At 39.1% G+C, this 60,948-nt stretch overlaps 1 protein-coding gene across 2 annotated transcripts; it reads right to left on the bottom strand.

Moving 5' to 3' along the window:
* Positions 1 to 3,619: 3,619 nt before the first annotated feature.
* MYB (MYB proto-oncogene, transcription factor) lies at positions 3,620 to 37,519 on the bottom strand. Of its 2 annotated transcripts, XM_033103090.1 has the most exons (16): positions 37,042 to 37,519; positions 32,922 to 33,039; positions 31,013 to 31,084; positions 29,429 to 29,521; positions 28,957 to 29,177; positions 27,014 to 27,248; positions 25,703 to 25,783; positions 25,144 to 25,248; positions 23,603 to 23,857; positions 22,339 to 22,701; positions 20,684 to 20,826; positions 19,577 to 19,691; positions 19,360 to 19,485; positions 18,403 to 18,513; positions 16,595 to 16,702; positions 3,620 to 4,896 (listed from the first exon to the last, which is right to left on the bottom strand). In XM_033103090.1, exons 1-16 carry the CDS (start codon positions 37,062 to 37,064, stop codon positions 4,780 to 4,782), a joined length of 2,286 nt encoding a protein of 761 aa, XP_032958981.1. In that variant the 5' UTR covers positions 37,065 to 37,519; the 3' UTR covers positions 3,620 to 4,779. The 2 variants fall into 2 exon arrangements, with proteins under 2 accessions (XP_032958981.1, XP_032958982.1); XM_033103091.1 differs by lacking the exon at positions 22,339 to 22,701 and having other exon boundaries at positions 37,042 to 37,502.
* Between the last annotated feature and the right edge of the window lie 23,429 nt (positions 37,520 to 60,948).

Here is a 60,948-nt window from a genome sequence, read left to right as displayed (position 1 = left end):
GCGTGTTGGTTTTGTTAAAGGCTGACAATAGCTGAAGCACAGTGAAACCTGAGAAGTGACCACAGGATTTGGCAACATGGAGGCCATTGGCGACATGGCCAAGGACAAGCACGGTGGGATAGGGGCCACAAAGTTCATGTGGTGTGGGCTGCAGGAGGAGGCAAGGTGAGGAAGTGGTGACCACGGCCATAGACATTCCCTCAAGCAGTTTTCCTGAGAAGAGGAGCAGATAAATGGAGCGGTATGATGGTGATATGTGGTAAAGGGGGATTATATTTTACTGCTGGGAGGTGGAGCCTATGTTAATGTGACAAGAATGATGCAGGAGAGAGGAAGACATTTTGATATAGGAGGAGATGTTATCTGCAGGATGAGGCCCTGGAGGATACTAGGGGATGGCTTTGTAGAGGCTGCATGGAAGGGCTGGCCCGTGATTGCAGCTGGGGGTGCTCATCCATGCGAACAAGCGGGAAGACAACGACCTCAGAACATGTGCAGGTCTGTAGATAGCTGCGCTGTGAGACAGTGACTATTTCTATTTTCTCCTTGATGGGTGAGTCAGAGTTATCTGCTGGGAGGTGGGTAGAGATGCGATGGAGAGGTTTGAGAGGAAGAGGTGTGAAATCGTTTACAGCATGGAAAAAGGAATGTATTAGAGAATGTCTTCAGGCAGTAGAATTGCCTGAGTGCCCATCGGCAATTTGTCATCATGAATTTAAAATAAGACAAGTCGTTATATTTGGGTGTTTTCCTCCAGCAAATTTCAGATGTTACCTTCACTCTGTTGCCCCCTCCAAGTCCTACCCCTACTTTAGCTTGGCTTTATCTGTCCGTCCTGCCAGATGCCAATTCTGTGAGAAAGCTGTGCTGGTCCTCCAAGTTTGGATCTGAAGCTCTCCTTGGTCTCTGTTACCCCTACTGAGACCTGCTATAATTATCCACTTACTCACTTGTATCTGCCGTCAGAACAGAAGCTCAGAGTAGGCAAGGATTTTTTATCTGTGTTGTTCTGAGTTCTACCCCAAGTTCAAACCTAGCGCTTAGCACACTACAGGTCTTCAACACACACTAGCTGAATCAAAGAAGTATGGTCCATGAGGCAATTATCAGTGTCTCCAATGTCCATCTTAGCATCAAGAACATTTGCATTGAATGTTAATTAAAAAGAATTCTTACCGAAACACTAACAAGTTCCCTGAGATTTATAGTTCAGCTTCATCATGCTGCAGTTCCCAAAGTTACTATGTGTATTGCATCCAAGTCAACCTCATTTTTAAAAAGAGGTTTGCATTGTAGCCGGCTTCCTTTCCTCAACATTACCCTCTAAAAATGGTGAATAAGGAAGACTTTATTTTATAACAGCAATGGTTAAAGGAGAAAAATAAGCCCCAAAGTTGTATTTTTAAATGCACTGGAACACACCAGCACATCACATTTCATCTAGTAGAGAGTTTTCTTTTTTGAATTAGGAGCCAACATGTTTAAGGAAAACTATATCCCATATTTCCCACATACATTTGTATAAGGGGGAGAAACATGTATTTCAAGACCTGTTAGAATGATTAGGAATATTTTGAGAAGATATAACTTAGGTTTAAAGTTAGTTTTAATACAAAGAATAAGTTTAACACACAATCAGGGACAGGGCCTCGGTGGTGTGTCCCTTGCTGGTGAACACCACTGATTATAAGTTATTATAAGTGACCTACCTAATCAATGAACACTGAAACATTTACTGTGATGCAAGAATGCATGTAGTATCTCACAACATCTTCACAATACTCAACAACCTTGAGATGGACTTTTATCCCCAACAGAAGTAAAATAAAAGTGAAGCTTAGAGAGATTAAGTCAAACTCAAGACAAAATCACAGAGCTGGTAAAGGTCAGCGTCTGAATTTAAATAAAACTGGATGGGCTCCCGAATGGATTTTCTTTCAACAAAGCAATGTGGAGAGCCTCTTATTGAAGCCCTTGTAATGGCTAAGTTCCTTTCCAGTTCTAATATTGTATAATTTCTAAAGACACAAGGTAGTTCTTCCCTGCACATCTCTCCTCTTGGCTTATCAGTGCCATTAGTGTTTGGGAGACAACTCATAATCTTCTCATAATGTCTCTCCTTTTCTACAGATGTGCACATGTGGACGCAAGCTTTACACACAGTAACTCAACAGGATAACCTTTCTTTGAGTAGTAAGTAATACTGTTTCCATTTATTTTAATACCTGAATCTCTGCTGTGGAGAGCAGGGGGATTCAAAAAAATTACTAAAACAAATAAGTGTTTTAGAAATGCTTGTGAAATGGGTTTTATAAGAATGTGAGTATTTACACATAAAACTAAATTTACCCTTCGTTAGTTTAGGTTTTTAGTTTCTAGTTATTGGGTCATGTCCTTGTTAGAAAAGTAAATATTTATTTCAATCCTGTATAATTCTGAGTTCACTCTTACCAATAATTTATTTTAATAGTTATAATATGACCCCTAAGTTAACTCTGCAATGGCAATGCATATTATCGGCCAGATGAACATTTGACATACTACTTGACATGCATCACTTAATAATAGAAAGCATATGTATTAACAGACATTTCTATAGTGCATTACTTAACAAGAGTTCTCTTGTTAAGAATGAACTCTTTTCACAGATGAAGAAAAAAGGCTCAGAGAGGTTACTGACTTGTCCAAGTTCAAACTGTCCATAAGTGGCAGAGATAGCACCTGGAAAACACTGAGCAGGCATGAATATAAAAAGCTTCCTAACCCTGGGTGATGTGTTATTATCCATCAGAAATATGATCGAAGAATACGAAACAGTCTTAAAGACTAGTAATGAGGGGTAATAAATCCTTGGCTCTAGGAATACTAAGTGCATCATATATATGAAGATGAGAATTCAAAGTCTGAGTTAGAAGAGTGACTAAAGGAAATTATAAGGAACCTATATGAAAGGGATTTTCTAAGTACAGCGAAAAGAACACTGAGCTGAGAAATGGAAGCCAGTGGAAGTTTATCTCTACAATAGGGAGCTGGACTGGATGACTTGGCTGAAACGCCTTTTCCTTGCCCCAGATAACAGATAAATATCCTCTGGCTCTGCCCTGGGAGGCTGGCTGGCTGTCTTACTTCCAGGTGCTTCCTTCCCCTCTAGCTTCTGATTGGTTCTGCCAACAAGGACCCTTGGCAGAGATGGAAGGGATAGAGGAAGAAAAGTTAGGGATTACACTTGGCTCTCTCCCTGTAAGGTTTCTGAGGGTCACGGCCCCTCTCAAGGACTCTTGCTTTCCATGGCTCCTCCCTTGCACGGGGCAGTGTTCCCCCGAACCCCTGCCCACATCCATAGTATCAGCACCCTTGTACATGAACGCTCCTTGAATTATCCCAATTTGAATGCTGCTAGAACCATGACTGATACATTCTGGAAGATTCCTCCCAGCTGTCACTTTGCACATGATTATTTTGTGAACTTGGTTTTCTTGTTCTTTTTTCTCCGGAGTAATGATTCTTGGCTTCCTCAAGTGAAGTTCAGATGGTGTGCAAATTATTAACAAAAGAAACAGCTAGCTCCATTTCTTAAAAGTAAAGCTATCATCCACAATCACAAGAGAGAAGTCAAAAGTAAGGAAAATAAGGGCCATCTTTATTTCACTACAAGGCAGTAAGTACACTGTCATATCAAAGGTTTAGTGCCATCCATCTTGCACAAAATGTTTTTAAGGCAGCAACTGGTTGTGGATTCCTGGCTCTCTACCCAGTTGCAAACACAGGTTCTGTGCAGTCCTGACACCATACACTTAGAAATTGTGGGGTGTGCTGATCAAACACGTACGACTGAATTAAAGAACAGTGGGGCTGAATTGAAAACAAAACATAGGACATCAACAACATAGATCTCCCAAAAAAGAAGTGCAATGCATGCTCTTATAAACCAACAATGACAAGGAAAAAAAAACACAACCAATAACAGCAAAATCTCCCAAATAAGTTTTCCAATGTATTACAAAAGAAAAAAAAGTATATATATAAAAATATAAAAAGTCTGAAATACTAGTGCATAGTTAATTACCTAACACCTAATTTCTTTTCTTTCTGTCCAAAGCTTTACTGCCCGTCATACTAGCAGCATGTCTACAGGCTAAGACCATAGCAGCAAACCACATTTTTCATTTGGCATTTACAAAATTAAATTACTGAATAAAAATATAATTTCTTTATAAAACTATTTCATACAGTAATAATTTTTAAAGCAAGCTAACAAAAAAACTCATAAAATGGTTTAGTACAATAAATGTACCTCCAATGTTATTAACCATACATGAGCATTTACAATCTTGATTAATTATCCTATCATATTAAGCCAACATTTATAGTAATGCATTGTGTTTAGTGACTGAACAAAAGTAAAATATTGGAGGGCCTTTTTGTGTGTAAAATTTCAAAAACCTCATAACGAAAAAATACTGGTCTGTGGGGTCCTCTAAGATACAGATTCATCGATTTGACATTTAAAAAAACCACCATAAGATAGTAACATCAGTACAATTCATCACCTAACAATTTAGGTAAGACTGTTATCTATTTATTTTTTAAAAATCCTTTTAGTTGGGTGAAATCTGATAAGATTTCATCCACCTAAATGCACTTGGTGCTGCTCTCAACTGTTGTACCACAACAAATATATGTTTTTCTCCCATTCATGAAAAGTTTCATGTAGAGGAATGATATATCCAAAGTCAACTTGAAGTGTTCTGTAAACCATAATGCTTGTCTGGAAACATCTCACATCACCAGAGTCCGGGTTGAGAAGGCATTCACATATTTACGAGCCTGACCGGAAGCTGTCATCTGATCGTCCATCTTTCCACAGGATGCAGCTTCCCAGGCCCCACTACAAGGCTAATGGAGAAAAGAGAGTAACAGCGAGGTCAGGCAGGAAGCACACACTTTAGCCCACAAATGGAGTCCCACTCCCTGCAGAGTCAGCAGAGGAGATTTTGCCCTCCACATAGCAAATGGTAGACACCAGAGAGCCTTCGTCAGATAAAATCTTAACTCTGTGACACCCAGGAATCCAGCATTCTTAAGTGATATTAATTATTAGAAGTTATTTATTGCTAAGAGAAAAAGTCCTTCCCTAATAGTATCGTAGGTACAGCCACAGCTTCATACTTGAGTGCCTTTGTCTATGATAAGGTGATTTTACAAAGTTGGAGGCAGGAATGGGCATAATTCCCCGGGTACCTGAGGTAAGCTCTGGGCATTTACTCCTTAAGCAAACTGGTGAGTGCCTGAGACCTCTGAGTGAAGATCCTGTAGGTGCTAGAATTGACCAATGCCTACTAAACTTAGTAGATATTTTTAATACCAATTAAATAACAATTAACTTAGAAATATCTTTTTACCAGGATAGCTTTACTTTTTAAAGACACATTGGAAAATATAAGATGGAACTAATATCTAAGGGGCAGCATCCAGATCTAGGTCTATTTTTTGGCACTCCGTACACATATTCTCATTTGCACAGCACAACGAGCCCGTGAGGGAGGCTCATTTTCTCTTTGGTCGGGCAGGAAATGGAGACTCAGAGAGTGGAGATGACTTGCTCAAGGCCACTCCGAGGGCACCTAGTAGAGTGGCTTTGAATGTTCGTCTGCCCTCTTCACAGCCCTGGCTCCTGCCTTCCCTCCATGTTGCTTCAAACTAAAATACGTACTCTTTGTGCCCTACTTAGTTCCCAAAAGGATTTAAGATACTTACAAAATAAATACAAGATAATACGGTTTAAAGAGCGGACAAGGCAGGGTCACAGATAAATGTATGAAAAATAAATAATACAAAGAAGAGGTGATATGGTATACCAAACACTTGCCGATGAAGTACAGTGCATCAGCTCAATTTAAACCTCAACCTTGGCTCTGAGCTCTCTACCAGCCAATGCAAAGAAGGAAAGAGAAACGCAAGCAGATATAAGATTTGGCATCTGTAAGCTCAGAACTAAACCAGTGGTTTAAAAAAACTCAACTATTCCTGGTATTGACATCTAGGAGGAATTTTGCTGCCATGAAACGAAAGGATAAGAAAGACCACTGCTCTCTAGAGCCTCGGGTGTCCTTTAGGAGACAAAATGAACACACGTGAAACAGGTGGCATAGTAACAGGCAGTGTGACACGTGCCCAAGTGAAGAGTGGATGGGACACTGAGGAATTGCCAGGGCAATGCTCTAGGGAGAGGGCAAGAACAGGCAGGGTTTAGATAGACAGGTGAGAAAGGAGTTAACCCAGGAATAGCACAAGAGAGTCAGGAAGCTGCGATTTGTACAGTGTTTGCAGGAGGGACTGGGAGACAGGAAGAGACATAGTGCCAACATTTAACAAGTGCTTACTATGTGCCACCCACGCTTCCAAGTGTTGTGGATGTATCATCTCATTTATTTTAATTCTCACAAAACACATGAAGCACTGCACCTGCTTCACAGACCAGGCAATTTAAAAGGAAGAGAGAATTTAGGCAACATCCTCAAGGTCACCCAGCTAAGAAGTGATGAAGCAAGAGTGTGAATCCAGGCCCTAATGAGTGTAAGATGCTGCTTCCAACAGAGTTCTTATTAGTGGAAAATTACGGGGTCAGGTCAGCAGGGCCCTGGAATGTAGGAAGAAGCATTTAGATGAGGTGTTGAAGTCATCAGACGTTTCAGCAAAGAGGTTCAAGATAATTCTAAAGGAACATGGTATTTGTATGGTTATGGGGTTTCTTCACCTAGTGGCTGGAACAAAGTTTCAAGGACATAAGGTTTATAGTGCCATGTTTCTAACTTGTAAACCTTCACAGGACGCAGACTGGGTTCCTCGGCTTCTGCACAATCTACCATGCCCTCTCACTGCCAATGTCAAAAAAACCATCCAGGTTTACACATATTGACTATGAAGGCTCAGAGGCTCAACACGTAACTTGAAATACTACATAGCAAGATGGTTTATTGTAATGTTTTCCTGGAACCATGTATCACAAAGATGACAGAACAAAGATGACAGGTGTTCAGGGCTGACTTCTGCCACTGAGTCACATTTTATGTTTTGCTACACAAAAATCACCAGGGTAGTTATAGCATTCTATGAATAGTTCCGAAGAAGCGATGTTTCTTGAGGTTCAAGCAAGTGGATTAAATACACAGATTTCTCTGGTGTGTATCTGTCCATACAAATTCAACATTTTAGTTTAGTGCATTGCTTATCTGTTGTTGCTAAAAATTTTCAGTGCAGCTCTGAAACAGCAATTGACCCAAATAAAAAAATGAAACTTAATGTTATCGTTTCAGTTATTAAGCTTGCATTGGTAGTCACGGTAGCAGTGTGACATAATAACTACCATCTGCGAGTGAAGAGTTAAATATGGCGGATGTCTACCGTGGAGTACTAGGCAGCACCTAGAATCCATGGTGTGGATTCTAATCCAAAGTGCATGGATCTTAAAAACGAAGTGACTGAAGAAGCAGCAGAAGGAAGTATCTTCCTATACTAATATATGCAAATCTAAAATTACATAAAGATACACCACCAAAACCAAAAATACATACTTTGAAAGAATGCAGGCAAACAAATGGAGAGGGAAGAAATGAAAGTGAGACTAGAGATAAAAGTGAGGAGCAGGGAAGACTGTTTCTGTTTTTCTCTGGTTAAGACTTTTTCTATTTAGCTATACTTGAATTAATATAGAATTAAAATACTATTTTCAAACAGTGTTATGCTTGCTTTGGCTATGCCCCTTGGAAAAAGTCAAGCTCTGATCCTTGGCAATATGGTATTTAAGTTAATTCAGAATCCCCAAAATCTGTTTAGGAGATTCTAATACTAAGTATAATCAGTTTAATGTACTAGGGGTGCCATAAAAATGTTACAGGTGGACACTTTGGTCAGCGTTGCTCAAGCAGTAGTTCGCAGTAACCAGAAGTGTCTGGACGCTGATGGTAACCACTTGGAGCACCTCTTGTAATTGCAGAAATCAAATGTGACTTGTATACATATTTTATCAGTTATATATTGAGTAGTATAATTTTAATACAGTTTTCCTTTCTTAAAATGTGTATACATTTTTTTGGCACCCTCTGTATTTTCAACTTGAAATTTGACTGTGTTCTTGTTGGATCTCCCACATGGCTCATCATTTTATTCATGTTTGGCTCTTCCTCCAGGACCAGATATTTAAAACAAGGTCAATATAAAGAAGATACCATATATTTTTAATTAGGATTTTTGAGAAAACTTTTCATTAGCTTTTCCTAAGTCAAAATGGAATTTGCCAAGAAAGAAATCCAGTTGACCCAAATATCCAAAGTCCAGAAAGCAGAGCATTTCAGGGGCGTATAAGCCCTGAATCTTAGGGCCTTATGGAAGGCAAGAGGGCTTGCAACACCTGAATCTCCCAAGTAGATATGCACCAGGACGCAAGAGCCACTGTCTACAACAACCACTGTGCAGAACAAAAAGCCAATGGGCGACTGTGTGCAGGTACCTCCTTTTTTGTACCAGGAGAGAACAAAGCAAGCACATCTTATAAGAACGAATGAAAAAAAGTGGTCAGAGTGGACACACACCCAAACCTACAGCATGAAAGGAAGAACGGGAAGCCAAGTACTCAGGTAAAAAAAAAGAAACGCTCAGGCCCAATAGTATAAATGGCAGCTGCCTCCTCTTCTGCTATTTCCTTCTCCCTCCTTAACTTGAAGCCATGGGGCCCTCGGCCAACTTTTCAAGCAGAGAGAATAGTTATGACAAACAAGGATTAAATGTCTTTGTGCTGGAAGAAGTTTTTAATATTATCATGTAGATCTGTTTGCATCCTCCTTATTCCCTCTCCATAAATTTGAGTTTCATTTATGCTAAAGAATTGATAAGAATTACAGATTTCTGCACATGAATTCTTGTTAAATCACTAACCCATTGCACAACTGCAGACATGTCACTCTACCCAAATTCGTTTCACCATTAATAATCCTACCTCACATCCTCCTCCTCTTGCCCGGGAGTCATCTTGCTTATCCTGTAATCTGCCTTTAATTGCCCTGGGGCAGAAGTGAACTGTAAATAGACTGTCAAAGCTTTAACTGGGATATCCTGCTAAAGCACTTTAAATACTCAGCTCTTTTGTAGAAAACAGAAGAAGTAAAAGGAGACAAGACCATGTCCGCAGGTGGTTTTCTGTCAGAATTAGATTATCTTCACATTTTTCATTTAGAACAGGAATAGTTTTTTCATCATGCTGAACAACTACTATTATTATTGTACTCATATATCAACCTCACACGAGAGTTGCTGATGTCAAAAGCCCTGGCAAGTTACTGTGCTTTACAATTCACGGGCGTAATAATAAATGTGCATAAATCATAAAAAATGATTTTGTTAAACCAAAACAACTTGTGAGATACTATTATGTTTTTCTTGTTTTTAAGTAATAAGCAGATATGAATGGTGTCCAAAAGAATAAAAATGATCTGATTAATTCTGTTGAACCCATCTGTAGAACATAACTCCGAACTACAATTCACCAACTGAGAATTCCTTCCCAAAGGGGCATCTTTTTAAAGTGTATCAGTTACAAGAGATAACATAGACATCCTCAGCTGTGTCTTGAAAGTCAGGGATGAGTCTGAGATGAAATGCCACTAAGGTAAGGTTAACGGTTACCGGCATTGTCTCACACATACATGCCAATCTATGTCCCCACAAAACAATGAAACGCCATCAATTTCAAGGTTGCTAACTTTTCATAGAAAAGAACCCTAAAAGTCAGGGGACAGAAGGTCCAGTCAGTGATTGGAAGTTGCCCCATCCACCAGGGCCTCCACTTCCCACCCAGTCCTAAGTTAACAATTGCTAATGTGGATGGACTTTGCCTAAATTTGGAGTTTGTCCCAGGTATCTCTAGGGGTCTCTTCATCTTACATGTTTATAGGGTTTCCAACAGTTTATATTATATAGCCTAGGGTGTCACAAATTTTTGGCAGAATAGCTCTTTCCTTAGTCATATATTAGTTCCAGACTATTAAGATTAAGACAAGTGCCAAATTGCTCTAAAGTGGTTCTATCTTTGCTGGCTCGAGGAAGATTCAGTATCATAGTGTTTACCAAACCAAACAACATAAAAAATATCCACATCTTGTAATATCTGGGGCACGGAACTCTGAATAAGAGCTGGACATACCTTCCCCACTCATTTAGCCTTTCTTAGTTCAACCCCAAAACTGTATGTGGTAAACTTGCTTAATTTATAACATATATTAAAAGCAGGTTGCTGAAATACTACTGACAGCTATGTAAATTCTTGCCAGGACAACTGGAAAAAACTGACCCAAGGGGGGAACCAAATGAATACATACATATCCAAAGGAGCAGGTCAAGAGCACACTATACTAAGAAATGCCTGGAAAGCTCTGTCACATGTAGACAGACTGTTTCCATGTCTGCTGACAGGCCAACAACAGAAGTACCAGAAAAATAGAGAAAACCAGTAAATCTGTTTTTTTGTCTCCGTAAAACCAAAGAGATCTGACTATCTTTATTTCAGGAATCAGTTGAATCAGCTGTCTCTTTTGGTGACCCACTGACACACTTCTGCAAGAGTGGAACAGGGAATGAGAAAGACTGTGCTAGAGGAAATAATACACCACAGGGCAAGAAGACCTGGCCCTTGGCAAAGCCTCCTTGCCTGTGTTTCTACAGACAGGGTCTGCGCATGGCCTTGCCTAATAATAGATAACAGCAATGCAGACTGCCACGTGTGCTGCCATTTTGAAAGCAATACTATATCCATTTGAACTTCATAGCAACCTTGTATGATGAGTGAAGGATACACTATAGTTCCCAATTTATAGACGAGCATTTTGGCCTGAAGAGGTTAATGAATTAAAGACAATTAGAAAATGGTAGAGTCTAGACTAGATCCCAGGATCCTGTTGCTTGCATGCTAGTTTATTACACTCCTCAGCAATGCCAATCACGCAAAAAGGTTTTGCCTGATATTTCACAAGTAATTCATATAAAAATAGGAGTGATCCAAAACACATGGAACTGAAAAAGTGAGTTTCAATTGCTTGCAATAATATTTTAAGATTCTTTGATGCTGTGCAAATGTGTTTAAATAATAATGGTTGAGAAATTTACTTAAATTAAACTCACTGTTTTAAAGAAGTAAGGCCATGACAAGCCAAGTCAGGAAATTAAAATTTAAAGCTGTCATTCTGTGGTTACCAAAAAGAGGAAAGTGAGTTAGTAAAAAGCATATGAACACATCTTTTGCACTTGGGTTTTAAATAAGAATAAAAGGAAATTATAGTTTAAGAGAAAAACACAGAAGTTTAGAAAGCTTATAACTTACGTACAGTTTCAAATATACCGATGAAGATGTCTACCTTAAGAAATATTTAGTGGTAAAGTGTGTTTGAAAGTGTAAAGCAGTTTGTAAAGCAAATTGAAAGCATATTGAGGAAAACAGGCAGCTCTTTTCTCCTTGCTGAGGAAGGAGCTCTGTGCGTGCGTGTGTGTGAGTGTGTGTGTGTGCGTGTGCGTGCGTGTGTGTGCGTGCGTGTGTGTGTGAGTGTGAGTGTGTGTGCGTGTGTGTGCGTGCGTGCGTGCGTGTGTGAGTGTGCGTGTGTGCGTGCGTGCGTGTGCGTGTGTGCGTGTGTGCGTGCGTGCGCGTGCGTGCTTCTGCGTGCGTGTGCGTGTGCGCGTGTGTGCGTGCGTGCGTGTGAGTGTGCGTGCGTGCGTGTGCGTGCGTGCGCGTGCGTGTGTGTGCGTGCGTGCGTGTGCGTGCGTGCGTGCGTGCGTGCGTGTCTGTCTTGAGCTCTCCCAGGGTAACTTGTGAACAGTGTTCCACAGTGAACCTGCCTTTCCTGACCCAACCTGCAAGCTTTTTAGGATGAGTGTTGATTTCCTCTCTTGTGATCATTTTGAAGCGTCTAGACTCCGATCCTCTACCCCCACTCATTATGGGGAAAATGGAACAATGATCCAATGGGAAAATCTCACTTATTCTGAGCTACAGAAAAGACACAAATATCAAAAATGTCTCAGAACATTTTTATTATGAGTCCTTGTTTGCTTGTACAATCTAAAATTGAAGCACCTTAAAAAAATAAGAAATCCGACAATTATAAGATTATGCAGCTGCCACAAACTACTTTTGGAAAAAGATTAAGCATAAATAATTTTAAAAACAAATAAAATATTATTTGTGTATAATGGCTAACAATAGCCTCTATTTAAGCATTATAGTTTATGTATTAGGGGATAAATGGAGAGTTCTGAGTTATTAAAATTTATTGCTTCTCAATGACAACCCATATAACAAATGGGTGTACTTAGCACCCTGATTTTGGTGTCTACATAGCATTTCCCACTAAAATGATCAGCACACCTTGGGGAAATGGTTGATTCCAGACAGAGGAAGGAAATGTAGCTATTAAATTAAAGCCATTTAAATTAAATTAAATTGAAAATTCTGTTCCTCAGTAGCACTAACCACATTTCAAGGGCTCAGTAGCCACATACAACTAGTGGCTCCCATATTGGACAGCTGCGTACTGGACATTTCCATCATTACATAGGTCCTATTGGACAGCATTGGTCTAGAGAGTAAGAGACTTAAAAACCAAATGCAGTGTGTAAACTGTTTCAATTTTATAATAACAATGTTCTTCTATATAACGAATAATAACAAGGCTCTTTTCTGGATTAATGGGGAAATCTAAATGTAGCCCGAGAATTAAAATCTTAAGGAATTATTGTTAATAATGTGTGATAACAGTATTAGGTTATATATAAAAATGTCCTTATTTTTAGATAGACATCTGAAAGGATGTAAGAATAAAATGTTATATTATCCAGAATTTTAGAATGCGTCATTAAAAAATAGATGAAGTAAATATTGCAAAATGTTAATAATTGGTTATATCTAAATCATAGAATGTTTTCTATACTTCTATGTATATTTGAGATTTACTGTAACAAAATGTGAAACTCATAGCTTCTTGCATTCCTAATTTTAAAATATCAAATGTAATTTACATATATTTATTTAGTTGAATCATAAGGGCCCAGTATCTGCTCTATCTAAAGTATTATTGCCATAATTAAGTCAGGGATGATTAAAACTGAAATGATAGAACACAGAATTGCAGTTACTGTAGTTTTCAATAAACTGTTCTTGTACTTAAGTAAAGTTATTTAGACAATTAGATAGATAATCAATTGCACTATTACAAATGGCAAATATTTTTTTATTTTAGAAGTATCCGAATTTTAAAATATCTTAGGAATCATATTTAGTTGTTTTAATTAAAAGCACTATGATAAAAATATAGAGATTGGCTAACGTCTCACTTAATATTTGATTTACTATAAGTAGAAATTACAAAAGTTATAGGGTTTATGAGATATTCTTAAGTCGAATGGCCAGGTCATTTAACAAAGGTACAATATGTTCAATAATACCAGAAATCTGCCCAAGTAGGTCAAAATATCAGTGGAAACATATAAAAAAGCATTATGTTTTATATAAACAAAATTACCAAGTTACCTAAAAGCCTATATAAATACTTTGAACTAGGATTATATGAAGCATAGGCAATACATGTCTAAGTATTTAGAATCATTTCATGCATTTTCCAATTATTTATCACAAAAGTTTGAAACATTTTAGAACTCACATATTTCTATGGTATCAGAAGCTAGAGCTCCATGACACAAAACAGAGGAGATACTTGATGTGTACCATTCATTGATTTAATGAGTATTTCTTAAAATGAATTAGTTATCTATTATAGCAGGTTATTAAAATATATTTCAGCAGTATAAATCAGTAAACCATATAGTGCAGATAGAAGCATTGGCTCTTAAAATTAACTTTCAGGTCTCAGTTATTGAGTTTAGTAGAACTGACAAATATCACCTTCACCATGTGATGTACATAGATAGTTTAATCTCAGTATACAGATATTAGAATCTGTGAAGTGCCAAATACAACTCATTGATATGCTAGAAAATATAGATTAATAAAATAGAGCTACTACTTAATTTTGAGTTTTGAAGATAGTAACATTTTCACTAAATAAAATATAAACATGTTGGTAATAAAGTTCCATATTGATTTTTTAAAAATGCAAGAGCATTAAAAACTGTAATGTAAACATTTGAACATCCTATCTTTTGTAAATACAGTTGACCCTTGAGCAACATGGGGGTTAGGAGCACCGACTCCTGCACAGTCAAAAATCCACGTGTAGCTTTTGACTCCCCCAAAACTCAGTATCATCCCTCAGTATCCGCAGGGGCATTGGTGCCAGGAGCCGCGTGGATACCCAAATCTATAGATGCTGAAGTCCCGTATATGAAATGCGGCAGATCAATACATACAGTCTGCCCTCTGCATCTGCAGATTCCACTAACCGCGTTATTGGAAATACTGTATTTCATCTGAGGTTGGTTGAATCTGTGGAATCTGGGGATACAGAGAGCTGACTATATATGAAGGGTGCCAAAAAAATGTATACACATTTTAAGAAAGGAAAAAAAAAACTATCAAAATTACACTGATGGTAACCACTTTGAGCACATCTTGTAATTGCAGAAGTCAAATGTGACTTGTATTCATCTTTTGTTATCAGTATATATTATTACAATTTTAATACAGTTTTTTCCTATCTTAAAATGTGTATACATATTTTTTTTGGCACCCTCTGTATTTATGGAGGTAAAATCCACATATAAGTGGACCTGTGCAGTTCAAACCCGGCTTGTCCAACTGTACTGACAACTTGGCAATTTTATATAACATATACTTTATATCAGTACCATGTTCAGCTCAGTGGTTTTGGCTAAACACTGTTTGGTTAGGCCAAAAGCTTTTAGGATTTAATTTTAGAAAAATAACCAGGGGTTTTCAACTTACATAATGATAACTACTTTTGTAATGATAACTGTCCTCAAATATATTTACATGTTTGCTCTTTGAAATACAGAATGCCCTTTAGATATACTACTATAAATGTAGGTTGAGTCGCAGGCTAGGTTACAAAATATATGTAAAAATTAAGCTTAATGTACTAATAGTACTAGTGAAATTCTATGCTCTGGAAACCAAGGGCCAAGTAATTTAGGAAGGAAGAGGGAAAGAAAATAAGGATAGCCTTTCCTTTCTGGAGCCAGAATCATTGTTAGGGAAAACTTTTAAATAGCTATCTTTGCCCTGACTTTTAAATAGCTATCTTTGCCCTGACACAGAAAGCGGGTTAGAAATCTTCTAGAAATCTTCTAGAAATCTAGATTTTTAATCTAGAAATCTTCTTTCTGTGTCCCTCTTATGTGGGAGGAGTTCATTCTTTTCCTCATGTCCCAATTGTTTGTGATATTCTGAGTCTTCCCCACCTGAGGCCTCACCAGGCTTGACTGACTCAGGAACAACTCCAGATTCCCCACAAGGACTGACTTACCCCATCTACACTCCAGAGGATCAACAGTCCTCTTTCACCAAAGCAGTAGGATCAGATAGAAACCACAAGGAAAGCAATCTGATTGAATTAGGAAACAAAATGTGCCTACAGCCCTTCCAGCTGTATTTGTATTCCTTAACAAATAATGCTAAATATCACAAATACTTAAAAAGGGGAAGTTTTAATATTCTCACAATTTGGAGAGAGAAGGCCTATCGCAAAGAGAGAAAATCCCTTTAAAAAGAAAGGGCAAGCTCTCAAAGCCTACATACACACCATCCTTTTAAAGTGCCTCTAACTCACAGTACAAACATGACTTCCCACTTCTGAACCCCGGGTTCCCTGTGTGCTCCAGGGTTTGTGAAGTTCCCCTCAGTGTAGTTCAGGGGGACAGAAGGGAGGCCTCTGCAGGTGGCTGAGTACTGGCTTATTTAATGTTGGGAACTGCTTTAAATAATTTAGGAGTAAATTTGCATTCTTATTTACATTTGGCTCAGGATTAATTTGGATTTTGTTGTATTTCATCAACATGCACTGACTTCAGAGTTACAAGGGAAATCTCTTTTGATATAAAAACCCAGAAGCAGATGGTTAACTACAGGTTGGCCACACGACACTGACAGTTGACTTTCTTATTCTGGTAGTCCAATATATCATAATTATTTGCTAGCTAGCTCATTTCAAACTTCACTTAAAATCTAAACTAGCTACTTCATTTCAAACTTCATTTCAAATCTAAACGGTGTCTGAGTTTTGATGGCTTAGTGATGAGCATTAAAAATTTTTGGAACAAAAAGTAAACTATACTAATAAACATTTTATACAATATTGAAAAGCAGAAGGCGATATTGACATGTGTAACATATGGTCTTAGGCTCAGACACAGTAAGAAATGTTTCACTTCATCATGCTTTGGGAACCTGCTCTACTAAAAATTTTCAGTGAGTCTCATATGAGTGGCAGCAAGGAATTTCAGGAGATTTTTATACATCAAGAGTTGTTTAAAAGCACCACTCCTCCTTGCCTAAAATGTTGTGTAAAGAACCAAAACAAGATGACAGTTTTTCAGTGCATGACTTTTAAGAAGATACCCATGTTAGAATAGTAATTACCTGCAAGGGACTCGCCAAGGACCTGTTTTTAGGTACTGTAAATGCTTTGAGAACATTGTCTTCATCTTCTGATACTGGCGTCATTAAAACGGAACTTGTAAGAATATTCTAAAGGGAGACAGAATAATTTGAAATGTAAATGAGGTTGGACAATAGGAGAGCTGACACAATTCTGGCACTGGAGAGAGTAGATTACTATGAGGTGATACACATTAGCAGGGGAAAAAAAGGCAGGTGATTTGCCAGAAATTCTCTGCTCAACAAGCTCAAAGGAGAATTCAACTCTGTGCGAACCCAAATCCCATTGTGGCAAACACCACTAAAACAAAAAGCTAGGTAACATTTTGAAACAGCTGTCCCCCATAGTTCTAGGCATGTGATAAGCACTCAAAAAACATCTGTTAAATTAATTATTAAGTACATGCTTTTAAAAATGGAAGATCTACTAATCTCTGGTGAGAGAACTATTTATTTCGCATACTGGTACAGAAATATGTTAGAGCTACAAATTAGTGGTGGTATAGTATAATGGTGAAAAGTGTGGAATTTAAAACTAGACTTTCTGAGCTCTAACCCAGAACCACCACTTATTAGCTATATAATTTTGAGCAAGTGAGTAAACCTCCACATGCCTTGGATTCCCAGTTGGTGTAATGGAAATGATCACGTTACCAAGCTTGTAAGGTTGTTGAGAGGATTAAGTGTGTTAATGCATCCAAAGCTCTTAGAATAGTACTTACCCCTTAGTACATACTGAATCAATATTAGCAATTGTTATTCGCTTTGATTCTCCATAAAGGACAACCATTCACTAATTACAAACTTAAAAAATGGTGGTAACTAAGTGCTACAAAAAAATGAGCTATCAAGCCATGAAAAGACATGAAGGAAAGAAAAGTGCATATTTTTAAGTGAAAGAAACCAGTCTGAAAAGGCTCCCGACTATATGATTCCAACTATATGGCGTTCTGGAAAAGGCAAAAGCATGGAGACAGTAAGAGATCAGTGTTTGTCAGGGGTTGGTGAAGAAGGAGCAGTGCATAGAAAGAGCACAGAGCGGTTTTAGGGCAGTGAAACTACTCTGTACGATACTATCATGGTGGGTACATGTCATAAATTTGTCCAGACCTACAGAATGTATAATACCAAGAGTGCAACTTAATATGAACTATGAACTTTGGGTGATAATGACATATTATTGTTGGTTTATCAACTGTAACAAATGTACCTCTCTGCGGGAGGTGCAGGTGAGGAGGAAGGCTATGCACGTGTGGGGGCAGGGCACATATGGGAAATCTCTGTACCTTCTGCTCAACTTTGCTGTGAACCCTACTGAGAAAAAGATGGTGGTAACCAAAGCAATCCAATATTGGGTACAACAAAGGGCATCTACTAGAGACGCCGTGGTTAGCACCATGCTATATGCTATGTGGACCCACACTGGAGACAGCAAGGAGGAAATACTACATTTAGAAGACAAATCAATCAATCAAGAGAAGATGTAAAAATTAACATTCTGTTTTCAGCGAAATGTATATATTCATGCATAATAGCAAATTTTTTAAATGGCAAGGACTCTCAAATCCTAAAAAAGTAAATAACGAAAAACTCTGCAATGGAACAGAATCTATCTCCAATACAAAAACCAAATCTCAACTTTATAGTCAACATTAATAATCGTAAGAAAATAATCATGCGAGAGAATATTTAGAGTACGCAGTAAGGAGTGCTGAAACCACAGTAGCCCCACATTTCTCATACAGAATTCTGTGAGGCACCAACACCTTATAACATGAGTGTGTACTTACTGGCACATCGGCCACAGGCGAAGCCTGTGTGAACAGCTGAGTGTTCAGACTCTCCCCTTCCCAGTGGTTTGAGCAGAAGAAGTTTCCTGCTTTATCAGTTGGAGATTCCACCTAAAAGAAACAGGAAGTGCTTTGTTGTTTCTAGAACTAGAACTTCCCATGAAACATTTACACTCAAGAGTAAATTTCTATAAGATGAATAAGGTATGAGGATCTAATGTGTAATATGATAACTATAGTTGATAACACTGTATTGTATAACTATAATCTGCTAAGAGAGAACTTAAATGTTCTCACCAAAAAAAACAAAAAAGGTAAACATGTGAGGTGATGGACGGATTAATTAACTCAATGGGGAAACTCCTTTTACAACGTATGTATACATCAAATGATCACGTTGTGCACTTTAAATATATTACAATTTTATTTGTCAATTATAACTCAATTAGGCTGTAAAAAACATAAAAAAGAGTTCATTTCTGGCCTGTCTCTTAAACACTTATCTTTATATGAAAATAAATTCAAGAGGAACTCTAACCTGTTAGAAATGTTTCTTGCCACCAAGCTAAAACTTTGATCCTTGCAAGTGGGATTCCCTTTCTTTAATACTATGAATTAAAGATACCATTATTGTAATTTAAATTGCAATTCTTCATGATATCTGAAAGTTAAATATCTATGTGTCAATCATCTACTTATTTATATATCAGTGATTTTTATCACTGTACACTAGAAAGCTGCTTCCTTCTCTTTCCTTTGTCCTCTCTAGCATGTTTTCTGTTCATACATGAAGTAGATAGAAGTGGCTTCGCTTTCCAAATGAGAGGTCACATGCCAGAAGTCTGGGAGTACCTCTTGACTGCGTCTTGTACGAAAAGCTTATATGAAAAGTGGTGGTGTTACACACTGCTGATATCAGGCACCTCAAGATGCCCACAAGGAACATCTTATGTTTACCTCTTGTTTGATCTTCTTCAGTAAAGGTGGTCCGTTTTCTTGAAACTCAGTAACAATTCCAGATTCATCAGATTCCTGTTTGATCACATCCTGTAGGTCTTCTACTAGATGAGATGGTGTCTGAGGCTGAAGAGAAGAGTGGATAGGTTTGCATCAGAGGAAAATTTATGTCTGAACTAATAAATCAAATCAAAACAAGAACTTTGCTAAAACTTACTAGCATCTTCAGGGGACCATATTTAATTTCCTGAGCTGCAAGTGCATGTTTGAATGGTGTGGGAGTTCTCGGAGAGCTTTCTAGGATTGACCTTTTGATAGTTGGAGTCCTAAAACTTTAAAAAGAAAAGTAGTGTTGGTTTAATATAAAACAACATATATGCCCCTCACATTGCTCTACCTATTAAATTTAATCTTTTTCTACTGACTACAATAAACTCTATTATTGATACAGAATTGGGTATGCTGATTAACCACACATGTGTTGTTAAGAAAAAACTATGTTCATCACATATTTTCAAATATTTCAAAATATTATACCCCTAAGACTAAAACGATTAAAATATTTTTCATCTTTCTTGACTCATTCTGAAGACACATATACTGCCCTTAGGTCTTTTAAGCATTGTGAAGATATGATGTCATTTACAGATCAATTTCATCTATTCGTTAAAAGAGGGCCCACAATAAGAAACATATGTTAATCTTTTAAAATGTACTTATTATACTTGGAAATATGATTGCATTTCTCTTAAATGTTTCTTATAACACATATTGATATTCTCTGTCATTTCTTTGAACTAGTTAGGCCTTTATTGAATATAAATGACTGTTTAATCACTCCTTGGCTTCTAATCATATAATATTCCTGGGGATATTAGAAGAGGTCCTATCTATAGACAAATTTCAAAAAGAAAAAATTAAATTAAAAAATATGAACTAAGTAAAGAACCATACTCATTCTGAAGTTTATAATCAGAGAGAAAAGGAGGTTGAAAATCTTGTTTTCAGTGAAGGAGTAAAGGCCTTACTGAACAAACAGAAAAAACTGAATGGAAAAGTTATATGAAAACTATCTCTGCATATGTAGGAAACTTTGAAGTGAATACAAAAGGTAATTTACTTTATCCTTCCACCTTCCACCTCTAGGTATCTGTCACATGCCCAGGACAGACATATACAATGTGGAATACACATGATTGTGTACATACAGGTGGATCAGGAAAATTATATACATACAAATAGATCAGACATTCAGGGACTGTGTTCTATTAATTAAACGTAAGTAAATAAGATAAGTAATTTTATTCACGAATCAAGGACTTACATAGTATTTTCCTTTTGAGTTTTCACAGTCTGGTCTCTATGAAATGGTGTTGTAACAGTCAATTTGTGACCATTCAGAGGGGTGGAAGCTAAAGAAGGCATTTCCAAGTCTAAGTTTTCATGATTACTGGAAGTGTTTAAGAACTAAATATGGGAAGAAAAAAAATTGCAGATTAAACAGTGATTCTTTGTTCAGCCCAATTTAAAAATCACACCCCGATAACAAGTAAGTATGTTTTACTGACCCACTATATAAAATAATAAAGATAACAACATGTAGTGTTGAACAGGGTATTGTTTTATTTAATTGAGTACCCAAAATTTGGATTGTTATTTCAAAGAAATAAAACCTAAGGTCAATGCTTGAAAAACTTGCAAAATCCCAAGAAAATATTCTCAATAAATGGCACTTGCCATTAAAGAGAATGAGATGCACTCTTTATTAAGATTAAAAGTGGTAAAGTGATTTTTTGGAAAGTACTTATTGTTCTTCTTTCATACCCTGCTTTCTCTCTTTAAAGATCTATGGACCATTATCATGGAAGGTTTACATTATATGGAAAATTATTGAATAATAAGCTGTGTTTCTCGGAACACCAATATTCTGGGAAAACAGGTATTTCTCAGATGGTTCCAAGATAAAATAAGTCTGGGAAATACACATATCATAATCTCCTCCTGGAAATTCACAATGCACATCAGTGTATTAAAAACTCTGAGAGGTCCTGCAGTAAAGAAACCAAGTTTAACTTTGCTTGATACAAGTTTGTTTCCCAAACTTACATGCTCATGTGTTTAGATGTTTTTCTGGAATATCTATTAAAGTCTTACAGAACTAATATTCTCCAGAACACAATTTGAAAAATACAAAGAAAAAAAACAAGATAATTTTTTTTGGTGAGTGCATCATTTGTTTATACTTAAAGCTGTTCTTAAAACAAACTCACATAATTGAAAAAATGTTTTAAAGTTCCAAATTATCTATTAACTTCAATTATTTTAATAATTAAGAAACATAAGTCTCTGATAAGAATTATAATTTCTATGCCTTTAAAAATACTATGTGAAACAAGGATATTCATTAGCAAAAACTGCTAATAAAATATTATGTATGGCACAACTCAAAAGAGCCAATGTTGAAAAATCGAAATTAGAAAGTAAATTGCTTTCCTTAAGCATTTGTTCCTCATCCTCTTCCAACGCGTTTCCACTTAAAGATGGATTGGAACCTTTAAATTTTCTAGTTGCAACCCAAACATAATTTGATTCCCTCCTCTCCTGGGTCAGTGAATCACATAATAAGTGAACAAAGGAAGAAAATCTGTTAAAGTTTTTAAAGGGAGGGAAGAGGCAGGAGAAGAGGAAAGGATAGAAATGTTGAACGTTAGCGTTGATGGAAATACAAGCTCATCGCATGCAACTAACCATCTTTCAAATCACCAAAAAGAGAGATTTATGACAAAATCATCAGTCAACCCACAGACAGCCTAAACTATGGGAAGCAGTATGACTTAGCAACAGCTAGGTTCCACAACAGAATGAAATCAGCGAGGGCAAGAGTAATTAGTCATTTGTTCCAAAGGATTAGTTTCTAGATTATTAAGGCTCAGTTGTCTGCTGAAAATTAGTAACAGCTGTGCAGAAATGGTGCTCTACCTGCGAGGGGGAGAAGGGCAGGCTTTTGTCAGGGGAACGATTGGGAGTTGAAGTGCTGACGTCAGCAAGTATGAAGGAGCTAGAGTGTCCAGTGGCTAAGGGGCTGGCCTGGCCCCACTTTTTTCGAAGGATGACCAGTGGAATTGTGCTGTGCCTTGCAGCAGGTAAGGGCTTGAGCGAGTCAAGTGCACCCTCACTCAACTTGTGTTTATTCGCTCGTGGGCTAGACTCTCCTGCAGGTCTAGTCACATTGCCCTCTCTTTGCTGGAGCTGTAGGGCTTTGCCAGAGTGATGTTGGCTAGCTGAAATATCTGCTTCTTCAAAGAGTTCAAAACTGCTGAGGTCACACCATGATGAAGAATCCTGAAACAATGTGGGAGGCGCAGAACTTTGAGACAGTGTGTGCGTGCTGTGTGCCATCACCTGAAACACAGCACTGAGAAAGAGATGCTGAATGCAGAAACACCTGGCCCCCTTGTTTGGCTTCATGAGTAACAGCTTCAGGATTAACAGTTGTTCGGGTACATTGCAGGGTAGGTCTGCCATGCTGCCTCAGGACTGAGCCAACAGGAGCGCTGCTGAGACCTCCCAGTACGCTAGCATTTGCGCGCAATCCAAAGCAGAAAGAAACCCTTTTCTAGATGGCGCATTTGGCAATGTTTATTCTCTGTCTGATGGGTATGCAATAAAGGCTTTTTAATCAACTGGGAAACAAAGGAAATAAATTAGTGTCTGCTTTTGAGATGCTGAACTCAAGTCTATTTCACTAAAAATGGTGTTTCTCAGTGAACCCATTGGGACTGGTAATCAAAAATCAATGTTTTGCAGAGAAAGCCATTCACCATCAATGAACTTATTACCTCTTCAAACACACTTGCTTTAAGTTCTGAGTAAACATAATTCTTAATGTCCTATCCAAAAGCAAAGCAGAATTCTAGAGAAACATCAAGAAGTAAACAAAGCAAAAGTTAAAAATAACTCAAACATCATTCCCATAACCCAAGCTCTACTTATAGGTCATTAACTTCACTATTTTTCAAAAATATGCATTTGATGGAAATATGTGAAAGGCTACCTTTTATCTGGGTAGCCTATGAAATCAGATCTTTCAGAAAACATACACACAAAGGCTAAAGTTATACTTTTACCTTTACATTAACATATGCTCATAACATATTTGCTATAGAAAATGGCAATGACTTGAGAAATCGGTTTCCTAATTCCCTTTCTAAAAACATTAACTTGCCTTAACAATTCTACTTACAGAATCTATAAATTGAAGTGTTTCTGCAAATTCTAAGAGGTTCTTAACATTATCCAGAATGGCTCCTTGGTGGACGATCATGCACCTTGCTGGAGAGGCACTTTCTTCAGGTAAGCAGCCAGGATCCACAGGCAGAGATGGAGTGGAGTGGTGTTCTTCCAAACAGGAAACAGGTGCACTGTCTCCATGAGGTCTGGTGTGGTCGGCAATGGTGGTGCTGTGCCACCCAGGGTAGCTGCATGTGTGGTTCTGTGTCTAAGGAGGGGGGCGGGGGAATAAAGAAAGAGCGGGGAGAAGAAAGGGAGAAGGAACTTAGCAATGAAGTTGCACAAGGTATCAGATGCTGTTGGAGGAAAGATAAAAGTAGTTGCATCATCTAAAACTTGCGCCTATAAAACAGTTGTCAAGATGTTTCCTTTTATCAATGCAGGGTCCTGCTTTTCAATAGTGGTATATTCTGTCATCTACACGATTACCTTAATTGTCATCTTTTTGTTGAAAATACGAATAGAGGGACTCTGTTAAAAAGCACAACTTCTTACATGCAGTGAGTGTCTTAAAATCTACTGTTAACAACATTTCCAATAGGATCATGGATGTTTGTTGTGAATTAAGAATTCTCCTATTTTTTCTCACCTACAAAAAAGCTGGATAATTCAAGTTAGAGTTGCTTTTATCTGCACATATTATTGTTGCTTCTATCCCTTTCTCATGGGAAGGATTGCACTGATGCAGTCAAGGGCTGCCAAATCAACGTGGTTAAGAAAGCAGAAGAGCAAATTAACAGATGTCTCCTTTCAGCATGATCATGCAACAGGAGAAATTGCAAAACAAATTTAAAAAGTGGTCGAACTAACATAAGCACATAATCATTTTATCATTTAACCAAAAAAAAAAAAAAAATCGCTCCTAAGAATACCTACTATGCATCACATCTCTTATTCTCTTGGCTGGTTAACTACATAGGTTACAAAGTACAAGCTGCTTTCCCAGTTTGCTGCCCAATCACTAAAAAAGATGTCAAAATTCAGTAATGATCCACATAGCTTTCATACATGCAAACAAAAGAGAGCAGCTAATGTTATTTACAGAGAGATTATATATGTGTTTTTCTCATGTATACACTGAACATGCATCAACTTACGTTTGAAATTATAAAGCATGAAAATCTAGGTTAAGAAAAATGATAGAAAAAGAAAAATTTAAATATGCACCACATACAAAGCTTTGTAAAAAAAATGCAAGTTTTCATTTATTTTTATCTCTGCTAGTTTTTAAATTGATTACAGTCCTTTCGGAAAAAAATCAATGACAATCCCAACTAGATGTTGAGGTTTTTATTGCAACAACCAAAGGACTACCTCCAATGTAGTCTACATTCTGATACCAACTGTGTTTATTACAAGCCACTTCTGGTGTTTAAGCATTGTTACTGGATACATAGTCTTGATTATGTCATATTTAGAAGAGAAGGGAAAAGATACAGAAGAGCACCGGGTAAAGCTGTTATCCCCCATTAAAGCCCATGGTGACATTCTTACTGGTGGCGCCTGCTGTCCTTTGAGCTCATTCTCAGTTGACATCAAGAGCATCTCTAATTCCTTTATTCGCTTTTCTTTCTCAGGGTCTTCATCATTATAGTGTCTCTGAAATGAAAAGTTAAGGGAGACAAAAAAGACAAGGGCCTGGTTGGAAGTTGCAAATGCAATGGCTGTGGCCTATAGTCTTGAGGGACCGCACGGCCCAAAGAACTTTGACCTCGGCGTGAAACCAATGCCAACTGAATTTAGCCACCGTGGAAATCTTTGTGAATGGTACGCTAGATGTAAGGGAGCAATGTGAAATCTCAGGCTAGAGTGGATGCTGACTGATGAGTTGTTTCAACTCGGAACATCAGAGAATCAGGGAATTCCTGAGCAAACTCACTCTAGAGGTGAAGATTGGTAGAGGGCTAGCTGGAACTCCAGCCCCCTCTCCACTCTTCCCTTCTCTTTTTACTTTAGTGGGTCAGGTGAAAACAAGTGTTTAGATGAAAGAAATAAAGCATGTCTTAAAACGGAGCCTTAAACAGCCAATGAAATGACCTTCAAATGAACTTACCTGAATGGCTGCAGCAGCTGGCTGTGGGACATTGACTATATTGACATGTAACGCTACAGGATACGGGACATGACTGGAGACCTAGACAACACGCAAAACAAAGTCATTCATGGTTACATATGATTCGGGGAACTTGGCTTCCTGAGATTTTGCTCTAGGACTAAGAAATAATAAAAAACTTTACCCATTAAATTCACTCAACAGTAAAATCAAAACAAAAACTCTAATTTGAAATTTTATCCAGGCCTATTAGTAATGGCTAAATAGCTAAAACAACACAGCAAATGAAATTTAAAGTGTTCTTTGATTCTGACAGGAAATATTCCTTAATTAGAGAGAAACACAATGAAAAAAAAATCTAAAATATGTTCACAAATGTATGAAAGGAGTTTTGAGGAGAAAAACTGGTGGCACTAGCTGCTTATAAATAAAAATATTTCTCTGGGAATAATATGAGTTTTAATAAATAGCACAGAACCTCTTATGACACTTCATTCACCAGAGACTTTTCTGGAAAGTTTATAGTCAAATACATGCAACAGAGAAGAGTAAAAACTATTTACAAATATGTTTTTCATAGAATTTGCATATGAACCCTGTATTCTTGGGTGAGTTTCACCATTAATTATTGTTAATTTTAAGATTAAAGTTTCTTGATTTTTTTTGCCTCTTTATTCTTCTCTCTCCAGCCACTAGGATTATTTCTTTCCCTAAATATAAATATCGATAAATGAAGAAGAAATCACACTGATCCAAGGAGGATAAAAGGAGACACCAGAGAACAGTGTCAAAAAACTGCTCCTTAGAGTAAGAAGGTAAGTACTTATGGAATGAATAAGTTAAGACATTTCTGCTTGATAACTACCAGAATGAAATTTACAATTATCTGTTGAATTTTAGTGTCAAACTATCTCCTCTTTAAGTGTATTATTACATTCACTTTCATTTGGGGACAGAAAAATATTAGACTACATCTAAATCCCCATTCACCAATTCTTCGTCAGCAGGAACTTGTTAAGTAAGTTTACATTCAAAAACCAACTTCAAATTAGATTCGAAGAAGTTTTAGAATAGAACAACTTGGATTCTAATCTAATCTGCACTGTCTCTATGTGTTGTGTAACTCTGGACAAATTATTTAACACTCTCATTTCTGGAAACATACCAGGAATGACAATACCTACCGCTATCTCATCAATCCTGATCCTGTTTGTGAAAGCTCTCTAAAGTATGCAGCTGCAAGGTATTAGTATTACCTGGGGCTGAAATAACCATCTCTCTCATTAAACCAAATTCTCAGGAGTGGCTTACATTTTGTGCTTCAGAAATGTGGTAATAGGAATAGTCATTGTTCACTGAGGGCTGGCCAGTTGGAGGGAGCTGAGCCGAAGGTAGAGCATGAGCAAAACCCATCAAATGACTGTTCTTCTGGAAACTTGTGGCCACTGTTGGCTGGCTGGCTTTGGAAGACTCCTGCAGATAACCTTCCTGTTCGACCTTCCGACGCATTGTAGAATTCCAGTGGTTCTTGATAGCATTATCAGTTCTGCACAGAAATATATTACACACAAATTTTACAAACAAAATTTCCAATTCAGATTAGACTTAATTGACAGAAAACTGTTTCTAACAGAGACCTTTTCTTTTGGTCCACTAATACTGTTTTTTTCTTTTTAACTGTTTCAGTCTTCTCTAACCTCCTAAAATCATGCTTCCCTTATGACCTAATTAGAAATCCATAGATTTCTCTTAATAGCATAATACGGAACTGTAGTTTTCCCAACATTTTGAAATCCTTTAACCATTTTGTTTCCTTGATAAAAGAGTATTTTCAATACAACAACCCTTCATGTTTATTCTGACTGTTTGTGGGACAAGACCAATACAATTTAAAGTTCCAGCTGTCCTAGAAAGTTACTCCTTTGAGTACAACTTGCCAGGGCCTCCTTGCCACAATAGGCATTCAGTCAAGTTCAGTGAATGATAAGGATGTTGCTGCCTCACTGTCCTCTCTTGACCTCGGATAGTACTAGCCAGAAATTTTGAGTGAAAAAACAACCTCCCACCTTTTGAAAACCACCTCAAATTGTTCCCTAACCAGACAGAGGCAGGACTGGAAAATGGGATCCAGAAGGAAGAGATGCTAATTACCAATGTAGTTTCAAGCTGCAAAGCATTTTTACTAAAGTCTTTCAATTCTCAGGAAAACAGTTTCTCAATTCAGAAAAAAAAAACACACAAAAAACCGTTTTAAGCCTCCCTTTTACTATTTCTATGGGGGTGGGGAATGTATGCTAAAGAAAGAGGAAGTTCAATCGCCCCTTAAATTTTTATAAGAATCAACAGTATATCCTCTCAGACCATATGGGAGAAAAGGTCTCCTTTTATCAACCTCTTGAATTCTCTAAGCTTATACTGAGTCACAAGGGAGGAAATGCTTTGGAACATCACAAGAAAACACTACATAAACCATCAGAGCCATGGCCATCTTTGAAATAACCCTTTCTCCACTTTTGGATTATAAAACTCAAGAATACAAAGATTTTAAATATTTTCTATTTTACATTATTTTTATGTAAGCTTTATTTAAAAAGTGTCTTGCAAATTAAACAAAATCTGTTGTAACTGTTTAAGTAGGGGAAATGGCAAAAATGAGCTTCCATACATATCCCTCATAATGAGGTCATTTTTGTGCCATTTATTAAAAGGAAAGCGTAACATCGATATTATTTAAGAACCTGGAAGCAGTATGATAATTCTATAAATACATTATCTCTTTCTTTGAAAGACAAAAAAATTAAGCCAAGTGGTATAATGAAATGCTGGTATCAGGAAAATGGCACCTGAGTTCCTTGTGGTCACTTAACCAGCTATGTGAACTCAGACCAGAGACAAAATGCCTCAGTTTCCTTCTATGTATTTAGAGTTTTGCAGTTTACAAAGTGCTTTGACATTCATTTTATTTGATGCTAATATTGGCCCTGTGAAGTCGGTTATTACGCATTTTAAAAATGGGGAAATTGAGGCTGAGGAAAGCTCAATGAGTTGGCCCAAGGCTCACTGCTGGGTAGATTCTGGAAGTACTCAACCAGGTAAAGTCTAAGATCTCCTCCAGTTCTAAATGCTATGTATCTGGTTTATCTAATGAAACACAATTGATGGAATGCAATTCACTCACCATACATTTAAAACAGATTGTTCAGTACCCACTCCCTCATTCTTCCCCATCAATATATTTTTTGACATATTATTACCGTCCAGGCAGTAGCTTTGCGATTTCTGCCCATCTGTTCCCCAGTCTCTTGTGTGCCTGGTAAATAATTCTGTCTTCCTCTTCTGTCCAGGAGGTTTTCTTAACTTCTGGATTCAAGTGGTTATGCCACCTCTCCCTACATTGTTTTCCAATTCTCCCTTTTAAGTGCTTGGCAATAACAGACCAACGTTTCGGACCGTATTTCTGTACAAGCTCTATCACCTTCAGATAAACACACAAAAATAACCTATGTTTTAATGTTATGTAATGAGTCAGTGTAATCATTCTTCAGTGTTACAAGATCTTTAGGAAATTTCTAAAAATCTGCTTTCATTCATTGGGAATATGGGAATAGAGTCCTCTGCTTCCTGTTCGCACACTTTACCTGTTTCCTCAAGTTGGGAAACATTTAACAAAGATGCTTGGGGAATATTCTTAATTGTGAGTCACATACCACTGAAGATCAAACTTACTCTCTGATCTTCTTCTTTGGTCCAAGGACCCTTGATGAGCTCAGGGTTTAGGACTTTCTGCCATCGGTGCTGGCACTGCACATCTGTTCGATTCTAGACAAATAAGATAAAGTATGCATTGTCATATAGATATGATGTGATAAGTACAAATGAAGACGTTGTTGTAATATGAATCATACATTGATCAAACACGGAGAAAACATTGAAGAACATTCTAGGGCATGTTTTGAGAGCCCACCTATCTCTCATTACTTGCAGCTAAATAATATACAAAGAATGTATCAAACTGCATGTAAAATTAGGAGCTCCACCTCTGGAGGGCAATAGTCCTGCCATGTGAACAAAAGGACCACCATATTGCACTTATTGCTGTCTGTTTACCTTAGCCTCAATCTGCTGCATGTGGAAGTACCTGCATGGACTAAGACTAAGCCTTGTTAGGGATTCCATATTAAGGTCAGGCTTTTATGGAAACCCACTGTAAATGACTCCCATTCAAACTAAGAGATGTTCTTCAATATTAACTGCAAGAGTTAATATTGCAGAACAAGGGTAAATAAAGATAGGCCCTACCTTAAAGAGCTTGTAATCTTATAAGAAGGAAAAGACAAATATATCATTAACTCATAGAAGGCAGAATTTGATTCATATGCAAGAAAAAAACACAAAGCAAAATGATATTAGGGTGGGAAAAGGAATGCTTCTTTTGGAGGAGAAATTATGTTTCGTTAGGAGGAGTCTGGAAAAGCTCTTGATTCAGACTTTGAAGGACATGAAGTAACATCACTGGGGACAAAAGCCCAGAGGAGGGAAAGCAGAAATGAATTCAAGTAAGTCTGCTTACAGAGAGGAAGTAGGAAACAGAACTGGAGTTGTATGTTGGGGCCACATGGGAGGGCCCTGGTGTGCCAGGTTGAGGCAGCACATTTAATTTGTGAAACTAAGTCACTGTTGCTGGTTTTGAAAAGATAAGGTACAGCTGCATTTTAGGAAGCTCCATCTGCCAATGGATGGAAAAGTGGAAAGCTACAAGTGGGGAAGCCAGTTAGGAAACCATTATCATCATCCAGAGAGGAGGGAAGGGGACTGGACCTGTGGAAAAGGGAGAATGAAAAGAAGGGACTGATGACAAAGGAATTCCAGAATTCTAAGTCACTGCTTGGATGTGGGGGGATGGGGAGTGAAATAAGTCTAGAAGGACTCCAAAATTTTAAACTGGGATACCAAAAGCATAGCTATTAAAAAAATAGGAAATTTCAAAGAAGCTGACTTGGAGAAAATAATCACAAGTCTAGTCATCTACTATGTAACAAATCGTCAAAATGCTAATTTATATTATCCTAATAAATAAAAAAATAAAATAAGAAGCAAACATTTTAAAATATTGAAAAAATCCTTTAATAATCTATTTAGAAACCCCAATTATATGTATTTACAATATACACTATAAGTTATGGATGAGGCATTTCTTCCCCTACTTCTTCTATATGAGCAAATATGTACTGTCTTAATATCCTCTCCTAGAATATCTTAAATCTTTGGAAGAAGATTTCCTTTTACAGAAAGAAAAAATTAATAACTCACCGGAAGATAATTGGCAATAACTTTCCAGTCATCTGTTCCATTCTGTTCCACCAGCTTCTTTAGTTTTTCATCCTAAGACATTTAAAGGTAATCCTAGGATATCAGTCATTTACTGTATAACTCTTTTCAAGTTAGAGTAAAAGGGAACCAATCCAATAATCCAATCCATTAAAAAAGTAAAACTTCTCAAAAATATCCAAATACAACAGACATTAATGTAGTATACTGTCTTAGGGCATAGATTTATTTTAAGTTAGACAGACCAAAGTCTGAATGTTGACTCAGCTATTGATTAGTTGTATAAGTTCAGGTATACCATTTTACTTTTCTGGGACTTAGTATTGTTATCTGTACAATAGGAAGGCTGATGTCAACAGGGTTATTTGGGGGTTACGTGAAGTAACTATGCAAAACATTAGCATAATGCCTGGCTCACTGAATGATTAATATATGGTAACTGTTAAAAGTTTTACTCCGAGGGGGAGAAAAGAATGAAATCCAATGTTAGACTCACTAGACATTTAACTATGGCAATAGATAGGCTCTCGAGTAAGATATAGTTCAACCTCCATTTAGTTTGTTCAACCTCTTTCATATAAAAATATGAAGATCACTTTTCTTAATTGAACCTGAAAGCACGTATGGTATAAGAAAATCATTCAGATTTTGTATCAATACATTCATAATTTAAATGACGCCAAACTTATTAGAACACAGAAGACACTAAACATCAAGGGAAATCTTTCAGTCCACAAGTGTCTTTTTAAACATGTTCCTAGAAGCAAGAGAACCCTCACATTTTTGCAAAGATAACTTTCACACATAATGTGGATCCCTGGTACAAGACAGACATGGGAATTAGGAAACCAGTGTTAACAACAGAACTTCTACATCTCTAAGGACCATCAAAGTCACAATCTCCATGAGTAAAATAGGCGTTTCCCACTGACCTCACTGGAAATCCTGCCTACCTATCAGGAAGATCTCTGGTTTGAGTGAAGAAGGGTGGAATGAAACTGAAGAAGAGTCAATAACATTAATTCTAACATAAAATCTTAAAATATCAGCTGCAAAGTTTCTTGAAACTTTAAAGAAAAAGCAACTTTTGCCATACATTAATAATTTTGCTCCTTATTTTTTTATTCCTACAGCAAGCAAGCTTTTGATAAGCAAGCAGAAAAAGAAAAGTGAGATGCAGATATATCTCTATCAATTATTGATTGCTTTTTGAACAGACATCCATGTATATGGCTTTGTGAAATATACATTACATATCAAGAATGTTAAATGAATCCATTATAAGAAGACAAGATCTATGAGTGTTTTGTTTTATTCGTTTGTTTGTTTTGTTTTTGGATGTAGCAATTTATTCATTTGTTCAGAGAACATTTGTTATCATCCCACTTTCTGTCAAGCAATTCTGGGTCCAGGGAACACAAAAATGAAAAGGCATGTAGCCCTGCCTTCAGTAGGCTTGCAGTTTACTGGGATAGGCATGAATGTTACAGCAGCAATAAGTAAGACCACGTAGCCAATGATTGGAGGATGCATCCAACCAGTCTGGGGAAGTCAGGGATGGCTTCACAGAAGAGGTGGTATCTTCACAGGCAATGAAGAAGTAGTATGGAGTTGTGGGGTAAAAGAGAAGAACACAATACACAGAGGGAAACACAGAGGAAGCAAAATGTAAGAAGAGAGGACATTCAAAGAACTACAAAGAGGTTGGAAATGGATAGTATTGTGTCCATGTGGGGGAGTGGTGAGAGGTAAGCATGCTGCATAGTCAGGATAGGATAAGATTTCAAAGAGCCTGCTAATGAACTTGCACCTCTGTAGTTTAGCTGAAATTTTGTTTTTCATAAATTAATACATGGATTTTCCCCCATGTTTGAATGATCTGATTAGTTACCTCTTCCCTGGTCCACCTAGTTTTCCCCAAGTGACGCTTTCCAGACTTGGGAAGCAGCCCGTCATAGTCATGGTCACACATCTCAATGTCTTCGTCATCCTCATCACTACTGTATATGCTGCGGAAACACAAAATAGGCAAAGGTGGACTGTAACAAGACTTTAAACCATTGGATTACAAAACTTATACAAAACTCCTCAACAAGCTTTGCAGAGGCTGTGAAGATAAAACTTGCACAACAAGATTGTTTTCAGCATTCTGTTGCTCTAGTAATGTAAACTGGTTCTGCTGTTATTGGTATCCACAGATACGCCAAAGGACCTGGCACTTTCTTATTTCTCTGCATGTTTAAACCTGCTGTTACTGTTAGACCAGTGACAAGTTACACATTTGGCAACCTTCCAACCAATGAAGGTTTGTTAAGGGCAATAATAGGAACGAGAGCCCATGTCCTTAATATAAGTACACATTCAAAATCTTTGGCATACATCACATCATTTACATAATATTTCCCAAATGCAATAAATAGCTCAATTACGTTATTCCAATGGGACTGGTGTTTTATTAAGAGAAAAAAGATTCAGGAAGTAATATACCCAACAATATAATTATAGTCATCCCTTAAAGATTAGAAGACTAAGAGAATCTAAGAGGAAAGGATTTAAAAACCTGAGGAAGGATAAGATCATCAAGTGATCAAACTGCTTTATAACTAACATTAATATCAAACAGTTCAAAATTCCAGTATTGTGGCCATGTTTACAATACTCAGTTTCCAGAGTAACTAAGTGAATAATTAGGCACTTGACAGTCAGAATCTTACTTACTCTTTTGTTTTTTTCTACCTCTGACTGAATGGTATTTGAAATCTTAAAATGTACCTAATTCAAAACTGAGGGATTCCCCCAGATGGGTTTAAAAAGAACCCATTACTGTTTTCACAAGAGCCTTTTCTTTCACCTAGTTCACCAAAACTATGAATTTTAAGGACTTTTGAAGTAACTCTATACTTAATCATATACTGAATAGATGAGAGTAATTTAAAGCCACAGTCAACTTAGTTATAATTTTACTTATAAAATTAAGATATGAGGAAAAATTATACGATCTTAGAAACTTCGCTAAAATTGAGCATTGTAATATTGAGAAATCCACGAAACTGAGACCAATAAAAATGATATAAAGCAATATCATAATGCAACTTATTGTTTTCAAAAGGGAAACTTATATTCATATCAGGTTTGTCTTCTCAAACTAACGTATAGGTAGGTATACATTATCCGCCCCTTATAAGTCAAGCAAAAGTGATCAGTAATTACGGTAGTTTCCCTTTAATAAAAACATAAGCATCATAAGGCGAAAAACATATTATTATAAGTCCAGAATTGTAGGTCAGCATCTTTTGAAAGGTTCACCAGGAACTCCTTGGAAAGCCCCCAAATGAAGTGGCACCCTTGTGAAATATCAGGGGTACCAAGAAAACCGAGTAATCTGAAACTGGAGTCATAGATTCAACTCAATTTAATTTTTCAGGTTTGGCTGGGTCTGGAGATAACATTTTCAGAATTTTGAAGAGTACATTTTCCAAACTGGTAGTAACTGGGCACCTCTCTCTTGGAAACAGCTGAACACCCAGAAACAAGCAATATATTCAGCGGTCTATAGGGGGCAGCCAACACCAGGTGAGAGACATCAAATAGGACGAGGATTCTGGAGGCAAAGGTGCCAGTCCTAAATTCTGCCTCCACCTAGCTGCGTTACTTGGACAAATCACTTCCTCTCTCTCAGGACCTCAGTTCCTCGCGTACACTAAGGGCTTGGATTCTATTTCTAAGGTACTTTCCAGTGTTAATAAATGATGATTCCATGTCTTCCATGCCTCTTAAAATGTACGTACAGAAGCGGATACGTGCAAAAAAGAAAAGTCTTAGGGGGAAACGTGATATGTGACTTCTGCAGGTCCTGAAGGGCCATGAGGGGAGTAGGGCGAGCAGGGCGAGCCAAGGGCTGCTCACACAGCTCCTAGGTCCATCAGCAGGCTACGAACAGGGGCTCGCTTGCCTTTGAGATTTGCATGCGATTTCCTTGCTCTAAGTCGTCCCAGTCGCCTAAGTAGCATGATTAATTTCTACTAAGGACCTGAAATAACTTTTCCTTTATGGGCTCTGACAAGATCTCAGACCCAACAGTCAGAGAACTTTCAAAGGCTGATTTCAGGCTTGATGCACTCGACTCCCCCACCTGCTAGACCTGGTGCGGTTACAAGAGTACAACTATGAATATTACATTCTGTCAAGGAAACAAACCGTGCAAAGAAACGAAAAAGAAAAAAGATGTTGGGGGTTGGGAAAAGGGAGGGGAGCGGGAGGAAGTGCCTTGTGGCCGCTACTGTGATTCTAGAAAGGGGGTTCAGACTCATTTCGCTGACCTGGTTAATAATCCTTGCCGAGTTGACTCTCGCTATGCAAGAAACGGCTACAAGCCCGCAGCCGGGTTTCTCTTCCCCCTGAGGCAGGTTCAAGGCTCCCGCCCCTCCAGGCCACCTCCCCTCTCGGCTACCTGGAAGCCGCCGGGAACCTGAGCGGCCACGCCCCGCGGGGTCAGCCAAGAGCTCCGGGCGCGGAGCCTCCACCGCGCCTCCTCCCAGCACCCCTTCCCAGCTCCCTCTTTCACCTCCTCCCAGTTTCTGCTCTCAGAAAAAATAGGTGGCCTTGGCTCTCTACTGTTAAGTCCCAAAAGCGAAGGTGAAACCACTTAAGGAGCAGCACCCCCGCCCGGAGCGGCCGGGCCCAGCGGCAGGCGTAGGAGTCAGGACCTCACCAAGTCGCCTCCCTCTTTCTCCGGCCGCCAGCCACGCTTTGGTGCTGCTCCCCGCCGGGTCAGGCAGGGCTCGTGGGTGCTGCTGCAAGGCCCACACCCTTGCTCGTTACAACTTCCCAACACTGCGCGGGGACCAGCGACCACCAGTTCAAAACCAAATTAGTACAAGAAAATCAAACAACCCGGGGGAAAAGAGGTTGGATTGGCTTTGCCTCTAGGGATTTTTCCCCAGAACCTCTTCGCAAGGGTCGGTCAGCCCGGACCACCGAAGGCGGTGGGAACAGGATGCGTAGGAGCGGCGACCTCAGCCGCGTCCACGTGTGCGCGCCGCGCCCGGCCCTCCTGCGGAGGGGAAGAGCCCGCGGGGATTGCGTCCCGGTTGCGCGGCAGCGGCCTTGGGTGCTGGCCCTCTCTGTCCCTTTCAGTTGAATGGCAACAGTGACGGCCGCGGAGCTGGCCCGCGCACCCGACCGCTCGCAGGGAGCTCCGGCGCGTCTATTCCGGAAAGTCCAGAGATGGGTGGAAGCCGGAGCGCCAACAACTGACAGTTCGGACGAGTATTTCCCACCTTCTCAGCTCCCTTATCCCCTCCGTCCGGCCAAAATGTAAAGGGACTTCACTCACGCACCCCAAGTGCGGTGACATGTGCAGCGCGGGCGCGTGCGCAATGTTTGTATTAGAAATAAAAGCCTCCCACAGAATAACGATTAGAACCTTCAAAACCAGGGCTTAAAACAATTTGCAATTGTAGAGACCGTTTTCCTCCCCTAAAATCTTCTTTTCCAGCCGCCTGTCAGCTGACACTCTTCTTTGCCTCCATAAAGAATGAATGAAATTTAAATGAACTACCTGCAGCTACTAAACAATCCGGCATTTTCCCTATATCTGCCATATGCTCTGCACTTCCAAGTCCAAACATACAGTAATGCATCCGGCAATTACGCTGCGACTCCCTCGCCGACACCCGCGGCGGCATCAAGCCAGGGACCTAGGGGCTGGTGGGCACTTCTGTGCCCTCAGCTGGAACATGCTGCTTTTTCTCCCCTGGAGAGAAATGTATCCCCGTGCAACTTGCAAAATAAGCCGCAGGGCATGCTTCCCGACGTCTTGATATATTTCCTGCATAGACTCTTCCATTCATCAGTCTCTCGAGCGGTTTCTGCTGCACAGGCAGAGGCTCTAGGTCCTCGCAGGTCTGACAGCCCCGCACAAGATCCGGGAATGAATTACCACCTGCTCAACAGGCGCCTGGCGCCCCGTGCGCCCCCACCTGCAGCCGCCCGCCCGGGCTCCCCGTTACCTGTGCCGGGGTCTCCGGGCCATGGCGCGGCGGGCGCGGGGCTCCGCCGGGAGCCGCGGGGACCGCAAGGGGCTGCCGCCTCCCGCTGCCCGCCGCTTGGCTGCGTCCCTCCCCGGCTGCACAGCGGCGTTCCGCACTGCCGGGGCGAAGTTTCTCAGGAGAAAGAGGAGGAGGAGGAGGAGGAGGTTGCAGAGGAGGAGGAGAAGGAGGAGGAGGAAACAGGTTGATATTAAAGTGTAAACTCTGTAAACAGAGATGCCATCAAACAAAGAGCTTTGGACACTCCCCCTCCCGCCAAATCTGGCGCCCCTGCAGTGCGCACGCGCCCTGCCTGCCGGTCTCCTTGACTGCCGCCAGCCGGGCTCGGGGACCGCCCGGCCGCCGCTCCCCTTCGGCTCTCGCGCCGCTGCGCTGCGCCTGGCGCGCCCCGAAGCTAGGGCGGTTCGCGGGCGGGGAACCCGGGGCCAGGGAAGGGCGGCCTGAGGCCGCAGCGGCGCCTTTTCCTGCGCTAACCCCGCTCCCTGGACCCAGACGCTAGGGCCCGCGCCACGTCCCGCTGATGCCGCCTCCCTCCTGCTCCGCGGCCACTCCACAGTGGCCCCACTCGGCGTGCTCCTGGGCACCAGACCCGAAGCTCGCTGAGCTCTGACTCACTAGCGAGCGCGCGGCGAGGGGCGTTGGGGGTGGGGGTGGCGGTGTACTCCCGCAGTCAGGATTGGATTTTAGGCAGATTTTAAAACTCAGCTCTTTGCAGATGAGGGAATTTGGGGTAGGGGGGCGGTTTGGAGGGGATGGGACCAGATATGTTCTCCTAGTGTGTTTGGCTAGGTCCTTTTTTTTTTTTTTAAATAAAGCATATCTCTAACTTGTTAGTGACAAAAGACACAAATACGAGTGGGGCTGGAGCGATCACCGCTCACATACGTGACACCCCGGAGGAGCTTTTACTCCCCTCCCAGATCCTGGAGGCGACACGCCGCCTTCGTATAGTCACATGCCCTTCACTCTCACCGGGGCACACGCCCGGCCCCACCCACCCTGCACGGCCAGAGCAGCTCGCAACACACGCCTCTGCCCCTGCACAACTCGTGCAGCGCGCGCTCTGGATTACACACCTGCAAAATCCACGGGGTTCCAAACAGCCCGCCCCTAGGAGGACTCAGAAAACCCCACGTTTGCATGCGTGGTTTTAAAAGTTAAACAATTTATGATAGGGGGGTCGATATCCATACTTGGAGTAGTTTGAAGACTGTTTCATGAGATAAAAATCATCCAGGACTTTAGTGTTCATTTAAGTAGGGGTTCCCGAAGAAGTGAAGGGAGAAGATAAGTGCTGAATTTATAAGGATTGATGATTGGGGGATTTTAGGGGAGTTTTAGTTTTACTTCCGTTTATAGACTTGTACTATTGGGGATTTTTTTTTTTCATTCTCTGTAGACACCAATTTATTTTTCCTTTAATCTTATAGGAGCTTGAGACTTATGCTGACTGGGTTTGTGGGTGTCCCATGTGCCCCATCAGTTCAAACTTAGCTCAGAAAGCATTTTTCTTACTAAAAAAGCATTTTCTTACTGAAATGAGTCATAATTTTATTAAATGGTGAAGCATGCTAGGTTTCAAAACTGTCTGGTGTTTTAAACGTTGTTTCTTAAAAATTGAAATGTAGTCTAAATCCTTATTAAAAATGTTAGTTGCTAGTAAGGTTTTAACATTCCTTTCTTCATGAGAAAAAAACAACACTGGAACAAAATTATTGTGAGATATTGCAGTTCATAATTCTGAAAGACAAGTCATTTGCAAGTTAATGTATTTTCAAAACCAATATTTTATTTCTAGATTCTATAACAAATTTTTCCACATCAAAAATAAACACATTTAAAAAAATATCTAGAACAAACATTTAGAAACCACCCCTAAAGGAATTGGATTCTGTCTCTGGGATTGCTTTATGAACCTAATTGGCATGACTCCCAAACTCGGAGCCTCTAGCACAATGAGACTATCTGAGCCCTCCCTGAAGTGAGTTCATAGTCTCTTTCCCAAGATTCTTAGGAGTCGCAACTTCTGTATGATTCTTAAACTCCTTTTAAGTAGAAAGATACCAAATTCAATTTTATTTCCTTTATTCCCTTTGTGCATCATTTTCCTATATGTGTTTTGAGAATTTACAGACATTTGGGGATATAGGTTAACATTTTTCCTTATTTGTGTTACAAAAATATATTTGGGGACAAGTATAGTCCAATAAAGAGTATATGCAATGCTTCTTATTAGCTTAATTTGGGATATACTGCCACCTGATAAGTATAAAGAAGGATAGAATCAAAATGGAGTTATCATAAATTCTCGTGTGGATAAAAATATACACCACACAAGGTGGTGCAAAAATAATTGCGGTTGAAAAGGTTAAAAACAACTGCAAAAACAGCAATTACTTTTGCACCAACCTGACATTTTTCAAAGACATTGCAGAATGTTTACCATAACTTTGTAAATTTCCTTTCTCCACTTACAATTATTACAAATGATTTTTAGATGACAACTTTATATTTTTCATCACTTTTTTTTTTTTTTAAAAGATCTGCATCAGTTATTTTAGCTGTGGCGGGACTGGGGTAGAGCTAAATTCAGACAGACTTATTTGTAAGGGGTCAGTAAACTTTTTTATAAAGGGCCAGATAGTAAATGTTTTAGACTTTGTGGGCTGTGTTGCGTATTCATCTACTTTCCTTTCCTTTTTTTTTTTTTTTTTATTTTTTTAACCAACGCTTTAAAAGTGTAAAAACCATTTTTACCTTGAAGGCTGTATCCAGCCTACAGGCCATAGTTGGCGGATACTAAGAGTGATCCTTAATCTTTAATGTGGAGCAGAATCACTGGGTGTGCCCATGAAAACACACAGTCCCAGGCAGTCTTCCTAAAGACTGTGATTCAGTAGGTCTGAGGCAGGCCCAGGAATCTGCATATTAAACAAGTACCTAAATGGTTTTCATGGAAGTGGTCTCCATATCACTGATTGACAGTCTTGATATTAGAGTGAGGGCAGGTTGATTCAATATATTTTTACCTTTGCCAGTTGTTTCTCACCACCTTCTCCTACTTCATTCTCTTTCACCTCTCCTGGGCTAAGGACTCAGGCTCTCAATAACCTCAAATAATACCAAGTCCATGGGAAAGTTGGTGCCAGTGACCACAGGGCTGTGGCAGCCTACTCCTTCTTCCTTTACTACTAAACTTCAGCCTTATATCTGAAATGTGAAAGAAAAGGAATCACTTGATCACTTGCTGATTATCATTATGACTCTCAGGAAAGCAAGCACTTAAAACATTTTATTTTACTCTAAACATTGGGGAAGGGCTGATGAAAGAAAGGTGTATAATAGATACATATTCCAGCTGTTTTGCTTCTGATTGCTGAGAAATCCTAGGCATGTGGTAGGTCTTTAATAACCTGCAATCGGTGTCCTAAAGATGAGCGAGGATTATCAGTGGTGGTGACAGACCCTGCGTTAGGGGCTCCATGTCTCTAACCACCCACTTTCCCCCACCCCCTCAACTCAATTTGTTTCAGAGCATTACAAGGGAAATAATTACAGTAAACACCACATGTGAAAGTACAGACAATTCTTGATCCTTTCAGTTAATGAATGACAGCTGGAGTATGTATAATTGAAATCCATAGGTTTGAGATAAATCTCATGTTGGCTCACAGCAAACCTTTTAGTAATAAAAATGGAGGAAGTGCTACCTTAGTGCAACGTTTCCTAGAACCTCCTTATGAGATAGTGACCAAATACATGATTTCTGAGCTCTGCATTTCCCGTGTGTTTCCACCCCCTCCAGATTCTCATAAACCTGTATATTCCTATGACAACCAACCTGCATATTTTCATCGCCTTTTGAACAGCATCTTGGATATAGGTACGAGTTCTTTCATAATGAGGGAAGTACATTCCAGAGGAAGGGAAAAGTATGAGCAAAAGCACACCATCAGGAACCACAAGGCATATTCCAAGCACAGGGATCCAGGTTGCCTGGAGCAAACAGAGCTAGCCTTGAAGGCCAGATTACAGCCTATGTGTGTTGAGTGGAAGAGCTACATTATCAGAGCTGTATATTTGGAAAATTAACAGTGTCATTGGAGAGATTGGAGTGAGAAGAAGGGGAAGGCTTCAGTTAATAGGTCTGGACTGGGACAGTAACCCTAATGGGAATGAAAAGGAAGGGGCAGATCAGAAGAACATTGCATAGGCAGAAACTTCAAGACTTAGTAACTGATTGGATGGCTTTTGGAGGCACCATTAATAGAAATAGGGAAGTTAAGAGGGGAAGAGAAGTGTGCGCTAAGGAGATTCAAAGAGGAAAGTGAGTTTAGATTTCAGTATGCTAAGTTTGTGGTTTCTTATGGAAGAGATCCGGTAGAGTTGTTCAGCAGGTGCTGTGGGATCAGAGCCCACTGGAGGGGTCAAGCTAGGACATTGGTGTGCTGGAGTGAAATTTTGTGAGCCAGTGGTTGGATGCAGACATTATTAAAAATGAAATTACATAAACTTACAATTAAATGGATTATATTTTGAAAGATAATAAATGTTTAAAACTCATCATTTCCTATTTTGCTACATTTTACTATTACACATGCTCTTGAGGTTATTTATTATATCTGTATGGTGGAAATACTATGTAATGTCTGCTAGGGTGTATATCTTTCCAAGTTTGTGTTCAGTGAAGTCATGAGGGTAGCTTGCAAGGGGTGATACTTGGAAAATTTACACCACAAAAAGTTGCAAATGCTACAAATAAGGGCTTCTACCCCTCACCCCCAAAGGTTGTTAAAACTTTGACCAGGGCAACACTGAATAAATGTTATACTTAACATTATCTGCGTGAAGGTGATAATTACGTTGTATCAGGGATGTGCTAATATGCATCTGTGTAGAAACGACCAAGGGAAACCCTTTGGAGAATACTTAAGAGGTTCAAAGGTGACACTGAGACTGACTGTAGGGACCAGATGGAGAGAACTGTTGGAAAGTAAATTTTCTCTGTACATGTATAATGGAATGTTTTTGTCTTTTCTTCTTTTTATAGAATTCTGTATTTTGTCAACTGATTTTGAAAGATTTTCATTTACTTTGAGAAAAAGTATTTTGCGGCAGTGATTTTCAAACATTTTTCACTGTGACCTACAGTAAGAAACCCATTTTAAATTCCATCTACACACACACACACACACACACACACACACACACACACAGCTAAAAAAATGTTTCACAAAACAGTACTCACCCCGTACTACCAATCCTGTGATCTGGTATTTTCTAGTCTGTTCTGTTCTACTCTACTCTTATCCTATCCTATCCTATCCTATCCTATCCTATCCTATCCTATCCTATCCTATCCATCCTAGCCAGGGACCCTACATAGTTTTGTGCCCTGCTTGTAGGTAATGAGCCACAGTTTGAAAAACACTGCTAAGAGGAAGAAGGCCTCACCTCTTTCTACGTTAGAAAATATGCTTTTTGGAATAGCTAACTTTTCTTCAAGTTACAGTCCTATCTTTTCAAAGCTCTGGGAAAAGTCCTCAGAACTAGTTTACAGAATTCATTTTTCTCCCATCTCTTCTCACAACTTGTCTTAGCCAATTCCTCCTCCCTCACTTCCCCCACATGTTATAAATGTAAAACAGCAGTTTTTAAAGTCAGTCAACAAAATAGCAAGCTTTTATTAAGAGAAATTGTGACAATAACAACAACAGCAACAACAACAACACTTAGGGGCTTATAAAAGTAACAGAACGACAAGGTGTCTCAGCCAGGGTCATCAAAGGTATGAGCAGAACACAACTTCTCTGGGCCTCATATTTCAAACCTTCAAAATGTGGAGGTTGTAGTAGAGAGCTTTACAGGTGCTTCCAGTCTGTAATATCCTGTTTTTCACCAAATATCTAGGTCTCCTATGAACCTCTATATACCTGACAATGTTTTCATAGTTCCTTTTTATTGATACATAGATGGAGAATATTGACTCAGTGTTGAGCACTGTGCGAAGCATGGGTTTGAAGAAAGAAAGAACTGGGCCTTTTGCTAGATGATTTGCGCACGTTCAAGGCCTTTTCCATTCTTATTGTCACCACCTTCTTCTAGGTTACCATTACTTCACCATGAACTGCCATCACAGCCCCCTCAGTAATTTTCCACTCTGTGATCTCTTTCTCCCCAACCCATTCTCACCTCACTGCTGGATCAATCTCACTATAACCACTTTTGACAGTTTAGCCATATTCTTTAAAACCCATAATTGGACTTTTAATGTTGGAAAGATAAGATCTGAACTCCTTAACTTGGCATTCTGTCTTGAGCTTGCTTTGGCCTCTGTGCCCACACAATCTTACCCCCAGGGGTGATGGGATTTAATAATCGGTGGTTCAAGTACTGACCAATTAGAACGGGTCTGGCTATAAACAGCTTGTATAGCTCGACTGGGGTGCTCTGGCTAAATGTCATTCTGCTTTACAACATAACCTACCTTCCAACCTTATCTCCTACCACGTTCTGTTCAGTCTATTTCCTCCCCTCCAAAATCATTAGCAATCTCAGGGCCTTTGCTTACACCATGCCTCCTGCCTGCAATGCCTTCCTTCCTTCTCTCTGCTTACATAAGTGCCATCCCCCGCCACCCCCCCCCCCATACACACACACATCCTTCAGGCACCACTGAAGCCCAGCCTTCCTCCTGAAGTTGCCTTTGGCTTCCCTAATCCTCAATCATCACTCCAACCTGTGAGTTGTGTTAATACATACCTTCCCTGCCTTTTATTGAGCATATGGCCTGTATTAGCTTCCTTTGCTATTTATTTGCTTGTCTATCTATCTATCTATCTCTTTATTTTTTATAAGGTGCCTTATCTCATCTTGAGAATTGATTATCAACTGGAAGGGAGGGACAGTATCTTCTACCTTTCTACATGCTCAGTTTCTGGAGCAGGTTTTTAAAAAAATTTTTTAAAGATTTTTATTAAAATATAGCTATCACACAATATTATATTGGTTTCAGGTGTATACCATAGTTATTCAACATTTTTATACCTAAAGAAATGATCACCATGATATGTCCAGCAGCCATCTGACACCGTACTATGCTATCACAGTTTTGTTGACTACATTCCCTATGCTGTACATCACATCGGGTGTATAGCATAGTGGTTAGACATTTATATAATTTAAGAGGTGATCCCCCTGCCTAGTCTATTACCCACCTGGCAGTATACATACTTAGTCCATATTATTGATTATATTCCCTATACTTTACATCCCAGTGACTATTTTGTAACTTCCAGTATGTATTGTTTAATACCTTCACTCTGCCCCAACCTCCTCTCATCTAGTATCACCCGATAGATCTAGTACCCATCTGACACTATACATCGTTATTTCGGTATTATTAACCATATTCCTTATGCTACATCTCCATGACTAATGTGTAACAACCAATTTGTACTTCTTAATCCCTTCCCCTTTTTCACTCCCTCAACCCCCTCCCATCTGGCAAGTATCAAAATGTTCTCTGTATCTATTTGTTTCTGTTTCATTTGTTTGTTTATTTTGTTCTTTAGATTCCACTTATAAGTGAAATCATATGGCATTTGTCTTTCACTGTTGGACTTACTACACTCAGCATGATACCTTCTAGGTCCATCCACATTGTCGCAGATGGCAAGATTTCATTCTTTCTAATGGCTGTGTAATATCCCATTGTATGTATGTACCACCTCTTTTTTATCCATTCATTTATTCAAGTACACACACAGGTTGCCTTCATATCTTGGCTATTGTAAACAATGTTGCAATGAACATAAATATCAGGCGATTCTCTTCAGGCGGTTTGTATGAAAAAGCCACTGGAAGCGGCTTGGGTATGCCTGAAAGTTGGGTGGGGCGTGGTCTCAGAATTACCAAGGTGGAGCCAATGATGTTAGCTGTTAGCCAGATTGATGGAGACTCCGATATGACATCTGCCTCTGCATGCTGGGAAGCGGGAGGGCTCAACAAAGAAACAGTGGTTTCTGCCAGCTCCTCCATCTGGGAGAAAGCTGCTCCTCCAGCCCTCACCCTGAAGCCAGAAAACTCAGTTTCTCTCCGTATGTCCCTTTCACATTTCAAGCTGCTGCCCCAGCGCTGGAGCTCAGAGTGAGTCCATCAGTGAGTAAATCCATGTGTAGGCCCTTTAGGAGGAGCACCTGGGAGTGCAGCCGCCCTCTGTCTCATTCAGCCACAATCTCTGCTGTTTTTCACAACCAGAAATTATGAGGGCTTCTCTCCTCAGCACTGAAACCCTGGTCTGGGTTGCTTGGTGTGGCACTAGGACCCTTCGCTTCTCCCGGCGGGGAAGGGACTTCCACAGCCAAAATATCCCTCCCGACTTTTAATGATCAGACATGGGTGTGGGACCAGCCATTCTGTGTCTATGCCCCTTCTACCAGTCTGGAGGTAGCTTCTTCTGTATGTCCTTAGTAGTTGTAGGGCTTCGGTTCAGCAATACTTCAGGGATTTTCAATGATGATTATTTTGTAATTTAGTTATAATTTTGATGTGGTCGTGAGAGAAGGTAAGTACAGCATTTACCTACTCCACCATTTTGACTGGAATCTTGGAGCAGGGTTTTAAGCACAAGTATGCATATAAATGTTTGTAGTGCTGATGACAATTGATGAGGCATTTGTTGATGCTGTTGTGTGTGTGTGTGTGTGTGTGTGTGTGTGTGTGTGTTAAATATACTTAATAATGCTTTATATTTGGGTTTTAGAGTTTACAACAGGCTTCGTCATATATGCATAACCTCATTTCATCCTCATAGCAGTTCTTATCCTTCTGCCTATGGTTATCCCCACCCTGTATTATTTTTCCCATTTTTGAGTGGGGATAACTAAAGTTGAGAGAGGTGAAGTGATTTGCCCCAAATCACACACATAATAAATTAGCTGGGATTATTTAAACCCAGGTTTTTTCATTCCAAATCCTGAGTTCTTTCTACTACTCTATGGTAGTTTCCAACTTTTATTTCCTATACCTTTATTTTCTTATAATTCTTCCCAAATTGTAACAACTTCACATAGAGTCAATTGCTTAATCTTACTAATTGTGCTTTCTTTGTAATATTTGTATAGATTGTTGTCCTTTGGGCAACTTGACTCTGGAGCTGTTTTCTATCAAAGCATGTTTTTTTCACATATTGTTTGTCTGAATCTTATTTCTTTCCTTCCTATTTTATCATTACATATTTACCTCCATTTATTACTTTAACATATCTTTATAGAATATTGAATCTATTTATTTACTTCAAGGGACCATATGGGGACAGAGCCCCAAAAAGCAGTTTCCAGGCTCTCGGCCTCACATGGAAAGGTGCTGACTCAGGTAGTAAATGGCCATCGACTGTGATCAAATGGCCATCAGCTGTGGCTAGTTGGCCGTCAGCTGTAACCAGTGAGCCATTGGCCACTAATATAACTGCCGTGGCTAGGCTAGCAGAAAATGGGGGCTAGCAAGAAGATGGTGGCAGAGCTGGCAAGCGCGGACTGCAGTTAGGATGGTGGGTTGCGGACAGTGTGGATCCAGCCTCCAGTGAGAGTATAGTGCCGCCAGCGAGAATATAGTAGTATGACTCCCCTACCTATGGCTCCGTGGGTGTTCCTTTTTGGCCTCACCATATCCTGTGTTCTTGTGTGGGGAGCGGAACCAGAGACCCTGAAGGCCGCCCCGCACGACACATGGTGCAGCGAGCAGGGTCCCCCGCACGACAAATGGCGCAGCGAGCAGGGTCTCCTGCATGACAGACAATCCATTTTTAAACTAGTCATAAAATCAATGAGTGCTGAATTCTAGCAAATATGAAAAGCTTTCTTAGTCTTTGTGAAATCCATTTGGTAAGAACTGGCATCTTTTCTAATCACTAGTATGCTTTCTCTTCTTTCTCTTTCCTTCTTTCCTTCTTTCCTTCTTTCCTTCTTTCCTTCTTTTCTTTCCTTCCTTCCTTCCTTCCTTCCTTCCTTCCTTCCTTCCTTCCTTCCTTCCTTCCTTCCTTCCCTTCCTCTCTCTCTCCCTCCCTCCCTTTCTTTCTCTTTCTTTTCTAGCTTACTCCCCCGTCTCTTCTTCCTCACCTACCCCTTCTCTCTCTCTCTCTCTCCCCCTCCTCACCTCTTTCTTTTCTTTCTTATTTAAATCCAGAGTCTAACATAATAAAGTTCTTAACTCCAGCAGAACAAGAAGAAAGAAATAGCTTTAAGTGAGCTATTCCTTTTCTTTGGCCCTTCACATCAAGTGGACTACTTAATTTAAAACATCAACCCTGCTAGGATAAAGTATACCATAGCTCTGCTCCTTCCATTTAAATTTATTGCTAGAAATATAAAAAGCTTGTGGAAGTGTAAAACCAATACTACAAAGTTGTGATATTATAGAGGTTATTTCTTTTGATTTACTTTTCAGCATTAGTAATGGTTCTAAGTAAATAAATAAAAATAGTCAATTTGTTTACGAAAAATATCAGTTCCAAGAATTCTCGTAATTTGGTCTAAATATTTGTGTTAAGCAAAACATTTTACTTTTTGCAAAGAAAATAGCCTCTAAGAAACTGTATCACAGTGTTTATAATCCGTTTTATTAAAATTCTGAAAAAGTCCCAAAGTGCTGGCTCTTCTGGGAGCTTGAGGAGGCTCCTCTGATCCGATTTGAATTTAGAGGCTGGCAGAGAGTACTTCTGCAAATGAAAGGCAATCTTTCGGTTGAAATATGTCAGGTACACTAAAGATCTCCTATTAAAGTTTTAATTTATGTTTTAGTCCAGATTAAGTATAGTTTCTTTTCTGAAATAATTTTTTGGTACTTTTTCTTTCCTTTAAATAACTGAGAATTAATGATATTCTTATAAAACATTGAAAGAACAGTACATATGCAAAACACTTTTAGAAATGAGATACCTTTATCTTCAGACTATTAAATTTTTTAAATCCTTTTTTTTAAATGCTTTATATTTTAGTTTTTTTTTTTTAACTTTTATTTATTTTAAGTGTGTTTTTCCAAGACCCATCAGCTCCAAGTCAAGCAGTTGTTTCAGTCTAGTTGTGGAGGGCACAGCTCACAGTGGCCCATGTGGGGATCGAACCGGCAACCTTGTTATTAAGAGCACCGTGCTCTAACCAACTGAGCTAACCAGCCGCCCCTACATTTTTTATTATATCACAATTCGAGATATATAGAGACAGACAGACAGATAGATAGATAGATAGATACATTAAGTAGGTGTTACTAATGTTTAAAACCATGAAAATATATCACTGTAATGTACTTAAAGGTAACTTTCAGTATGTGAATATTAGAATTTTCATGATAATGTTGACTCAAATCCCCAAAGCATTTCATAGCAAATAGGTTTCTTTGAAAATGTAATATGGGAATAGATTTTATTAATGCAAAACCTGACGCAGTTCCTGTGGAATGCTATACAACCTTGTGCCATGTTGTGGCTTTATTGGTTCCTTTTGCAGACTGTCAACAGGTTTTGCAGAGAATGATTCATTCAAAAGAATATGCCAAGCAAAGTTTTGAAATTAGAATAGGCTGAGCTGTTGGTGTCCTCTCTCAGTGAATGGTATCGCCACCCTTTCAGCTGGTCAGGCCAGGACCTGGGGAATCATTCTAAACTCTCTTTTGCCCCTCTCCCCATCCCTGGGGGGAAAAGGTGAAGAGGAATAAGAATAAGAAAATTTCCAGGTATAAAACAAATCATGAGAATGTAATGTACAGTATGGATAATATAGTCAATAATATTATGATTATTGGTGGTACGGTTTCACATGGTTGCTGAACTTATTATCATGGTGATCACTTCTTTAGGTATATAAATGTTGAATAACTATGATATACACCTGAAGCTAATATAATATTGTATATTAGCTATATTTTAATAAAAATCTTAAAAAAGAAAGCTAATAAATAAATAAACTCTCCCTTGCCCCAACATTCAATTAAGCACAAATTTTTGCTAAAAATTGTCCCATAGTTTCTCTCCTTTTTATCCTCTCACTGCCATCTCAGTTTAGACACTTATCAATTCTCCGATGCTGGGCTATGCTCCATAAAAGCATTCTCATCAGAGCTGTCACGCAGAAAAATTTGTAAACATAGACCTGACCATATTACTCCTTTGTTTAAAATATTGCTTGTAGCAGGGCTCTTAACCACAATATCAGGGTATTAGACTACACGTGCCTCCCTTACCACTTCTCCCAATGTTCCCTTCACCCTCAAAAGCAACCAACCTACAGGTTAAAAATTAAAATCCCTAGCATTGCATCTAAGACTCTTCATAGCTTCATATCATATTTATGACCTCGTAGGAGTCCATGGCTTATATGTCACCACACATGCCATGAGGATCTGTGCTAGAATCTTTGCTCATTCTGACCCTCTGCTTGCCACTCTCCTCCCATCCTGCTTTGGTGACTAATTGCTGCTTGTCATTCCAGCCTCAGTTTAGAGGCCTTCTGCTCAATAAAGTCTTCCACGGCACACTGTGAATGCCTCAGTGCCTCTAGCATAGTACTTACATTATAACCAACCTTGGTTTCATGTCTCTCTTACATCTGGAACAGCAGTCTCATATTTCAGTGGCATAAGAATTGCCATTCAACACACAGGGTTCTAAGTAATCCAGAGAGTGTAATTCCACAGGTCTCCCTGGGACCCAGGGATCTGCATTTTTATCAGGCAGAATCAGGTAATGCTGATGGGATAAACACCTCAGAAGCCAGCACTTGGGGTTCTATTAACCTTTATGTGATGAGTTATTTTCACTTCATAGATATTCTATAAATGTTTGAGGCACTGGATTAGGCCGAACATAGCGTTTGGTTCAAGAGTTATGTCAACTTCAGGATTTTTTAGGCCTTCTGCCTATCTCTCCATTTTTACCTCAGCAAAATCCCCGTATGTTTTTGTCTTCTGTCTTGCTGTCTTAGAGGAAGTAGCACCCCTGCAATATCTTAGCATTGAAGAATCTGAGACTCAGAGCAGTAAAAAATTAGATTTTATAATAAAATGAAAAAAGATATGATCTGTGAGTGTCTCCAGTTAAACAATTAATTGGGTTTCCAGATGAGTAGTGCTGCTGAACAAAATTGAATGTCAGCTACATATTTCCTTTAAATTGTTTTTGTGGCTATGTTTTAAATAAGTTAAAAGAAACTGACAACCATAATTGTAATAACATATTTTGTTTCACTGATATATGCAAAATATTATCATTTCAGTGCAAATCAATGCTAAAAATTATTAAGAAGTTATATGGCATTGTTTTTTTCTGGTACTGAGTCTTTGAAATCTGGTGTGTACATTGCACTTACAGAACATCTCAACTCAAATGTTAAATTTTCATCAGAAATACTTGATCTGTTTTTAAAATTCATAAAATGTACAATTGAAAAGGTAAATTTACACACCTAAGTCGTTTCAAAACATACTTAAAAGTTTTCCAGTAACTGAAGCAAGTGTTGGGTTTTAAATGTGTCATTAAATTAATTAAAAATAAATAAAATTTAAAATTCAGTCCCTCAGTCATACAAACCACACAGTTCAATTGCTCAATGGCCATATGTACCTAATGGCTACTGCCTTAGACAGTGTAGCTATAGAACGTGTTACTGTTCAAGATCAGATACTAATTAATCAGCTATCTTCAAGCTATTGATATACTCAGCCTTATTGTTTTCTTAAGAATCAGATTTGCAGAATTCCTGAATGCTAAAAATAAGGAAAATTTTCCCAATGGGTTCTATCTAGATTATCTAACACTAGAATTTTACTTAAATAGTTAACAGTTTACCTTAAATAGATGAAAAGACTGACTGATTCAGTAATAGGAGGCAGAGTAGCAGGAGGACAGAAATATGTACGTGACTCGAGTGAAAGTCCCTAAGTTGTCCTAGCACTCCCAAGCAAACTGTGTAACTTGAAGCAAAATGCTTACTATTTAAGCCTGTATCTTCATCTATATACTAGAGATGGTGCCTAGTCTATGCACAACTCTATAGATGCAAAGTGAGAATCAAGTGGGTAATATAGGTCAAACTGTTTCATAAACTATGGCTAACTTATTATAACACAAGTATGGTTTACACTCATAAATTGAAGCACTAGATTAACAGCTACCATTTATTAAGCATTTGCTCTACGGCAGGCACTTTACAGGCTAACTCTAAATCTCATCCTTGCTCGGGAGGTGATATGATCTCCTTTGACTGAGAAAGAAACAGACAGTTGAAAGTTTAAGTACATGTGCAAAGTTACATGACCTTTCAGGTTCAGAGCCAGAATGTGAACCTAAGCCTTTTTGATTCCCAAAGCCTGTGGGCTTTCCTAGAAACTTTACCATGCCTCCAATCCCATAAAAAAAGTGAGGTTCCTAAATTTATTTTCAACAATGAAATAATATGATCCAATCATGATTTTTGGAAATAATGAGTGAGCTGAGACTGTAACTCATTTTGACAGAGGTTGTGGAATTCCAGGCCTCTGTGGGGGTTGACCCATTGCAATAGATAGAATGAAAGAATAACTCCACGGGGATTTTGAATGAGGATTTACATCAGATAATTTCCCAAAGAAGGAGTACGTGACCTTCTGAGATCGGCAAGTATTGGCATTTCTGGCGTTGAGTCATGCTTAGCATCACAGGAATGAGTTGGCAATAATTAGGCTCACACGCGTTATAAAGAAAACAACTGGAATTCAGCAGTGCTGTGATCAGGTTTCATGGAAACCTACAAGCTTTTCTTTTGTGGGCTACATGACTTGATGTTTAGAGAAGAAAGGAAATCATCAGCAAATACTCAGATCACCAGAGGTGACTGATGCTGAAGTCCAAAAATCAAAAAGGCAAGGCTTTAATTATATTTACATTTTCAGATACCCTATTGATCTTCCATTTGTAACAAAAAGGATGTAAGACATCTCTAGCAATGTGGCTTACACAATTTATGTTGTTGTGGTATTTATAGTAGGAAAGAATTGTATTTGTCCATTATTTTTTTCTTGTGGGGTTTAAAAATGATTTTCAAGATTTACAGTTATTATGGTGTTATGTTGGCCAAATTCCCATAAATAGAGCATCTTATTACTTCTTTGGATGCAAACAAACATTCCATTAGGGTTTACTCTGTGATGGCCACAACGGGTAGACTGGGACACCTCACCCACCTCCTCCAAAGAAGAGAGTCTCTCCGGTGCCCTCGCTACTGGCCCCATCTCCTGGGTGCTGGGCAGGCCTGGGCACCCCCTCAGCGTGGCCTCCAAGCAGCCAAGTTGGCAGCACAGTTGCAAGGCCTTGAAGTCTTTCCTCAGTGCCAGCAGGAGCAGAATCAGCAGCAGAGTGATGCAGCTGATGGCCAGCGCAGCTGCCAGTAAGTCCTTCCGCATTGGTGACAAAGAAGAATGTGACAAGTCCCTGCTCTGAAAGGAGCTCAGTGTGTGTGTGTGTGTGTGTGTGTGGGGTGGGGGTTGGGGGGTAGACTAGTGTGTAGCAATTACCACACAAGATGCATAAATTTCTGTGCAGAGAGCTTAGGTTACCCATAATTATAAAGCAGCAGAGAAGTTGGTGAGCACTTTCCCTGTATAACCCAGTCTAATGTGTTGACAGTAGACTGGCCTGTCCAAGGATACTTTCCCTGTCCTCCTGAGAGTAACCCTAGGGTGATATCAGACTCTTGTTCAACTATTGCTTTAAATTAAATGACCATATGGATCCCTTTAGAACTATTACATCTTAGGATGCATTCATTTTTGAGTTGGGGGTTTGGTTGAGAATTGGCCCAAATAGACACTGGAATGAAAAACCTCATTTGGTAGGAGATGAATCCTAGTGAGTGTATCCTATTTGATGGATTCAGGAAGAAGCCTAGAATTAACCTTGCTTTTTCAATTTTGCCCAGGTCTTACTCTGTCTATAATAAATACAATTCCCTTAGTATACAAATTATATTTAACATGCTGTGAAAAGTTTTTGGAGTTTTTTTTTTTTTTTTGAGTATTACAATTTTTTTTAATTGGGAAATATTGGGGAACAGTGTGTTTTTCTATGATGTCAAGTAATTGCTTTTCAATTTAGTTGTGGAGGGCGAAGCTCAGCTCCAAGTCAAGTCGTTGTTTTCAATCTAGTTGTGGAAGGTGCAGCTCACTGGCCCATGTGGGAATTGAACCAGCAACCTTGTTGTTAAGAGCTCGTGCTCTAACCAACTGAGCCATCTGGCTGTCCCCGTGAAATGTTTTTCAAAGCATCTTTTCCAAAGACTATTTTTTTTTGGATATCAGTGAAGTCCATAAAGTCATATATTAGAGTCTTGTTTTCCTTAATGCAAATAGTCATGCTGATAACACTTGAAGTAGCAACTGTGAGAGCAACTACCTACCTAAGTGAGGTCATTCATTGATGGTATCAGACACTCCATCTGTAGTCCAGTATCCTGAGATGAAGTCTGTAGCCAGGTCTGGGATCCTAAAATCTTATTTATGAGTACTTTGGCTGGTCAAGAGATTAGCTCCTGCAATTACTTGCCCAAAGGAATAAAACTTCAGATCAATATGAAAAATGCAGTTTTCACATTGCTTTTCCTTCTCAATATAAATCTAAGAGAACCTTGACTTTGAAGGTAACATTGCATAGCTTAGCTGAGGGCTTTCAAATGAGATCATGGCTCAGCTATCACCAAATACAAGAGAAGCAGCAGATATTTCCAGGAGACTCAGATCCTTCTCTGAAATTGGTGCAGTATCTCTGCTGCTGAGATGCTCTGTTTAACGAGTTACAACTTTAGGGATGATGAAATCTAGTAAAATCTCTCCAATGTTCTGTTTTCTCTCCACAGTCCCCTGCCCCTCAGTCTTTCCTGGGTTTTATTTGGAACCATGCTTCACCTTGAGAAAACTAGATTGCTCTGAAGGTAGGCGAATCCTGAGGTAAAGACAGAGCTGACAATCTGGAGCCTGCTGAGGCTGCCTCACTTTGCGAGGTGGGGTCGGGGGTAGATATGACAATACTGCGGGATCGGAAGACAATGTTACCTCAGGAATATGTTGGAAAATAGTTTATTATATACATATGTATATATATAAATATATATAAATATTCTGAGCCTATATAAAAATTCACCAAAGAAAGAACAGATGGGAGAGCGGAACTAGCAGTATGTGTAGTATTTGTGTATTAAAAGTTGGTCTAATTTCATGACCAGTGTTTACATTATAATATTGCCAGTATTCTGTATCACACTTTATTATCAGCCATGATTTTCTTTCATTAAAGGTTTTTTTGTTGATTTTTTTACTTACTCCAGAGCTTCTAGCAGAGAACACTCACAATCCAATAAGTAATAAAAATCCAAAGTGTGTTTTAGGGATTGCCGATCTGGATCTGGGAGTTGACTTCAGGGGACACTTTAAATTGCATGTAAATTGTAATGCATATATTCATTTCATTTTTTAAGGGGATAATTTCCATAGTAGTCATTAGATGCATGAAGTCATTAGTGGACCCAAAAAATGAGCTATATGATTATGTGTCATTTTGTGGAATGAGTTTAAATTCTGCCTCAGAGAATGAAATTGATAGAAGTCAGAAATCCTAATCTAAATTTAGTTTTTACATAACTATTTAGTCCATAAATGTGCATTTGATGAAACTGTAGTCAGGTATGTTATCTACTACACACAAAGATTAGAGACAAATAGAAGTATTATATTTTATGTTTATTAAAAATAAAATCATATGCTTTCTTCCAATACTTAGAAATTTCAACTTCAAAGAATTGAAACTTTTAAAATGTAGATTTCCAAAAACGATGACAAGTTGTGTAAGATTTTGGTATAAGAACAAAGTTAACCTTTTCCTCTCCCCAGAAATAAACATTAAACTCAAGATAATCAGAATTCTAGTCATAAGCTTTTATTTTTTGCACTTGAAGAACTGAAAGCTTTCTCTGTTTGTTATTTTCTGAGGAAGGGGGTTTCCTGTGTGTCTTTCTGAAGCTCTGGGGATCCCCTCATCTTTTTAGTCTTAGCTGCCTTTTCCCTTATGGCAAGCATCCTATAAACAATGAGGGCTGCTGTGGCCATCATTTGTCATCCCTGGCATTGATATCTGCAATTTTTCTTCACTGGATCAATGTGCTGTTTCCTGGTATCCGGCTAGAAGCACCTCCAAATGCTGACTGCGGGGGCCTGCCTCAGAGGGGGGCAGAAGCTATCTGATTTGAAGGGACAAAAGCCTCACAAATCATGTTCACAATATCTGAAATTCTATCTCTACAAATGTAGGAGTTTGAGATTTTCATTTTTCTGATGTTTGTGTCTCGTAAAATGCAGTTGACTGGGAATTCTATTATTAATCTAGTATTTTGGCAAGGGGCATTGGGTCAGCTATGCACACATAAATGCTGAGAAAAGAGACTGGTTTGTAGGTACATGAGAATCCAGGAGGAAGCAGCTGGGGGCCGGTCCAGCATGGGAGGCAGACATGTCCTGGTAGATGTGCCTTGGCTGTGTCTCTTCCACAGCAAGAGCTTAGGACTCAGGCTCCGCCCACTGCCGCTGCAATTCCAGGAATGACCACTAGGAAATAACCACTTGTCAATATGCATTCCACCCAAATTGGTAATAAAGGAAGTCTAAAACCTGTATCAGGTTTTCAAACCGTATGGATATGAAAGATACATTTTTCTTTGATGCCCTAAATCTGGAATTTCAAAAATCACAAGTGGTGTTTTAAATGGATTATTAGTGCAGAGCACTTTAGTTCAATAAAGAATTCTGTGTCTCCATTACATAGACTGATGACACCTCCAGACATATTTATAGTAATTTTCCCAGCTGATACAGTTTAATTAATGATATAAAGACATAATTACATGTTTTAGTGATCTTTCACATATTTACAGGAACTGCTGTAACTAGCTTAATTAGAGTAATTATGTAAATAGCTGATAATGCACAACAAATTACAGAAAAAAAAGTCTCCTAGACTCTGGTATGTTCAGTTTCTAAGCAAGCTTATAAAAGAAAAACATTTACATCTGGGGATTAAAGTTAAGACTATATGGCTGCTAAATTTTGTTGTTCCTTAACCAGGCAGAACATAACTGCTGGGGGTTTAACAGTTAACTTTTCTTCCTTTTGTAGTTCTGTTGCAGACCTCATGTCCGTTGTTCTATGAAATTGCTCATTCTGCTTTGCCACTGGCTCGAGTTTCATGATGAGTTTTCTGTCATGTTGGGAGTTACATTGCACTCGCTGCAAATTGGAGACCGTGCTTAGGAAAAAAGATTGACAAACTTCACACCTCTCTTTCATTTCCTTTCCTGTCCTTTCTTTAACTGATAGCTTCTGTTTTCATCACATTCACTCACAAAAATGTTTCTTTGGACAAGACTCTATGTGCTCTCTTTTGTAGTTAAACGCATGTTTGTAGAGTCTGTAACTGATGTTCTACTGTGGAGTTCTAACTCTTGTTTGTCCAGCTCTCAGTTCCTTTCAATGTGGCCTTTTCTATTGACGTGATCAGTCTTTTAGTCCATAGCAGGAAGCAAGAGGCTCCTTTTAAAGTGAAATAATGCCCCTCCTTAATCAGCTGGTGTGTTTCCCTTGATTGATTGCTACCAGGCACGCCCTCTCCCTTCCTTCACTTTTGCAGACTGCTGGATCCATGTCATTGGGCTTTCTGTGTAAGACCTAAGGAAATTCAACTGAGCCAAAAGAAATATCAAGCTTAAGTAAAGTATAGGATCAAATTTTAATGATAATTTGCTCAAATTAATGATTCTTGCAGGCTTTGCACAATCCTCCTGTGCTAGCTTTTCAGTCTTTCACCTGCCCTGCCTTAATTCCCACTATCCCACAACATGAAATCTCTCCTTCAGCCTGGCCAGTCTCTTGAGTGACCTGTGAACACATTCTAGAACCTAGGTGTTCATTTCCTTTTCACAGTCTCCTACTCTATTGGATATTACCCATTTTTGAGGTACTTCTCTGGTTCACCTCCGGCATGAAGACTTTCATTACTAATCTCAATGATTTTTCTCTTCCAAAACATAGTCTACACCATGTAAATCAATTAATTCTGCACTGTCATGTATTGTGCAGCCACCCTCTTTTCTTCAGCTAGATGGAAGTCTCCCGGAGGAAGGAGGACTGTTTGACACTTCTTTATTCCTCACTAGTGCTTATCATTGTGTCGATTACATAGGAGGCATTTGGTAAATTCTCATTCATGGATTCAAGTGTATTTAATGAGGAAGTCTGCATATGGCTGTACAAGCTGTGTATGCTCAACTCTAGGGGGCACCATCCAGCATCAACTTTGCAATGCTTTTTACTGTTACAAGATGGCAGCCCCTTTCTTCTCAGTGCCACTTGCTGAGGTCACAGTTGTCCTTAGCTTACCCTTACCAATTAGTCTCCCTCTGCTGAAATCTGAATTAGTCAGTCACCTCCACAATAAGATCGAGTATCCTCCCTTAAGGAATTCACAGGCTAATAGAGAACACAGACAAAGAAACACAGAATTGCTAATCTTTTGATCTATGTAATGGTAAAAGCATGCAGGAATTGCAGAAGTGATATAAGGGAGGAAGTAACATTTAAGTTGTAGGATTAGCAAAACTAATTGGATGTTGGGTTGAGAAAGGGATGGATGAAGGAGGGTAGGGTCACTCCTAGGTTTCTGGCTCTGGAGATGTCATAAATGATGATGCATCTTGTGGGAGAGGTAATTCTAGATAAGGAGAAGAGTGTTTGGAGAGAAAATAATATTTTGGGATGTGTGGCTTTTGACAGGCCTAGGAGAAATTGGAAATGCCCCATGAAGTATTGTTTCCGTTGGCTTAGTACTGAGAAGTGGAAAATGAAGAGCGTCAGCATCATCAGTATATGGGTGGTAGTTGTGTGGGGTGTTTGAACTCCCAGAGAGTGTGCAGGATGAGGAGGGGAAGGGGCCAAGAACAGAGTTCCTGGGGGTGGCGGAGAAAAAGCTAACCACGAGCAGAGTATGAGCAGAAAAGCCCAAGAGCGTGAGGTGTCATAAGCCATGGTAGGATAACTGAGGACAGCACATTCCAAGATCCTGCTTTAATAAATTGATAGGAATGATTCCTAATAAGCACCACCAAATATCACAAACGCACAACATTTGCTTTGCATATGCAGTGAATGGATAAACCTTTCCTTTCTAAATGTTTTAAGTATTATTTATTTGTACAGTCCTTTAGGAAGTTGTATCTGTTCAGTAGAAAAATAAGTTAGGTTTAAATAATGAAGCAGGTGTTCTTTAAATGAATATGGAGAGTAGGCTGAGGTGTAAGAACCGACAGTAAGGTGAGATCATCAGGGCACATTGGTGAGCAAGGAGAAGGCAGAATTGCCCATCTTCATTCACAGCCCTGCCCCCATGGCCAGTTTCCTGTAACAGTGAGTTGTACTAGGCACCCTTGACCTTGAAGACCCTTGCAACAAACCATCATAAACCATCTCCTTACATTTCTGTCTTTTTACTCTACTATCCTCTGCTCTGCTTGTTCAAAGTCTGTTTTAGGTGTTTATCCCCTTGTTGCTTAAGAGTTTCTTCCAAATGGCTTTAAATACCTTCTATATACGGTACTTCTATACAATTATGATTCTGAAATTTTGTCTTCAGTTTGGATCTGTCTCCTGAACTCCAGACTCATGTAGCTAAAAGTCTGGTCCTCATCTCCAGACTCTTCCAAGCCTTTCCTTTTTCAGTCAATGGCAACTCCATTTTTTTTTTCCACAGTTATAAAACCTAGAGATTACAGTAGTCCCTCCTTATGCATGGTCTCACTTTCTACAGTTTTAGTTACCTGTGGTCAACCATGGTCTGAAAATAAAATGGGAAATTCCAGATATTTTGAGAGAGCACATTCATATCACTTTTATTATAGTGTATTGTTATAATTGTTCTATTTTATTATTAGTTACAGTTGTTAATCTCTTATTGGGCCTAATTTATAAATTAAACTTTTTGTATGTATAGAATAAAGTACAGTATGTGTCAGGTCTGGTACTATGCGTGATTTCAGGCATCTATTGGGGGTCTTGGAATGTATGCCCCACGGATAAGGGGAAACTACTGTATCCTTGATTTCTCCATAATCCATCAAGAAATCTTATGGCTCTACCTTTAAAAAAAATATTCAGAATATAGCCACTTCTCACCACCTCATTGCTATCACTTTATTATTCACCACCATCATCTCTCACCTATAATATACTATTCTAACTGGCTGCCTGCAGTCTAATCTCAACACAGCAGCCAGATCCTTTTAAAAAATAAATCCTGTCACTCTTCTGTTCAAAGCCTGATGGTTTCCCGATTTCGGGTAAAACCCTAAGTCCCTATAATGACATATGTATGATTCACCATCCCTTGCCGCCCTCTCACTGCCCACTGCCCCCACCCCAACTTTGTACCCCACATCCTCCTACTGTTCTTGCCCAGGCCACGCCAATCTCTGTAACTTCTTAGCTAATCCTGGAAATGGTAGGGTCCCACTTCAGGGTCTGCTTTTTCTTCTGCCTGGATGTTTTTCCCTCTATCCACATGACTTGCTTCCTCCCTTCCTTTAGGCCTTCATTCAAATTTCCCTGTTCAGTGAGGCCTTCCTGTGTACTCTGCCTAATATTTAGCTCCCCATTCCCACATTCCCAGCACCCCTTCCTTGCTAAATTGTTCTCCTTAGCACATAATCACTTCCTGATGCATGATATGTTGGGACCTACCTTTGTAATTGTCTCCTCCTCCACTAGCACATATGCTCAAGAGGGAAAGAGGCCTTATTTCTTCACAGCTGTGTCCCCTTTGCCTAGCGAAATGCCTGGCGTATATTGGGCACACAGTAAATATTTAATGAACGAAGGAGAGATTAAAACGACATAGTTACTTCTGCGTAACTTGTCAATAACCTCTCTCTGATCTCTCCATACTATTTAAACAGCTTCAGAAACCCCACTTTCTTCCCAACGTTTCCTGAATTGAGTAAAGAATTTATGAATTCTGTCCAGAATACAGCGGCTGGATATGACATAACCAAAACCATTCTCCTCTCTTTTTTCCTGTCATCATCATCATCATCATCGTCATCATCTTTGTTGTCATTGTCCTTTATTGACCATGTTATTATTTTCCAGCAGCTAGAACCAGCTTGACATACATTATCTCATTTCATCTTTACAGCCACACTGTAATTTAGCTCCTATCCTCCTTTTTGAGATGAGGGAACTAAGAGATAAAGAGGTTAAGAAATTTGCCCAAGGTTACACAGCTAGTGAGTGGCAAAGTCAAAAGGTCTCAGGCTGCTGCCATCCCTAATTTCCCTAGGTCTATATTTGTATATTTGATATAAACATGTAAACATGGGGCCATTTGCAAATGGTTTGGACCACATGTTCACAGGCAATGTAATGAGTCCCAATACAGAAATCAAGCTACAAAAGCAAAGCTGGACATTCTTTTAAAAGCAAATGTTTAGTTAAGTATGTTGGAATTGTAATAGGCACTACTGTACTTGGGAGGTCATTTATTTCAATGGAAAGTGATAGATAGACAAGAGATCACGCTGACTAATTTATTGAAAGAAAATACATTTTGTATTCTTCTTAAAAGTCAGTTTCTCCTATGGTAAAAAACAGAAATAAGACTATAACTAATGTCATTCTGTCTTAAATATCCGGGTGAAATTTTAATCAGGTTTCCAAAGGAAGCAATTTAACACTCTAGAAAATGGATTTTAGAAACCATATTTTTATATATGTATAGACTGTAAAGCTGATGCATTTTGCCATTCATTC

Source organism: Rhinolophus ferrumequinum, chromosome 3, assembly GCF_004115265.2.
Source record: "Rhinolophus ferrumequinum isolate MPI-CBG mRhiFer1 chromosome 3, mRhiFer1_v1.p, whole genome shotgun sequence".
Lineage (NCBI taxonomy): Eukaryota > Metazoa > Chordata > Mammalia > Chiroptera > Rhinolophidae > Rhinolophus > Rhinolophus ferrumequinum.
Note: the sequence above shows the minus strand (reverse complement) of the source record. Positions and strands in the feature narration are given on the sequence as shown.

Excerpts from the sequence above, each read along its gene's own strand:
- MYB (XM_033103090.1), bottom strand. The coding sequence starts at position 37,064 with ATGGCCCGGAGACCCCGGCACAG. Across the intron at positions 25,249-25,702 it reads CAGCTGCTGCAGCCATTCAG|AGACACTATAATGATGAAGA; the intron begins GTAAGTTCATTT and ends TTTTCATTTCAG. Across the intron at positions 23,858-25,143 it reads AAGGACAGCAGGCGCCACCA|ACACAGAACCACACATGCAG; the intron begins GTAAGAATGTCA and ends CCCCCTCCTTAG.